The sequence below is a fragment of the Meleagris gallopavo genome, chromosome 1 (assembly GCF_905368555.1).
Source record: "Meleagris gallopavo chromosome 1, MGAL_WU_HG_1.1, whole genome shotgun sequence".
Classification (NCBI taxonomy): Eukaryota; Metazoa; Chordata; class Aves; order Galliformes; family Phasianidae; genus Meleagris; species Meleagris gallopavo.
Window position 1 is genome coordinate 19303838 of NC_139404.1, and position 72089 is coordinate 19375926.

Sequence of the window (72089 nt, forward strand, 5' to 3'; positions counted from 1 at the left end):
TCTTCTCAATTTCAATTGCTAGTGTATTCTTGACTCAAATTTTCCGTGCTAAGGAACCACAGGATAACACTTGTTTGTGTAGGAGAGAGATGACATAGGAGCTAGGTCATCTGTCTGAGTGATAACAGAAGTATTTCTGCTGTTCTTCAGTAAGTAACATGGTCCTCAGACAGAACTACAACTTACACCTCTTTTACAAAACTTTAACCAGTAGGTGACCAGAGCACTGGAGATGGGATTTATGGGAAGGTGGGAGGAAGAGTAGTGTACAAGGGAATAAATATTGAGTATGAAAGTCACGACAACAAAGAAGTCATAGCTTGAATAAAATCAGCTGCACATAGCAAGGAAAGACTACAAACTACCAGCATGGGAGTTAGAAACTGCAGATTTCCTTTAAAAATTGCATATGAGAACTACTATTATTTGGTAAAACAGAGACACAGAAAAAGGTGTCCCTGTCCCTGAGGGCACAAAACTGACAGATGCAGGCACAAAAATTGCCTGCTGAGTTTTGTCTTAACATATCTGACCAGATGCAAAAAGGAAACGACAAAAACCACAGTGGTGGATCACAGCTAACATAAGTCAGGGCTCAAGCACTGAGAACAGGGGAAGGAGAGGAATCTAACTGTCTAACTTCACAGGCAGTTTACCAGATCAGAACCTATAAACAGGCTAATTCTGACATAATCACATCCATAAACATATCCTCTAGAGCAGCTGGCACACATACCTCCCAGATGCTTTTCTTCACCTCAAGTGTTGCTCACACAATGTCATTTGATACTCTGTTGGACAGGAAGTCTGCCTGCACAATGACATAAAAATACTTGTACAATCAAGTTAGGTGAAGGCTTAGTGTAATGTAGGATTAATTGATATGTTGTGCAATAATGTAATTTGAAGCATGCTTACATGTGCTTCTATATTTTTGTAAGGTGCTTTGGTTTTCTTAAACTCTGTGATGGTATCTACAAAGACCAACATACTAAGTTACACTGGTATACAGCATAGTGATCTAAAGCTTTGTTCACCAAAGGTTATAAGATTCACCCATTCTAAGGCCAAAAGAAACCATAGTAGTTGTACCCCCTCAGATAATTGAAGAAAGGAATAATCAAAGCCAACAAGATATGTTCTTGACCCAAGACAAAAAAGACAAATAAGTGCTCCTACTGACCTTACCCTGGCGTCTCCTTAATTTTCCAATAAATTATTTTATTCCCTTTTTCAGCCTTTTTATTTTATCATGTAAAGTTCAAATAACTCCACATAGATGAAACACATAGGGAAACAAGAATGACTGCAAGGGGAGAAAAGTGCTCAAAGGGACTTCAGTATAACAAGTGAACAACTGCTGCTATTAGTGTGTCTCTGTGGTCCTACAATCCTTTCTTACAATGTAGGTGATTGCTGTTAAGCCTAAGGAATGTCAATTATGATTTATCTTTTGCAATTTATACAGTAGCAACTAAATATATTTCATTTAACTATTTTCAGAGCAAAGCCATCTTGCTTAGAAGAACATCCACATCTTCAGTAAAACTGCTGAAACTTAAAGCCTCCCCTAGGACTGTTTCTAATATTAAGTCCATTTCATCCTTTAGCACACCCCTGGCACAGACAGAAAAAATGTTTGCTACAGTTCTTGAAATGGAGGGCTGCTGTAACCTAACCTGTGAACAACCTTTCCGCTTTCATGGCTAAATGTTACAACTACCCTTTATTTCTTGACAGCCTGCATTCTTGGCTCCCAGGTGTAAATTCTTTGGAAATCTGAGATGCAAGGCTTTCAACTGTATGCTGAAAGCTCTAAATATCAGGCACAATTTCCTTTTCTTTTAATGGGTGGGTTGTCATGGAAACTTTGCAGTGGACTCTGGGCTTCATACTTAAAACTCTCGAGGTTTCTGGCAGTTCCCTGATGGGTCCTGTCAACCACTCTTTTCACAGGAAGTGGTAATAAAAATTCACTTTCCTGTTCAGTGAACCTTGAATGAACTGAAGGAGAACAACCTCAAATCCACTTGTTTCCTCTCACTCCAAATTTCATATGCATGACTGATAGCATGCTGCTTAACCCTTTCTGTAACTTTGTAAACAGCTGGGACGGGTAAAAGCTAAAAGTTCTGTATTATTACATGGTCTTGAAAGTCACTAGATTTTCCCATGAAACAGGTATAACACCTTCCTACAGATTTATAAATGCTGGCCTCTCAGATTTGTCAGCTAAAAGGTAAAGGGACAGAATCTCAGTAGTTTTAGCCAGAATGTATTTTTTCTTCATCAATTTACTTTCTGAGCTAAAAAAAAATTCAAAGAACTGGCGGAATGTGGTTAATTTCCTGTTTTCTGGCTTCTAATATATTTTCCTCTGTAAATGTCATACTTATGTCACATTGGTGAGACAAAGACAATAAGAAAACCCAAGCATCCTTTTCCAGTACATAATTAGGTAATTTTTTCGGCAAGGGTCATATACTCATAAAGTTCTCTTGCTATATATTACTTCACTGTTATGAAATGATTTTTTTTTCTTTTTTTTCTTTTTTTTTTTTTAGGTTTATCCCCTCAAGGTTCCTTTTACTGCTGAGGGCAGATTCCTGAAATTTGTCTTGAACATGACAATATTCATACATGACAATATGACATACCAAAATGTCTTCAAATAATCAGGCACCTATTAAAAAGGCTGCTTTTTATCCTTTTTCACTTTTTTCCCATATTTCTCAATTTCGCAGATGTCACTTTTTAATGCATTGACTCAAATAGTGTATATTGAGCTAGAGTGTCCTTCTCGTGACCAGCCTTAGATATGTCTGCAAGGGAAAGCAAAGAACTACTTGAAACTTCTGTTGTTATTCAGAGTTTGTTAGCTTAAATCACAGTCTTGGTAACAACTCCAGGATCATTTTGCAACTCTAGCAGCTCCAGTTTGTGCCCATCCTCCCTGAAAGATGAGTGACATATACTGTGTGTTAAATTTTGTGCTCCCTTGCTATCACACATGTTTCCACTACATTACACAGAGAGGTACTTAACTTTACCATCTCTCCCCAATGTTAGGTTCACTGAGGGGAGCCCCAATAGATTTAGACAGACAGACAGACAGATAGATTAGACAATAAATGTTGTAGGTCCCTATACAAAAATATCTGAGCCCACTAATGAACAGGAGAACAGGTAAATTTGCTCACTGATAACCATAAATTCAACATAATACTATGTAATCCTTCTGGGAAGCTTTGCATGATTAAAAAGTTAGCAATCTCTGCTTTAAGTATTTAGAAAGGATCAAATGGAATAAGGAGAGAAGAAAATGAGGAGGCATTACCTGTCACTGACAACTCATAAGCAATGTTTACAGGTCATTGTCCAAACAGATAAAAGTAAATGGGCTCAGAGTTAGTGCTTCCTTTCCTCTGTCAGTTTACATAAGAAAATCCCACCTATGCATCCTTGTATGTAAAGAGGAAAAAAATATACCTGTATCTACTTTATTTAAAGAAACTCTGTTGTCAGAGAGTAACATTGCATTTGCTACCTGAAATATTGCTGACTAGACTGCTCCTGAAAATTTTGCAAGGAATATTTTTACTTTTATGTGAAACACATTGTGGTATATGAATGAGAACTGACTGAAAATCTGAAACATACAGCCCAAATGAGCAAAACTGATCACAACTTGAGCAGACTAAAATCTTGATCCATAGTTAGATACCTATTGTTTGGAAAGGAGCAGTTTCCCAGAAATGAAAATAGTTGATCTAGGCCAGGCCATCTGGAAGAAAGAATGGAAACAGAAAGAAGTGAGTGGTCACAACCTGGCCCAGAGGTAGAGAAAAAGCCACCAGCCTCAGTGAAAGCCTCTGTTTAGAAGACTAAACAAGAACCAGAGAAGGGAAGCTCAAATAAGATGCAAACAATATAAATAAATAGAAATATCTAATATGAAGAATTTACTGATAATTGTGATGCATTTTCCTCTGCTACTGTTCTAAAAATCAAGACTGTCTACAATTTGAAAATACATTTGCTAGATAATTTATAGCTGCTATCATTGAAGGCAGTTCTAGTGGAAATACCATGATCTCATACAGGCAGCGTGACTAGATGATGAAAAGTTTTCTTCTGATGTTAAAATCTAAGAAAGTGGTTATCATTTTGTGAACCTCAAAACCTTCAGATCCCTTCTTCAGCTCCACACCACCACCACAGTGGATGTTTATTCTTTCATGAAATGGCCTGTGTCTGTAAACTGCTGGATTATGCTTTACTGACACAACTCTCCTTGTTCAAGTACAGTGTCTCAGATTTTGCAATGGAGTTGGTACATTTTTGTCTGCACTATTGTCTCAATATGAACCAACACACAAACTGACTTTAGATTCAGTGACATCACTCTACTGTGTGGATATAAAACTTTTCTAGATTGATAGCACCAGTGTGTCCACTACCTCACTTCCCTAGGATCTGTATAATAGTCTTCCTAAAGCAATGCAACTGGACGTGCTCAAAAGTGCAAAATTAATTCATGTTTCACATGAAAAAAAATGTGCACTGTTTTACATTCCTTTTTACAGAATTTCCATACTGAACAATGACTGAGATTCTGTTCACTTTGAAAATAAATATTAAAATAACAATCAGCTGCACTGGGGCAATAGTTTCTGGTTTCAAACACTGTTTCTTCAGGACACTAATATTTTAGTGGTTGTTTTTCCATTCAGTGCTGCAGTCCTTTCTTCATGTTAAATGACATTGTAATGGAGCAAGACTTCACATTTTGTCTTTACACAATGTGAGTATTTCCACTGACTTTAAGTGGGCTTGTAACTTCAAGCTGTCACAGACATAAGTCATCACAGTGTCAGACTTTAAACAGCAACCATCCGGTCTAGCTACTTCTACAGAAGAATTCAGTCATTTACATACTGCACTTTTGAACCCACAGATCCCATGCTTTCTGCCAGAGGTTTGCAGAGGCATAAAGACTGAAACTAAACCAAAACACTATATGCATAGTTAGGATCTTCCACAATATTCAACCTGCTTTATGTTTCTTCCAATGTAGCAGTTTTAATAAAGTTATTAGCAAGCATGGAGTTGTTATGACCCAAGTGCAGCTTGAAGATGGTTAAAATTAGGGATCGCACTATTAGCAGTTTAACAAAACATTTTTTCATTTCAGAAACCATAGATCTTTGTTTTTGTTCATACATCTCAGGCTTCTGCTCGTTAAATATTGTTTATGTGGTAATTCTATAATCTCTTCATACTTCTATTGCATGCATGAAAATCAAACAATTGCTATGGCAACATACTGTGAATGTATTTATAGTGTTTCACATAAGTAAACAGAGGTTGGCAAATAATGGAGAAAATGGACATTAAATTACTTCAACTGAAGAAAAAAGTAAACCCATGATGATGTGAAAAAAAACCGATACTGCAAAAGTCTGTTTGATACCACGTGTCTCTGCCAGTTGTCAGTTAAACGCTTCTAGTTTGTACAAAAGTAGAAGAAATAAGCGTAGTTTAAAATTGTCTTAAACTTCCGATTCTATTTTTAATACTTACAACATAATTAAAGAGATATGTATCTGAATTCATAAAAACTAATTTAATCAAACTGAAGACTTTTGTTTTTAGAGATACCTAGAAGTTCAGAAAGATATCAAATCAGACCTAATGTGCTTCATACATAGATTTTAAACTACATTTATTCAGTAATGACAAAGGAAATCTGCAGTTGGAATTTATGCCGTACTATGTTACAGAGTTTGAAGAATGGTTGATGACATTGCCCAAGATGGTTTCTGTGACCCAAATGATTGAAATAATACAGATTAATAGACAGGTTTGAGTCTTTTCCTTTCTGTTCCACAGCTGAACACAAACCTCACATGAGTGTCCAACATTTTAACTTGCTTGGGACACACTGAGTGAAGAAGAATTGTCTTGGGTCACATATAAAATAGTCAATGTATGTAAGTAAAAATTCATTTTCTTTTCTAAAGGATGAAAAGTTAGGGCAACAAAAACATAAAGCTACTGGGTTGGACATGTATGCACAGTTTTCATCCAAGCATGATGGTTCAGCAACTATATTAAATTAAGCACAAATTCACCTCCCAAGAATTGTGGTTAACTCTGCTCTTTAATATCTATACATGCTGTCAAGAATTGTAAAATCATCTAAATTCAAAAAGACTGTCAGGGCCATCAAGCCCAACTGTGAATTTGAGCTACCAAATCCCATCACCAAATCACATCCCTCAGTGCTATATCCATACACGTCTTAAATACCTTCAGAAATGAAGTCTCCATCACTTCCCTGAATGGTCTTTTCCAATTCTGCATAACCCTCCCCATGAATAAATCTTCCTAATGACTAATCTAAGTCTCCCCAGCACAGCTCGAACAGTCCCAACTCCCTCAACTACTCCTTATAAATCTTGTTTTCTAGTGCCTTTGTCAGCTTTGTTACTTTTCTCTGCATGTGCTCAAGCAACTTGATGTCTTTCTTGTAATGAGATGCCCAAAACTGAACACAGTGCTCAAGGTATGCATTCATCTGTGCCTAATACAAGGGGGCAATCACTTCCCTAGTCCTACTAAACACACTACTTCTACTACAAGCTAGGACACAGCTGAGTTTCTTGGCCACTCATGCGCACTAATGGCTCATGTTCTGTGAGCTGTCAGCCAGCACCTTCAGGACCTTTTCTACTGAGCAACTTTCCAGACACTCTTTCCCAAGCCTGTAATGTTGCATGGGGTTACTATGACCCAAGTGGAACACTCATTTAGCTTTGTTGAATGCCACACAATTGGATGTAGTCCATTGATCTGGCCTATCCAGATTCCTCTACAGAACTTTCCTATCTTTAAGTAGGTCCTGATTAACTTGGTGTCATCTGCAAATGTGTTAAGGATGCATTCAATTCTCTCACCCAAATCACTGATAAAAATGTTAAAAAAAATCTGATACCACAACTGAGCCCTGGTGAATGCTTTTGATGAGTAGCTGCCTGGTGTACTGAACACCATTTCTAATGATGCTTTGAGACTGGTTATCCATCCAGTTCTTCACCTAGCAAACCAATATCTGTCCAAGTCTTGAGCAGACAGTTCTTCAAGAATGCTGTGGGAAATGGTGTTAAACAATTTACTAAAATGGAGGTGAACAAAATTACAGCCTTTCCTCATCTACTAAGTGGTTTATCTTGTCATAAAAGAGATCCAGTTAGTCAGGCAGGACTTGCCTTTCATAAAGTTATGCTGGCTTCTTCTGATTATTTGATTGTCCATTCTGTGCCATATGAAGATATTCAAGATGATCTGCTCCATAACCTTCCTGGTACTGAGGTCATCCTGACAGTTTTGCCACATTGTTAGCTGATAAATGACTTTCATTAAAAATTGCATTTCTCTAACATTATCAGTTTCACAGTACCCACACTTGGAAGAGTAAGGAGTTCCCATCATGTATCTGTGGTCCAGCTGCTTCTATGCATGCCATTCCACCACATTCAGGCATATATCTGTTTGTGGAGCTGTAGTGACACCAACATCACTGAACATACCTGGCTTGAGGACAAATTTTTCTATTTTCCCACTGCGCTATTTTTTACCTGGGCTAATTCATCATTTCAGCAGAGAGCCTCATGAACACTCCTGGTGGTACAGCTGAGGGATGAAGGGTTGGGAATGCTTTAAAGTGTCATTAAGCTGGTATACTGTGAAGCTACAATATGAGAGGATCACATGGAATTTTCTCATATGAAACCAACATATCATCACATTAATGATTCTGTATCTCCAACAATACTATATTTTTGGTCATTGTAGTCAATAAGAATTGGATTTACATTGCCCACAGCAAACTTTAGTTAATATTTGCTAAAGAAGAAAACAACAAAAAACACTTAAAAATATTAATCGGAAAGCCTTTTTTACAAGGAAAATGAATCATTTAATATAATAATTTCTATTTTTTCCCCCTATGTTTCGTTTGAAAATTTCTATTTCACACAGAATCATAGAATCATGGGGTTGGAAGTGATCTCTGGAGATCACCTCGTCCAACATCTCTGCTAAAGCAAGTTCCCTAGAATAAGTTACACAGGAAATCATCCAGGCAGATCTTGAATTTCTCCAGAGAAGGAGACTCCATAATCTCTCTGGACAGCTTGTTCCCATGCTCTGTCACCTTCACAGTAAAGAACAACTTCTCCCTCTTGATCATACAGAACTTCGTATGTTCCAGTTTGTGCCCATTGCTCCTTGTTCTGTCTCTAGGCACTGTTGAAAATAGTCTGGCCCCATCCACTTGACTCCCATCTTGTAGATACTTATAAGCATTGAGAAGATTTCCTCTCAGCCTTCACCACTCCAGGATGGACAGCCCCAGGTCTCTCAGTCTTTCCTCATAATGGAGATGCTCCAGGTCTCGCATAATCTTTGGGGCCCTCCGCTGGACTCTCTCTAGAAGTTCCTGTATTTCCTGAATAGAGGGGCCCAGACTGGACGCAGTACTCCAGATGTGGCCTCACCAGGGTAGAGCAGAACATGAGGGTCATGTCCTTCAACCTGCTAGCCATGCTATTTTTAACGCACCGAGCATACTGTTCGTCTTCTTGGCCACAAGGGCACACGGCTGGTTCATGGCTAACCTGTTGCCCACCAAAACGTCCAGATCCTTCTGTGCTGGGCTCCTCTTCATCAGGTCAGCCGTTAACCTGCAGAAAGTGCATGTGGTAATTCCTTCCCATATGCAGGACTTAGTACTTGCCCTTGCTGAACCTCATCAGGTTCCTGTCCTCTCAGCTCTCCAATCTGTCCAGGTCTTGCTGAAGGCAGCACAGCGTTCTGATGTACCAGCCACTCCTCTCAGCTTTGTGTCATTAGAAAACTTTCTGAGGGCACATTCTATTGTTTCATCCAGGTCACTGATGTAGGTGTTGAATAAGCACAGTATGACTGAAAATGTCAGTCATCCCATGTTTCTTTATAACTGATGAGGGCCAAAAAATGTACTGTACATTCCTGGAAGTAAACAGAAGTTTAATCTTAATTTAAGGTACATAGTATGAAGTAAACAGTATTTGTGAGGTATAATATTTTGAAAGGGTAAGGGAAGTCTGATATAGGAATAGTAGAAAGAAAAAACAGATGTGGATATGCTTAAGGTCAATCAAAATAGCTGTTTGGAAAGTATATCTTTTCGACTTACTATAATTTCTGAGCTTACATATTGCCGAAAAATACCTGAGAAATATTTTTACATTCAGTTTTTAATTTTTCATCTACCTCAGTATTGTATAACACGAGCTGTCAGGAGGACTGTGATTTAACTTTGTACTACATAACACTGATATTTTAAAAAAGAAATAAAAAAACACTCTGTAACAGCAAAATGCCTGTTTGTAATGGATAAATTTCTGTATAAGATCCTTATGTTATGATTGTCATTTCCATGTGTTATTCATTACTTCCATGAATGATCAAGAATTAAACACAATATTGATTTTAATGTACTTTGCAAGCCACTCAAAAATAACAGAAATAATTTGTGGATCAAGACAATCATTTAGATTATTTCTGTGTTATTTGATAAATTTACAGAATATATTTAAACAGAGACAAATGCAAATAAAAAGTTTAGGAAGAGGCAAACCATACTAGCAGAATGAAAGACTGTATCCTGGAAAGCTAAGATTCATCTGGCTAATGATGGCTGAGCAATTTCACGTGCATTCTCAGTGGTTTGCTTAAAATTTTTGCACTACAGCAAAAAAGAAAAAAAAGAAAAAGGCATAATTATCAGACTGCATAGTTAGCTTAGGTTAGCGCTGGAATGTGGCGTAACATTTTCTTCATACTAGGTTTTAAAAATGACAGATCATGCAGATAACAAGCTATAAATATGCTTAAAGATGGAAGGAAATGCCTCACCGTGAGAGGCTGTTTTGTTAAAAAAAAAAAATTGAACGGTTATTTGACTGCATTATAAAACATTCTTGTGAAGAAACATATTAAAGAGGGTCTTAATGCAATGGAGAAAAACTGAAAACTGACAAAATCAAATGGGAAAATAAGAAAAGTCTTTTAACAATGCTGGTGATAAGTCAGTGAAGGTAACAACCAAAGGAGAATTTGTAAGTGTAACTGTTGATGTCTCTGGATGATTTTTGACTGTTCTGCTTTAACCCAGCAGGCAGCACAGCACTGCACAGTAATTTGCTCACTTTCCCCTCAATGGTAGAAGAGAGAACCAAGTGTTGAGGTAAAAACTATTTACTAAGACAGAAAAGGAAAAGAAGAAGGGAATAATAATAATAATAATAATAACAATACAAAATATGTATTTACAAAAAAGGTGATGCACAAAGTCACCACATGTCAACAAATGCCCAGCCAGTCCCTGAGCAGTGGACTACCCTCAGCCAAATCCCCATAGTTTTTAAAGTTTTTTTCACACGATGTCATATGATATAGAATATCCCTTTTGCCAGTTTAGGTCAGCTTTCCCAGTTCTCTCTCCATCCAGCTCCTTGTGCCATTCCAGCCTTTTTGCTGGCAGGGCAGTATAAGAAGCTGAAACATCCTTGGCTCTGTGCAGCCACTGCTCAGCAACAACTGAAACATCATTGTGTTATCAGCATTGTTTTTCTCTGAAAGCCAAAACATAGCATCATGCCAGACATGAAGGGAAAGTACTCTGTCTGAGCTGAAATCAGGACATTGACTCAAAAACAAGAAACAGTTCAGCAAAACCCCTAATTCAGCCTGGAGGTTGCCCAGCTGGGTACCATTTCTCTGTCTGTGGTATCAAGGTAAAAGAGATTATACTTTTTCTTTAAACTGTAAAAATGCCCTCCTTTCAGTTCCTGGGGGGATACATACCATCACACAAGCACAAGAAAATCTATTGTCCAGTGGTAACTGAACTGTTATTCTTAACATTGTTTTCAGTGTTATTCTTAAGAAGATGCAGGTCTTAAATCATTTCTCACTAAGAAGAAACATCTGCAGCTTCCTTTACTGGAGGTCTGAAATTGTTGGCTGGCAACAAAAAGGCAACTGGCCCATTCTTTACGTTTTCATTATTTTCTCTTATTTAGAAGACCTATGATATTATTATTCTTAACAGTGATGAAAAAATGCCTTACTTGTATCTTCAATAAAACTCTACGCTTTTGAACACTGGCGTTAATATTTCACGTAGATTTCTAGAACAGGTTCTATTACCTCCATTGGGTAAAAATTGTACACATACATACACATTTATCTCTACAGTTTCTAAAGCTTAATATTCTTGTAAAAAGTCATAATTTCTAGAAAATATATTCTGTATATTTGACCATTTAAATATGATACACTTTAAAAGGTGAAAATACAAAGTTATGTACTTTAATAGAGCAGTGTTGCAAGCCAGGGCCTTCAACAGTTGTGCACTTGAAACCTACTGTCACTGACATAGTAGTCAAACAGTGTTCAGATCGGCCCCAGAAATTTGTATCTGAGACAGGGTGACTCAAGGCCTTGGGTGTTGTCACAACTGGATTTGGAGTCACATCTCCAGCCCTAGAATTCTACAGAGGCTCCTGCAAAAAACATGCAATGAAGTCTGGGTGGGTTATAAGCTGGGAAAAGGACTGTGACAGCCAACACAAAGAGCAGAGCAGAGGTCTGAGTCAATCAGTGAGAAATATTTATGAAATACTTAAATCCTGTCCTTCCCACAGGCTTCTGATGCATACAAGGTTTTCTGGCTGCCATTTCTGAACACATCTTTCTTTGGGAGGGGAGGACCAGTGGCTCTTTACTGTGACAAGTCTGACATGTTCAAGGTGGAAGTGATGCTGCTTACCTCTTGTACTGCAAGGTTTTATGTGAGTCATATTCTCAGATGAAATCGTATTGTACTGTATTACAAAAAAATTAAAGCACGATTTTAAGAAGAAAAAGAAAAAAAGAGGCAGTTGACACCTCCTAATGCAGAATCCAGTAACTAAGGAGGTCCTCTGCCCCAAGGGCTGAACTAGAGGAACATATGTCTAGGAACATTGCATGAATGCTGGCATGAAGTAACAGCTATTTGAGGCAAGCAGTACAACAAAACCCTCCATCTTTGTCCTTAGTCTTTACAACTTTCATGGCATTAGGCTGTAGGCTACACATATCTGGAATTTATGAATTATTATTATATGTGCGTCCCAAATAACTCTTCCCTAGGTGTATTGCTTAGCTTCAGTCCCATTCGGAGCCTGAACTACGCCGAAAACCTATACATTGTTTCAGTACAAAGTCTCCTGGGTAATGTGCAATGACAGAAAAGATTACTGGCATCCTTGCCTGCCTCATACTGTCGAAAAAGCTAATAAGATACATGAGAATGGCTAGGACTTGCCAAGGTCCATTTGCACTTCAAATAAACGCACCACAGAGTGGCTGCAATGTCCCAAAGGCCCTTGCTTCCCTCCCTTTTTTTCTCCTAGACGATGATGAAGAAAACTGATTCTGAAAATAACTGGAAGCGTTAATTCACACACTGGAAAAAAGCTTTTATAAGCCTTTAAGCAAAGCAGATTGACAGCTTACTTGAAAAGAAGAATTTCTAAACGCAACGCTTCATTAACCAGCTAAAACAATAAATTCCTTCCTCAAATAAAGTGGTATCTCCTTGAGAATTACATTCAAGAGAAATGGTTCAGTCGACATTGTGAAAAAAGGAACAAAATACTTTGCTTTGTCAAAACCTAGACAACACTTCATTTTACATTTCTGAGATTTTTACTCATGGATTCATATTTTCAGGCCTCAAAGGTTCCATTAGATGTCTTATTGAATTAGAACTCCTTATTCTTGCAGTTTTCAACAACATCTTGTTCTACGTAACATTTATCTTTCACAAAGGCACGTATTTGTTTTCTTTCACATTCTTCATTTTGGTTTGGAAAATTTGTGACCAATTTCTCATCTTGTAGATTAATCTATTTTTATAGGCATTCAAAATGTTGGAAAACAGGCTGCCTGATGGTGTATTAAATGGAATAGTAGCTACTTTTTAATAACGGAATATTAGTGAAAAAGACAAAAACAAGAAAAGTTTGTAGATACACCTGGATCGTAGAATAGTTTGGGTTGGAAGGAACCTCAAGGATCACCAAGCTCCAACCCCCCACCACATGCAGGGCCATCAACCTCCGCATTTAACACTAGACCAGGCTGCCCAGGGCCTCATCCATCCTGGCCTTGAACACCTCCAGAGATGGACGGGGCATCCACAACCTCTCTGGGCAGCCTGTTCCAGCACCTCACCATTCTCTCTGTAAAGAACTTCCCCCTGATATCCAACCTAAATCTTCTGTCCTTCAACTTAAAACCATTTCCCCTTGTCCTGCAGTTATCTACCCTTTCAAAGAGTTGACTCCCCTCCTGATCATAGGCTCCCTTTAGGTACTTAAAGGCTGCAGTGAGGTCACCCGCAGCGTACTCTTTTTCAGGCTGAACAAGCCCAGCTCCCTCAGCCTGTCTTCAGAGGGGAGGTGCTCCAGCCCTTTAATCATCTTTGTGGCTCTCCTCTGGACCCTCTCCAACAGCTCTCTGTCTTTCTTGTGCTGGGGACTCCAGACCTGGACACAGTACTCCAGATGGGGCCCCACAAGGACAGAGTAGAGGGGGACAATCACCACCCTGTCCCTGCTGGTCACTCCTCTCCTGATGAAGCCCAGGATGTCATTTGCTTTCCAAGCTGCATGAGCACACTGCTGGCTCATGTTAAGCTTTTCATCCACCAGGATCCCCGCTCCTTACCTGCAGGGCTACTCACAAGGATTGCTCCTTCCAGTCTGTATATGCCTGGGATACCTCTGGCCCAAGTGCAAAACGTTGCACTTTGCTGGGTTGAACATTATTAGATTCACCTGGACTCACCTTTCAAATTACTTCTGTTTGAGTTATAGCTATTTGTTCAGGCTTTTTTGTTTGGTTTGTTTTGTTTTTGTAGATCTTACACAAGTAATTCATGAACCAGCTTCTCAGACAGGGCCACTTTATTTTTGTGATTGTGAAAAATTACCTATCCCTCCAGATTCCCAGTTACATGTTCACACTGAAGACATTCCTTACTTAGACATATATCAAACTAATCTGTGAGGATACCACCAATTAGATCTAATTGCTTAAAGAATATCATAGCTGTGGTTGCACTGTGTTTGTTCTTTCAAATTTGCACCCTTATATAGGAAATTGGACAAGGTCTCATGTTTCTGTTCGTGAAATGAGCATAAACCTTCATGTGCATAAAATGAGGATGTGAGCTGAAAGACAACCAAATTAGAACATGTGAAGTAAATTAGGATCTGGACAAAAACTGTATAGAAACTTCTGACCAGCAGTTATTGTAGACGTACCCAAAGGATTTTTAATATTGATATTATGTGAAGCAAAAAAAGCAAATTGACGTTTCTCATTAATTTCTCCCCTAAAATTAATCTGCTGAGAAGCTCAGACAAGTAATTGATGTGATAACATAATTCATATATCTATGCAATGAAGGAATGGAAATAATCTGAGAAATGTTTTGGATAACTTCCGTACTTGTCATAATTTGTGACTCAAAATAGTACAATGAGAAAACGTTTAACAATAGCTGCTTTAATATGGTTTAAATATTTTCATGTATCACATCCAGGATATGGAATGTAAGGAATTTCTGTACTGACCTTCTAGCACTCAGTGGAAGGACTGAACAGAAAAACATTTACCAACAAACATGCACAGTCATAGTCCGCCAATATATTTTCATAATTTTCTGTTTGCTAGTAGATTCTTATCATCTGTATGATGGATGAAATTAGACTCTGGAAAGAATTATTATTTTCACCAATCGTATGTTAATATATGAACAGAATGAAATGCATTATTTTTGTCTTCATTTTTATCATTATTTTTCTGCACAATTTAGTTTTTTGAATACTAAAGCCATTTTCAGCAAAGTTATTTCTATTTGTTCCAAGTCCATTATATCATTAATTATATCAAAATGAAGAGAGATAGTGATTAGGTTTAGAATTTAAAACATATATATCAGTACCTATCAACTCACTTCTCACATACAGTATTAAGAACAGAGTGTTGATGCAGAAGAAAGAAAGCTGATTACAAAGAATTTCCACCTAGTTTGTCTTACTACCACAAAATCACTGGAATTTTTTATGCTTTATTCTTCACATTTGCCATCAGTTGAAGTCAAAATCAGTAAGATTTTGAATCAATAAGTCATTGGCAAAAATTATAATCATATTTTCTCTGAAGGGGAAAAAAGCTTTAGGAAATTCAGATGGTTTTAATAATTATGTTTAGGGTCATAAATACTGTATGGGTGTCCTTTAGCCTACATCTGTTCAGGAAAATATATTACTGTCCAGTTTACAGAACAAAAAAGTTTGTCATAGTTTATATCTACCATTTTAACCATGATCTCAACTATTATGTTTGGAATATGGAAAATATAATCATATGGGAAGGATTAACATTTTAAAATGTAAGATATCATGTATTCTGTTTTACATAATACTTGGCTTAATTAGACAACAGAACTAAAGGAAGCCACACACATACACTAAAAATGAAACAAATATAAGGTTAAATATTTTGGATAATTTAGACATAGGAGTATATGCATGCACGATCATTTCAGTTGTATGAACAAACCAGCTAACAGACGCAGTGAATTTGTAGACACAATTATCCTGTCTGTATATCTGTTAAAGTAATTGCATACATGTAAAATTTTGGGACATAAATTGCCTTTATATTTTAAAAATGTATACATATGGTTAAATAGTCACAAAATTAAGCTCAAAGTCCTTAACCTATACATGTGAGAGACATCACTGACAAGAAAAACATGAAAAATTAGAATGATGGAAAGTACATGGAAGTTCATTTTACTCTATATACACATCTTTGTTAGCCTTAATAATCTTTACCTTTGTGAAGCAGACAAGTAGTCTTCTCCATTTTATCCAAACAAATATTATTTTCCACACTATGTCACAGAGAGAGTTACAATCAGAATTAAGCTTATGAGCTCCTATCTGTCTCTTGCTTTTACCTCTACAATTTGCCATTTTATTTAGCTGTATGTTACTAGAACTTCAGGACTAGCCTTCTGCTGATGCATGTTTCAAGAGGATGGCAGATTGTGAGCTGCTTACCTCTCTCCCTCATCTCTCAGGTCACCCTTGATTTTTGACTCATATCAAACCTGCGTGGAATCATGAATTGGACTCAATGATTCCTGTGCATCCCTTCCAAGGATGTTCTATGATTCTTTTTTATTCTACCCTTTTTAACTATTAAAATTATGCAAAGCTCAATGGAGGGAATTATGCACTATTTCTTCACTGTAAAGCTGGGGCACTTTTACCTCTTTGATGTGATTGATCATAAATCAGGCCTTGTAATATAATTTATGATTATTTTCCCATAATTCTGATCCCACAATTAAAACAACCTTTTTGGTTTTGTAATCCTCCAGCCAGCACATGTAGCAACAGATCTCCAGAAACTTAATCTTTGTCTTTTTTAGCTCACAGTCTTTCAAATACTGTGTTTACACCCTTTGCAGATAGTGCCTGAGCATCTCCCTCAAAGGAAGAGAATTGCACGGGCTTCTGATTACCTCTGTGATGAGAACGTTCTTTTTAATTTTATTTATTTATTTATTTATTTTTTTTGTAAAAATCACAAGATATGGAAAATGCAGATCTTAAGCTAGAAAACAGGTGGACATAATTACAAACTTTTCATGAATGCTTTTTTTTGAAGATACTGAAAAAATGAAACACGTAGCCCAATTGATTTTATATTGTTAATTAGAAAAGAAAAATTGCTTTGGATTTTTCTCTTCCCATTATCAGTTCTTACATCTGGGGAGGAAAGGAAAAGATGAATTAAGTCTTTGGAAACACTGGGCTAAGATTTCTGAAAAACGTGAAATATTTTTAAACCCAGACACTGTTTTCAGTCGTGACTCTCACACATGTATATCTCAAATATTTATATGTTTTAATATAGGTTTTAGTATGTATATCTGGAAATATATGTTTCTAAGGATTTGGCAGATCTTTAGTTACTTACAATAAGTATTATATTTGCAATATAATAGAAATCATAAAAACAGCCTCAGTCAAAACTATGTGAAAGGTGTTTAGAATAGATGGAAAAAGAGATGTATGAATACGATTTTAAAAGCATTGCATTGCATTTACTAGTATTTGTGTTGTGTCATAGCTCTCCCTTGTTATTTTGCCAGCTCATGAAGAACAAGAGAGGTCCCAAGGGGCTGTTGGTGCACCCTGAGTGGCAGAGCAATGCTCTTCCTTTGCTGTTCTTTTTAAAACACTAAATCATAATGAGGACAGAGGCTAGACGTTTTTACAGTTAAAGAGGAAATAAATGATTAAGCTTTTACGGTAAAGGTCAGTGTCTTGAGGACAGTGCCAACTGACAGCACTGAAAACCGAAATCCTCTTTTAGCCACAGAATAGATCCCATTCAGCCACAGTTACAGAAACCATTTCAAAGTTTTTTACTGATTTGAAGAGGCATGTGATTTCTGGCTGATACAGCAAAGAACCACATCACCCAAGGCAAGGCAAAAGGTAAGGCAAAAGGCAGAAGGCAAAGTAAGGCAAGACAAGAAGAGGAAAAAGACAGTGCTGATTGGTCAGAGTCCTAGATAAGATGTATCTTTCCCTGAATATAAAAAGTTGATTATACAAGTTCTAAGACTAATTCAGGTTTATACTATTTGATAGAATTAGATGTATGTGTCCATTCTTATAATATTAACAACCATAATTGCCATAATTGATTTCATAAGTTTTTTTTCATGCAAAGTTCTAATTTTTTATTTATTTATTTATTTTTAAAATCATTTATTTCCAAGTAATATTCTGCCTTGATTTTATCCTTCCTCTAGAAGTGCTGACAAATACTAAATTCAACACCAACTGAAAAAGTCATGTACCTTCTTTTTACTAACAAGTTAAATCTGGTAAAGGTTGATCATTGCCTTCTCTACTCTGTGTGCTTCCAGAAAGAAAGTTCAATACTTGATAAGGAAGATTACTAGAGTCACAGAGGCCTTCTGACTCATGCTGTCTAGCAGTCTGCAATTACAGACAACCATATCACATAATCTCTTTCATAAACTAAATAGGCTCTACCTTAAAATTAATTAAGCTGATTCCATTACTTTTATTAGAAGAACATCCCTCGTTCCTCTGATAGTTCCTCTAATTTCTAACCTAAATTTTATAATGACTCTTTGTTTTTGTGCCAACAATGTCCTTTAGATTAATTAGTTCTTCTCCCTCCCTGCTGTTTATTCCCCTCTAGTGCATTTGCAGAGAGTAGTCATATGTCCTCTCAGCTTTCATTCTGGGAGACTAACTAAGCCAAATTTTTGATTTGCTATTGTAATATGTGCCCTCTATTTCACTGATCATCTCTGAACAGAAATTCCTTTTAGTTCCTGAGTGCAGTCTTCTTTTTGCATTTTAATATTTTATCTTTTTTCTATTATCTCAGTTCTCATTTGTGCCAGACATCTATTTTTCCTACAAGATATTCCAACCCACATCTGGCTTCATGTTGCATATTAATTTTGTGTCTTCGACAATATTTAATGAGCATTCAAGATTTTTTGCAAGAAAAAAGAACATCAGCAAAAGTATTGAATAAAATTATTTCTAAGAGTGATCTTTGAGGAACGTCAGTAACAGTTTTCTTCAGTTTTTTTTGTTTGTTTGTTTGTTTGTTTTTCTCAATGATAATTTGGTGCCACGTTCTTTCCAATCGGGCTAAGATCTGCTTTCCCATTTGCTTAGTATTAATCTTTATGGTTGGATGGTACTAAGAAATTTTTTGCTCAGATTGTGGTAAGGCACTGGAACAAGATGCCCAGAGAAACTGGATGCCCCATCCCTGGAGGTGTTCAAGGCCAGGTTGGATGGGGCCCCGAGCAACATGACCTAGTGAGCTAAAACCTATCTGTGACAAGGGGTACTTTTGAAGTCACCTATGTAGAACTAAAGTTGTATGGATTGTTTTGATTTGTCCAAACTATTTCCTTCTTCCTCTTATTAGTTATACGATGTTTACTATTTTGCAGTCAGATTCTCTTGTGCCACTATATTGCCCACTGATTCTTTCAATGCTCTCAGCCAGCAGCAGGACTTCAGTATAAAATATGGAGTTGAGAGGCCTTAGGCACATAGTCCATCTCTTTTTCTCAAGGTATTAAGATAGGTAATTATATGTCTTTTTAGCAGATTTATTCATAAGACTTAATTTAAACATCCTTAAACTGAATTAAAGATGGATTCAATTTCTCCACAGAAACAGTATTACAACACAGAAATAGTATTACAACAGCTAATCTACAGTGCAGATACCACCAGTTAAGAATTTACCTGGTGCTTAATGCATACTATGTTTGGTTATTTTGTATCTTCATTCCTGTTATTTTTCAAGAGGAATATAACCATATGTTTCTTGACTGCAATGAAAGGATTACTGAGCTAGTGCTTCAGGTAATGTAGATAAACGTAAAGCTCTCGCCATCGGCTACCCTCGAGCCACTAAAAAAGAAATCACTTATGAAAGCTGATTTGCAATGCATCTTGCTAACCCTCAACTTTTAAATAAATCTCAGAATCACTGATCCAATTGAGACCAGAAAAAAATTTACAGAGCTATGCATTTGTTGGTCTCAACAGTGATGTGTGAGTTATTCTTTTATCACAAAGGTAAAAAGCTAATCCTTCACGAGGAAAAAAAAAAAAGAAGTCCATTAACAACCCACTTCACACTTCATTTAACAGCAAGCATCAACAGGCATTGGTTGTAATGGAAGTCACACTAACCTTTCTTGCTGTCAGCCATTCTTTTCATGACTTGGTGAGAGAAGGAAAAAGAAGTGAAGGGAAGGAAAGGAATTGACAGAATGCATAAATACAAGTGAAGAAGAATGCTGTCCTGCTAACCCATGGATCTGTGCAATCGCACCATTCCAGAGCTTAAATGACAACCGATATTACATATTGCTCATTGTAAAACCTGGAGAATGTCTAAAAAGCTTCAGCCACAGCTTTTTCTTCAAAATTTATTTTATAACGAAGAGGCTGCCTGAGGGTGCCCTCAAATAAACTCCTTATGTGTGGGCTGAAAACAAACCTGATGCTGTTGTATTTATAGATCATTTCAGGAGTAAGTCATGTTCTACCGCTTAGAGCCAAAGAGCTGGGAATAGGCTCTCAAAAGGATACTAGGTGCTACTCCCAGTAGTGCCACTGACTGACCTCTTTATGCCTCAAGCTGCTCAGCTGTAAAATAGAAATCTTTTTTAAAAATAAAATCAAGAACTCAGAAAAACCAACAATAGCATAGTTTCAGGCAGATCATGAAGTCAAGTGATGGAAGTTCTATTATGGTTTCTGCCAACGTATTTAGCTGATTCTGGACAAAGTTATTTAGAGCAAACCCATACCATGCACCTCATCAGAGAACACAGAGCCACCATAGAGCAAGCCAAGTTCAGAACCAGAAACACAATAGCTGGATAGCAGGATATTGTTCCACCTCAGCTAAATCATTAATTAGATGTAATTTGGGCTAACTAATCCAAGCATGCAGGCTTGGTTAAACCAGAAATTTTGATTCATACACACAAGCTAGTCTCTTTGAATGGCATTGCTCTGTGTTGAACAGCAATACCGACCAAACTGGAATCACTCAGAATTCCCTATCACATTTATTCTGTATAATGCTTCTTGAAGTCATTGGACCTTTCAAATGTACCCAAATCACTTTCTTTCTGTTTTGAGTTCTATTGCTGAAAATACTGACGTGTGCCTTCAAACAAGTTTTGTACACATCTCTTACAAAACAGCAACAGAAATCTCAAACAAGCTCATTCTTAAATACCACTAAATACCACATGTTGATTTTTCTTGAGAGGTGAAATAATCATAAATTTAAGTAAGAGTAGCTGTTTCAATTGTAAAATTAAAAAATGGTAAATAAAAAATGTAATTCTGGAGAATACAAATACAATGTAGGCTTTTGAGCCATTGTCAATAATTGGAAGTTACGATGCAGATGAAAATGTGATTTTTCTTAATAAGAATTTCTGTATTTTGTCAAATCTTCATCAAGATGAAAAAAAAAAAATAAAGAGAAATTTGAAGGACATTTTTTTCAATTCCATATCTTCTTACTGGAACCGCTGAGATCAGTGTTGTCACTGCAATCCTCCCTGGTTACCTTAAGATCTGCTCATGTGAATTGGACATTTCTTTGAACAGTATGGCTTAAAAGAGCAGAGGCTGCATTTTGTCCTAATGTTTGTCACAGAAATTAGATTAGTCAGAAGAAATTTTGAAGTATTTTAGAATTACTTAATAAGGGATCTTCCAGTTTCGCTTAGATCCAAAATCTCATTCTTGTCACCTCTCCATGCCCCTTACTTCTCTTTCTTTACTTACTGTTTGCTGCAAGAAAGGAAGGAAAATGCAAATCTGTCCTTTAGGACATTTCAGTTAACTTTCATTAGAGATATTTTCTACTAAAAGCATCCAGCAATTTTTAGTTGATAGCAAAATAAGTGTTCCATTATAGATGAACATTAGATATCAGTCATTCAGTCTAAGGCTATAAGGTTATAAAATGTTCCTTTCTCTCTCATTTTGATTCCCAAGAAACTACAATGATTTTGAAAATCTACTGATTAAAAATTTCAGTGTTAGCATGAAACTCTTGTGTTAGTGACAGCCCATTTAGTTTTGGAGTAACCCATATTTCAGCAAGGATTTTCTCACTGTCGTCTGAAACCAAAAGGGCTGCTGGACGCTCTGTTTAGACATAAAAACCTAGAAAAAAGAAAAGAAACAGATTTGTTTTAGAAGTTGGAGTTGGAGGAACAAAGTTGTTAACACTGCACTTTAAAAAAAAAATCGAACCTGGGAGAGACATGACTAGAAGTTTATCTGTAGAGAGATTATTTTGCACTTTAAGTTCACACAAATCAAGTAAAAAAGGAAGATACAAGCAGAAAGTGGAAGAAAGGTAAGCAAAGAGATGGAGAAACAACTGTATGGTCTGAAAGACAAAAAAAATCTGGCAAAGGGAAAATTTGTGGTACACTCTACAGCAATGAACTTTTAAGAGAATTTCCTAATACTTCTCCAAAAGGTAAAATGAAATGCATAGCAATCAGAGACAAATTCTCAACTGTTCTAGAGTATTGTCTAAATTGATGATATCTCTTGCACTAATTAAAGGAAAAGCTACTTGTATAAGAACAAATTCACTTACGCATACAAAGAGCGTTGTCTAATATAACATTCACCCAGACTAAGTCAGGAAAGAGAAAAAAGTGCTTGCAGCATTCCAATCTTATAATAACCAATTAGCATCAGGTCTCATGTTAACACAAATATTTTTTCTTACAGGATCTAATCTGCTACATCAGTATATGCAGAAATACCAGTTTATTTAACAGCTAACCTGAAACTCAGGTCCGTGCTTCACATGCTTTGATTAGACTCTGCAAAACCCACTGCAGTTGTTGCTTTCCCTAAAAATGATTGCTAAAAAGTTGAAATCATTATCCACAAGACTGCAAAAGCTGAAAGCATTGATATGCTGCTTCAATACAAATTCAAGAAATAATCTCCGATTAACATATCTGAACAAGTTCAAAAGGAGAGATGATATTCCAACTGACTGAGCTCGAGGGAAATGTCAGAATTTCCCAGGGCTCACAACATGTTCCCTCACACACATAGTAATAAAGTGCGTCTCCATAGAGGAATCCTCACCCAGTGTTATGCTACAAAGAGGAGAAATGTCTCAGCTCTGAGACTGACAGCGCTGACTGTTCACATTGACATCCAGCTGTCACAGGGAGATCAGCATTTGAATCTGCATAGAAAAAAAATAGCTACGTGGTTGCTTTCACATTACAGAAGCAAACTGAAGGAACTATTTTAAGCCAGCACCAATTTAGAAATGGCACAAGGCTTTGAGCTTTGGACTGCTCTTGTATTTTAATAGCAATTCTGCATAACAAAATCCAGAAATCGTAACACTTGGTATTCAGTTGAAACATGAATCAAAATCCATATAGAAATGCCTAGATGTTTTTAAACTAACTTGTGCTGGAGTAAAAATAGTGCGGAGTTTATGTGCTGTAGTTGTGCTAACATCAAAAAACATTTGTCCATAGAAACACTTGACAAACACAAATATATGCTTACCCATTTATTTGTTTCAAAAGTATTATGCTTTAATGGGATTAGAGTTGGTTAAAAAAATTAGAACTGTTTTTTGAAACTCCTTACTATGCACAATTTAGCAATTTTGATAATGTGTTGGAAGAGAACATGGCAAGTAGGGGGATTTTCTAATTAAGCAAAAATTTATTAGAGTGTGATGATTTGTGGAACCCAAACACTTCAGCCAACACATCTCCAGTCTGACAAATCTCAGAGGATTCCCATCTGAGGATACCAGCCTAGAAACTAAGGGCCTGCTGCTGGTGGTGTTCCTAGCTGAAGACAAAACAGCAAAGTAAAATCTTGTCTTTTTGCCAGCCATGTAGCAATATATATATCATAAATATATATGTTTGTAATATCCCCCAAACAACAGAAAACAGAAGTAGCCTAATTTTTCTTGCAATATTATTTTGGGGACATAATCATGGTTTTATATGGTAGACACACAGTAGACGTTCTCTTGGCCATATGTAGATACTTCTCATTTATTGAAATCTTACCAGATGAGAATCATCTTCCACTGTTCCAATTAGTGCCATAAGTGTTCTTTAAACAACCAAGTCACTCTTCTGCACAGGACTCGATAGCTCAGGCACAGCACTATAGAACTGATTGCAGCTGAATTCAAAACATTTTAACCATTTGCCTGAGCATTCAGCATTTTTAAAATACCTTTTCCTGATTTTATATTTACTGCCTGTAAGATATCTACAGTCTTTCTGATTATATTCCAGGCTCAAAGATGTCTAAGAATTTTAGTAGCCTGTGACCTGTGCTGTTGTAGAGAGACTAGAAACAATATCATGTGGCTAACAAGGCCATTCACAGCTGGCCAGCAGATTTCAGCTGTGAATAACAGGTATCAAATATTCAAGAGAGCTTATAGACAATTGACTTATCATAAAATATTAGAATTAAAATCCAGTACTAAGTAATTAAAGAAAGCTAGTCTATGTTCAGGCATCTGGGACATATGGAAAAGATGTTATTCACTGTAAATTTTCCTTTTACCCCCTATATTCTTTGTACATACTTATCAAAAGGCCATAGATAAAAGAACTAAAAATTAACTTAGTAGGCTTTGCTGGTTAGTGCTTGATCCAAAAATGATAGATGTTAAAGGAAGAATTGAACTGACTTCCATAGGTTTTACATCACTGCTTTGGTGATGAAGTTGTACTGAAGATGTATAGGAAATGGAGACATTGTTATGCACTTTCTGGAATTCAAGGTCTGAAAAACTAAATTAAAAGCCATTCAGACTGAAGGAGGAATGTTCTTCAAAGAGTGTAAAATGAAATTCAAAATATGAGTATATACAAAAGCAAGTGATCCTATCCTTTTGAAATAAGAAGAGTGTTCCTATTTATTCAGTGAATTACATATGCAAGTGCATCTGATCCACAAAGACATGCTGTTGTTCTATTCTTTATTAAATTCAGGAGCTTAACAAGCTTATCATGACATGTTCTCCTGTTATCTGTTCCTGTCCTTTTTCTCTTATGTGTTGTTCTGAAGAAAATAATAAAGGAATGGAATATGCATAACTTGGCTAAACACAACTAAGAAGTCATCAGTCAAATCTTTTATCAAGTTTCCAAAGAAGACAACAAGCAAGGAAGAAGTCAACCTGTTTAGTCTAAACCAGGATTAGTAACATGAAATGTACTTAATATGATTGTCTGCTTTGATCCTAAAAGCTTAGATCTGCAGCTGAGGGGACAGTGGTATTCATTAGTAACTTGACTTCAGCAAGGCTTTAGATACAGTCTCAGGGTATCTTTTCACAGATGTGTTGGAATGATATAGTTTGAGTAGATGGGTGATCCACTGAACACCAGTCCATTGGGTCAGCCTGCAGATCATTGTATTCAAAGAGTAGCGGCTGATGGTTCATACTTAGAGGTTATAAATGGAATTTCTTGAGAGTCTATACTGGCATTGCCTTGGTACAGAGTCCTTATCACTTGTCCGGAAGAGAATTCACCCTCATCACGTCTGTGAATGACACTGAAGTCAGAGGTATCATTCACAGACACATGAGTCATTGGGTCACCATTTAGAGGGACCTGTCAAGAGTAGAGGAATGGGACAGCAGGAACCTTAGGAAATTCAGCAGGGATATATCCAGACTCCTTTATGTAAGATAAGATAATGAACTGCATGAGGAAAAGTTAAAACAATTGGTTGAGGAGTAGCTCTGAAAAAAAAGACTTGGGGGCCTCAGCAGACAGCGATGGGGGCCCTGGGTGCCCTTCCCAGATCTCTGGGAGTTTGACTGTCTGAGCTGGCTGCCAGTTGGCTGAGCAGAGAAACTGCAGAGAAAAAAAAAAGTAGAAAGTCTCATCCGTAGGGCACATGCAGGCTAGTGAGACCTTGCCTTGCCAGTCCTGTCATTGTACTTGGCTTCCAGCTCCTTGAAACTTAGCAAGCTCCTGGCCCTCACTGCATCTTGCTTGTGATGAGTTGTACAGCAAGAGGGCAGAGACAACCATAAAATGGAATAAGAAGATTCTAACCAGACATAAAGAGAAATTTTTTCCCCATGAAGACAGTTGCACATTGGGTGAGAGGCTGTTTAGTCTCCTCGAGATTTGCAAGATCAAAGTGTGCAATATTGCCTGCATTACTGCTTTCAGCGTAAGGTTGGACTGAAACCTCCTGAAGTCTCTTCCAACATATATGATCATATTTTCCTTAGAAAATGCTCCCTACAAACAAAAAGTATTTCTGCTCTTTGGTAAGGGCAACAGGGCACAACGCCTAAGGTAAAGGAGATGAAATATGACAAGAAATGCCATGGGTTAGAATTCCTCTGCCTCCGAGTGCTCCACAAGTTTACAGTGATGTTATGAGGGCCTCATTCATTACCATTCATATTTCATTAAACAAAAATGTCCATCAAAAAATGACATGGAAATCTAGAGCTTGAAACACCAAAACCTACAACACTCTTGAGAAGAAAACTTCTGAGTCAAAATTTCATGTGTGACCTGCCTTACTGCAGCACATAGCAGCTCAGTATATCTGGCCTCGAGAGATACGCGTGTATCTTTTGCACACTATAGTAAACCTCACACTTTTAGGACATGTTGAAATTCCCAGGCATGCACAGAATAAATCACTTCGCACATCTGCAGATGGTTTTGAAGCATGTGGATATAATTTGCAATATTTTGACGTATTCCAGATGTGTGGCTTTTGGTTGGCAGGATATAAGCTGTTAGGGCCAGAGACAATAGAGAATCTTGGAAAAATACATGAAATCTTAAAAATCCTCATAAAGAATCTCCATCTTTACAAGCAAGCAAACAAAAACAACAACAACAAAAACAACACATCAGATCATGTCCAGGAAAAATAAATTTTAACATTTTCATATAAATTTTCACCACTGCCTGACTCTCTCTTCCAACAACCAACAGTGTCATGTGCTTAGAGTTGCCAACATAGCAAATTAAAGCTACAACATTTGTATATGTGCCTGACATTCCCCCTGTCACCATGTTCAGCTCTCACTGTTCACAGCCACTTAAATGAAAAGGAGTGGCTCTCCATCCTTGGGTGATCTAAAGCCAAGAAAAAAGAATGGTTAGATGCTATAAGGCCTTGGAAACACTTGAGTGAATCTGTTCTGTATTTCTGTGCACATCCTTCAGCAGTCTTGAGATCTGTACTCTGTCACCTGGTGACAGTGTCATTGCTTCCTGTTGCTACTTACAATTCCCGCTTTTGCACTATTTCTTTCCATTAGTTACTGCGTAGGTACAGCAAACAGTTTCAGGAACCCAATGGCAGATATCAGAGGTTAGAACCAGGTGGTCCTTTGAGTGGCTTACTCAGAAACTTAGTAAAAAACAGAAAAAGAAACAAGATTACTTCTACAGCTGTGTTGCTACATACTGAGTCATGAACAGGGGATGCTATTTCCATACATAACTTTATTCCTAGCTAAAGCCACCCTGATACTGTAGAGAAAGGAAATAGGAACATGAAGTCACTGCAGAAAAATAAATACTTCTTTTTTTTCCTGAAAAGGCAAATAATCAAAGTTGGCCATGCCAGAAAGTATTGTCAAGGTCTGTCATAGGACATATCCTTCTGCGAAAGAACTTTACTACAAATGAAAAACAACCACTTACCTTCACTAATTTTAGAAAGTTCTTCCTTTCACAATAGCCAGACAAGGAAAGACAGGAACTGAGGTTTCTGTAATAATCTATTTCTTCTGAATTTTTCAGCTCTACACATGCAGCTAAGCATAGCAAGATCTGGAGATTTAAAATACAGCTGTTGTTAAATGTGAAAGGGTAAGGGTTTTTTCCTCTCTAAAGTGCAGGTCATATTTTTAAGGAAGAATACTGTGGCTCCATGCAATTAAAACATATCATTAACTCACAAGACAAGGAGTTAATTGCCATGAAATCTATGTGTAACTATAATTTCCTCCAGGCTCCATGCACTTTTGCATGCATGGCATTTACTTTCATGCTGCTTTTGTTTTTAATGCTTTGAGAAATAACCTTTGTAGTGGGTTCAGATATTCACTGTATGCACCAAATCTGACATGCATTCTACCATACAGTCCGCTTTAAAGAAGTGATAGCCAATGCAATACTTGCTCCCCAGCATATCCCAGATCATTCTAGGAATTTGAGAAAATGATCTAAATCTGTGTAAACACATCACCCATACTCTGCGTGCAATCCTCTCAAGATGATAGTGAGGCAAAAGATGCTGGAACTGGTCATTCCTATTCTAAGGTTTTTTTTTGTTTTTGTTTTTGTTTTTTTTTTTAAGATTTATTTATTTATTTCACTGTGACATTTACAGGGTAGACTTACATTTAAGAGTGGATTTCTAACATCTGACGAACCAAATAACGTAGGCAAAGTTGTGGCTGGAGACAGTGCACAGAAACAGTAAGACCATAGGAAAGGGGGGAAAATGTCCGCTTGCGCTGAAGGATCCTTTTGTTTAGCCCTTTAGAGAAAGGATGACCTTAGACAACCTCCAGCTGCGGACTGCGGAATGGATTAGAAGCCTCAACAGAGGACCTCCGGCGCCCCCTAGAGGCCTCTGCGGCGGCTGCAAACCGCGAAAACCTACCCCTTCCTCCACAGCTCCTGGAACCCTGCTCTGCTCATCTTCATCCGCCTTGATGTCTGGATGAAAGACATGTTTTATTTGCCATTTATCACAGTGGGGGTTTCGGTGTGCAACAGTAAGCCATCCCTTTAATGATGCGTTCAGCTGGCAGCATTGTTCGGCTTAAGTAACTACTTGCCAAAAAAGGAAAAGAATTTGTTCTCTCTCTGGATTTGTTATTTCATTAGGGTTCCTCAGGAGAACTCCAATAAAGGATTTGGGGCTATTAATCACCCTCCACAACCTTCTCAAGTAATTAGTCTTTAAAAATTTTTGCCACCTCCCTAGTACTACATAATGCAACAGCGCTGGGTGAACCAGACAAGGTTCAGCCCCACTAACCGTCAGAGATTGGGCCTGTCTGAGCCCATCAGTCTGGGCCCCAGATGAACAGAAATCAGCACTTTTTTCATTCTTTGTGGCAGGTTTATAGTACAGCCCCGCTGGATGCCTGCCACGAAGGAAAAAGCAAAACATATAAATTCTTCATAAGACAACAGTAGAAGGTGGCACTGAGAAATAATGTGCTCGTACTGTCAGAGGCACAGTGGGGAGACTGGGGGGGGGGGGTAGGGGGGAGGAGGAGCATTCATTCTGAGACAGATGTAGCAACACTTGCTCCTGTTTAACTCCCTAAATGGGTAATCCCACTTTATGGGACTCTGGTGATGGAAATCTTGCTGGCATTGCTCAGATTTTTTTTATTTTTATTTTTTTCCCAGTGATTATGAGTACTCAGGAGAGCACTGCAAGCATCTCACAGTTTTAGATACAGATCCCCTGAAATAAGAATAAAATGCAATGTTATTTGAGAATGCATTCATTTTGATGGTATATTCCATGGTGGACATAGCTAAAATAATTGCAGTTTATTCCATCCATAAAATGGACAAGGAGGCAGCTTTGAATGGAAAATCCAAAGTCGCTGTAAAAATACATTTGGCACCACCAGGTAACACTGTTCACATGCCTTGTTACTTTTCTTGGCATTCCCAGTTACACTGGCCTTGTTTCTGGTAAATTAAGAAAGCGATTACAGATTCATAGATTGCTTTGGGGACATGCCAGGGTTTTGTATTTGGCATAACAGAGATACTTGCAAAGCACCTGAGCCAGAGCTGTTCTGAACATAAGGATTTCATTTTGCTGCACACTTTGAGGTTCAGATTTCTAACAGTGACTTTGTTCTGACCTTGTTCTGGTAATGAAGGCCTTCAAATGATTTTGCAAAAAATATTTGAGCCAAAATGTCCATTTTCAGAATATATCCTTCTGCTTTTTTTATTTTAGTTCTTTTTTTTTTTTCTTTTTCTTTTCCTGATACTGGACAGACACACTGACACTATATACTTTGGAGACCAGGTGGGCAACAGAAATAAAGTTACCAGCTCAAATCTATGCTCTTCCACTGTCTAAGTGCAGCTTTTCATTCGAGATCACATTAAATGGGTCAGAAAAACTATGCCAACAGGACACTAATGTTCTAAGCCAGCATCCTTTAAAATACAAAATCTCAGCCAAATGAATTCAAACTGATTCATTTCTTTTGCCAGAGTGAAGTATGCAATTGGGAAAAAAAAAGATGTTTTGGAATTTAAATATAGTGAAGAGGCATGAATATATTTTAACCTAGTCCAAACTAATTTGGAGGATGAGGAGCAGGAGAAATAAGGAGTGTGTTTACCTGTATAATCTCACCTTTTGCCACTGAAATGTAGATACACTGAATATTTTCAGATGGGGGCACATCTCTCCAGTCAGAAAAATTTGTCTCCACTTCAAGAAATGGCTGCATATTAGGTTATAGGCTCTTCACACATAATAGGCAGTACTTGCATTAGCAAGTTATCCTGCTAAAATAAATGGGGAAAAAGTTCCCTAAGGTCAGTAAATGACGATATATTATCTCTCAGTATTTCTGGTCATATAGCATGCATACAATTAAAAGATAGTTGGATGTGTCTGACACTTCACCAGGAGCTGTGTGCTTTCATTTTCAGGCCAGAAGCAAGAGTTTCTGAAAGGTAGACACAGTAGTTCTGTCCTGCAGATAGATACAAAAAAGTGGAAAGAACGTGTTTATTGGGAGACATTTATGAATAATGTTTAAAGAGTGAGCTGATCAGCATGTTGCCACATACCTAAATTAATGTCCCTTAGGAAAATACAAGTCCTAAAGTCAATTCTACTGCACTTATCTGCTAAAAAAACTACAGACTGGCAGGATCTATGATGAGTTCTCTTTATTATAAACACTTAAATGATTTTTGCATGTATACATGTGTTTGTGGCTATTTGTACATACAGTACACACCACAGCATGTATCTGAAAATAATTGGTAAAACATGCTTGAAAATATCATTGTCTCCATCTGCTTCCCTCAGGTTTTAGCATGAGCAAGCATCCAGAAAATAGTGACAATGTCACTTTTTGCTTGTGCCTAAAGCACTGCTGAATGAGTCCTGCAGATCTTGCTGGCAACTGCAGGATTCCTCTACCCTATTTAAAGGAAAAAAGGAAAAAAAGAAAAAGGAGCGAAATGCTGTAACTTTGTGTTCTTTTACTCCTAGACCAGGAATCTTTAATAATTATGGTTCTAGCACGTTAGCATTCCTCTAAAACTACTCCTCATGGTGATTGAGAGGGATTTTAAGTAATCTTACAGCTGGTTGTAAAATCTCAGTGACTGAAGTAGGCATAGGAACTGGCAGACACTTGGAAGCTGAACACTTGCAACATTTTTACTTACCTCTGGCGCTAATAACACTTCAGAAGACCGGGGAGGGAGAAGGAACAACACAGGATCTAACATTTCTGCTTCCATTTATGCAATTTGTTATTCTTTTCGTCTTCAAGCAGTGAAAATAGAAGCTGTTTGTTAATGTCCTGGTTCTCCTGGCTCATGTAAAAGGGCAGGCAGATAACATCTAGTAGCTGTACTGGGATACTGTATGTACTTTTTTCACTCTACGGTTTAATGCTATTGGGTTTAATTAAAAAATATGTGGTGTCATTTTCAGTGATATTGCTTATGAAATGGTTTTGCATTACACAATGATATTGACTGTGTAATGAATCAGACAAACCAAGCCAGCCTCCATCTGGTAATGCCTGTGTTAAGCTTCAAGTACACAAGTTTGCAGAACACCTCATTTTGGAATAATGAAATTGTCCTGTAAGGATGTGGAAACAGAACCTGGAGAAACCAGATGCTGAATTCTCCTTCCATCAAGGACTTGAAGTTGCTGGATGACTTCGTATTGGTACATGTGAGCAGATGTGAAACTGGTCTAGAAAAATACTTACAGAGCAACTAAGAGCTACCATGATTGCAGGAGTTTTGTTCCCAAGCTATCGGAAAACCTGCCCTAATTTCTGCAAGCGTAATTATTCGCACATGCGAGATTCATCACTCTGATAAACTGTGACTGTCCCCTCTGAAGTATTTTCCCACTGCATGCTGAAAACTAATCTTGCTGTGACTGATTACTTAACTTTTTTTTTCTTAGTTCCTCAGTTGTATGGTGATTGGACTAATAAATGGAAACCAGATAATCATGAATGCACTTTCAAATGGATAACCACTTATATCAAACTACACTCAGCTGTACCTTTTCATAAGTATATTAAAGTATACAGCATGGAGGATCAAATACCTATAATACATAACAACCCACAAATGAAACACATTTAACACTTATTCAGAAATATGCTTCAGAGTCATTTTTCACCTTATGCCAGATTTATAATTTTATACAGAGGAACTATGAAATGTTTCAAAGCCAATTTTAAGCATTTATTACTACCAATAAATGCACACACAAGCTAGGTTACTACTGTAAATCCTTCTGATGTAATCTATACTTGCACAATATTCTTGTAAGTGTACTGTTACATACAGGGAAGCTTCATAAATGGTTGCAATACCTTTCTGTTTTAACCATTTTAAGATGTTTGCTTAAAAGAAAGTGAACTTTCAAAGCAGATTTAACCACATTTCTTCCAGATTACGTTAGTTAATATACCAGTAACAATGAAATTTTACTTCCCTATAAGAAAATCTTATCCGAATTAAACTGTTTGGCAGTTTTGATCAAATTATGCATTGTTCTTGAATCTTGATATACATAGGTTTCTCCAAAAGTAATGCCTCCATTCTATTTCCATGGAGACTATAACAGCCACAAAGAGCACAATAACAAATAACACTTTTTGACAGAACATGTTCTCAGGTACAACACAGTATTTTTCAACTGAGTCACCACCATTTGCTGATGGATCCATTTCACATGAATGAGCTGATTGAGACATTCTTCATTTCATGTTGTGACAGCTGTACATGGCCATTCTCAACTTGGCTTGTCATTCACATCTCTGTTATCACTGCTGAAATGCACCACCTACCACCTCACTGTGCTCACATCTAACTGTTTGGCATTACTTTTGGAGCAGACCCTGTACTTAAATATAATATATATATTTTTGAAACTTCAAGGTCTTTTATTGAAAAAAAGCAATATTCTCTCCAGAAATTATTTTAATTAAACTGAACTAAATTAAATCTAGTTTGGATGGAATCCTGCAAATCCTGATCTAGTGGCTGTTCCAAACCATGTCAGGGTTTGGAACAAGATATCTTTAAGATCTCCTCCAACCTCAGCACTCTATGAATTTACAAGAGAATCTCACTCCAGCAGAAAACCTATAACTAGTTCAAAACCCTTTACCTGCTTGTTGTGTGTTGAAAATGAATCTTCCATGATTATAATACAGTGACATGTTTTCCATCTGCAAGAACTACTTAAATTTTTTTCATCAGCCATTGCTTTGTTACATATTAACAGAAAATCTACCTCAATTACAGACCATGATATCTCTGATTTATAGAGACAGGGTACTCATACTTTCACAAAAAGTGAAAAAAAGCAAGGAAGTTTTAATTGAGATAATTAATGTCATGATGTGGAAGGACATCTAGTTCTCTCATGTTAGACCTCTTAGGACTGCTAAAATTGGAATCACAGGTCGGTAAATCGTTTTCATCAAAGAAACGGTGCTCAGCATTTACTAAATTGCTAAGATAATACAGAGCTATGTGAAGCTCAGGAGGGCAAAGAGACCTCTGAATGCTCTTTTTTTTAATCTCAGTGTCATCCAAATGCTTCTAAAAATGTCCACGGGAGTTTGTGTGTAGTTCTAAAGCCTACCTCATTTATATTGGGAGTACATCCAGCTCCTCATGTGCCTAAAATGTCTTAAGCAATAAAACCTTTTGAAAGCTCTAAAATTAGCAGTGCATGATAAAAGTTATCATTCTGAAAAGTAGAGTTTCAAAATCCATGATGAAATATGGAAAAAGAGCAGATTCTGGTGAAAATAATGATTATGTTGACCATGTCATTGGTATTATTTTCTGCTCTAAAAGAATATTTCCCCCTTCAAATTCCATAAAAATAAAGTCTTTTCAAAGTAAGAAGCAAAAAAAAAAAAAAAAAAAAAAAAGCAGAAGTCTCTTTGAAGAAAATTTTAGCCTTGGTCTTTTATGTTTTTCTCTCTGCTCAACACCTATCTAAGGAAAAAAAGGAAAAAAAAAAAAATACAGAACAGTCCTAATCCATCTAGTCTTCAGTGGTGGTTCCCCATGAAGTGCTGACCAGGACTGCAGAACAGTATCTCTACCCTAGCTCACTGCTGTGGAAACCTACAAAGACACAGGATGCTTGCAAAATCAGACTAACTTAATAAGTAATTCTAGTGCACTTACAGTTATTATTAATGTATCAATTAAGAACAGATTTTCTGAGGTGCAGCTTTTCCTTACCCTGAGTGTCCGCAAATTGAGGATGTGGCAGGCACAGTGAGTGTGGATAAGTGAAGTGGTTTCCCTAGAAACAATAACAGCAGAAACTATAAAGCAGAACATCCTCTCAGCTGATGTGACTTTTTAACAGTGCTGATAACATGGAGAACAGACGTAAGTAGCCTCACTGTTTGTACACAGCACACAGCATAGTTCTCCAAATAGCTGAATTACTTTCCATATAAGATCATAAAATCTAGATAGAATCTCACAGGGCTGCCATTAAGGACAAGGGCACAACGATGACGTTCCAATATTAGTATTATAAGTTAAATATAGCAGCCAGCACTTCTGGTGCCCACTTGTGCTCATTTCTTCTGTGGTAATTTGTTTCCCCTCCTTATAGCAGCACATTTGCATTGGAAAGGCTTGATCATTGTAGTAAGTATGCTTCTAGCAAAATCAGACTAGAGGCCACCCTATTCCTTAGTCCAGATTTTCAAAACTGTGACTCCAAATTAGGTATACAATCAAGAAATTCCCAAAAGCACTGAACATCCATCAGCACTTAAGGCTGAGGAGATGGGGAAGGGAAAACAGAAGATATGCACAGATCAGTGAGAAACCTTCATACCTTACTCTTCAAGACACAGGAAATAAGGAATCTGACATGGTTTTGTTTTTTTGGGGTTTTCAGTATTCCACATCATAACATCTAGTGTACTGGGAGTTATAGTGTTAATGCTCTAATTCCAGGTACCTATCCCTATACATTACGGAAGTCATGGGATCTCGCTCTTCTGGGTGGGGTGGTCTCTTACTGCCTGGCAGTGGGTGCTGGAGGGTGCTTTCCTGGCCGCTCCAAGCGTTTCAGGTTTGACTCAGTCTCAGGAACTCTCTCTCTCCTATTTTATTTATTAGTCTCAATTTCAATTAGATTGTATTATATTATATTTTCTTGCATTCCAATATCATAGATAGTAAAATAAGTTTTCCTCCATAGATTGTTGCCGCTGTTTTTTTTTTTTTTTTTTTTTTTTTTTTTTTTCCTTCCTTGAGCCCAGCTCCCATTTCCCTATCCTTTTTCCCTTTCCCATTCTGTGGGGCCAGGGAGGACCGAGGGGCCTACTGCCCCCCTGTCATGGGCATAGATTGATCTAGTCAACTCCGTGACAGTTTTTGGTGGAGAATGTGGGCATCAATCTCGTTACCTCTCACACACAGGTAACTATACATTGTCCTTAGTGGGCAGTGACTGATGCTTTGCTCCATAAATGTGCTGTTCAGATTATTGAGTTGGATTTAGGACTATTCTGTTTCTGCACCCACATGCACGATAAAGGGCACAGTGAGTCTTCATAATCTCCTTTACAAAATATTCTGATACAGTAAATATAAGCTGCCATCTGTGAGGGGAAAAAAAAGGGAAATATTGGTTTAAAAACATTCTACTTCATAGTTTTTGCTGTTTTCCAAAACTACTTTTTAAGTTCTTTAACACTAGCATACAGAGCTGCACGTTTCTAAGAGGGAAGAGGCAATGGAGCTAGGTCTCTGCCAAAACCTTTGGCTCAGCAGGTGCACAGAAATTGGCAAAAACTATGATTGCAGCAGTTTGTGCCTTTGATTATAGCAGACACCTTCATTACAAGCAATACTCTCAATGTATGTTATGATAATACTGATGGATCGTAATGGTTGTGTTGAATATACAAAGTCAAATAAAAGTGTTAACAAACATCCAAGAATTGTATCTACATGGATCCACGTCTTAGATCAGCTTGCAGAGATTAGCTATAATTCAATTTTAATTGAATTTTAGAAAAGTCACAAAAATTACGATGGAAGACTTCAGATTCTAATATACCAGTACACAAAACCAAACCACACAGGGAAGAAAGAATATCAGTGTTTGTCTATATATAAAGCAACCTTGGAATGCCAAAATAATTTTAGAAATGAATAAAATTAATCTAAATGTCACTCTAAGGTTAAGAAAAGGGTTAATTTAGTTATTTAAAAATAGATTTTGGAGGGCATGTAACTTTTGCTGGCTGTATATCTAGACTAGACGTTAGATAGCGTCAGTACAGGAAAAATGTATTATTAGTACAGAGAAATAGTTTGTAAACGAGCAACTTTTGGCCAAGGTATATAATGCAATGCTTCAGCTCCCCAGAAATAAAATCATTGCTGAACAAGACTCTTCAAATTGCCTCCTCTCTTTCTCTCTTACTCATCAAGTCATCCATTCTCAACGCAAAATTTGAAAACAAAACATACCCGACTTTTATATTTAAGTATTTTGTGTCAGTACACAATTTCCACAAAATATCCCAAGGTGGAAAGGACCCATAAGGATCACTAAGTCCAATTCCTGGCTCCACAGAAGACCACCCAAAACTGAGACCATATAACTAAGAGCATTATCCAGACACTTCTTGACCTCCAGCAAGATTAGTGCCCTGGGGAACTTATTCACCAGCAACCCTCCGGTGAATAACCTTTTCTTGATATCCAACCTGACCCTTCCTTGATGAAGCACCATGCCATTCCTTTGGGTACTGTCACCAAAGAGTAGAAATCAATGCCAGCCCCTCTGCTCCTTCTCCTGAGGGTATTGAATGTCATGTTGAGATCTTCCCTCTCCTCTTGACTAAACAAACCAAGGGAATTCAGCTGCTCCTCATACACCTTCTCCTCAAGACATTTCACCATCTCTAGCCCTCCTTTGAACACTCTAATACTGGGGCACCCAAAACTGCACACAGTACTCAAGGTGAGATCACACAGTGTAGAGCAGGAAAATCCCTTTCTATACCTAGATAGGAATGCTGGGCCTGATGCACCCCAGAATGCAATTGGTCTTCTTGGCCATAGTAATGGATGTGGTTCAAATTGCTGTTGATCAAGACTCCCTCAAATCCCTTTCAGTGAGGCTGCTCTCCAGCACCTTATACCCTGTCTGTATATATAGACATGGTTGCCCCTTCCCACATGCAGAACTCAGCACTTACTGTTATCAAACTTCGTGCATGTGGCGATTGTCCAGCATTCCAATTTGTCTAGGTCTCCCTGCAAGGCCTCTCTACCCTTGATGAAGTCAACAGTTCCTCTAAATCCAGTATCATCAGCAAGCTTGCTCAACATACATTCTAGTCCTACATTCAAGTCATTTACAAAAATATTAAAAAGAACTGACCCTAAAATGAAGCCCTGGGAAAACACACTACTGACTGGCTTCCAACATGATGTAATCTCATTTCCTATAACCCTTTGGATCTGACCTGTCAGACAATTGCTCACCCATTGAATTTCTTTTGTCTAGCTACATGCTGAACATTAGTCCAGAAGGACAGAATATCAAAAGCTTTAATGAAATCCAAAAAGTTGACACCAACTCTCACTCCTTGGTTAGGCTAGATGGATGACCTTGTTATAAGAGGAAAGGACCTTTCTCTCACAAACTCATGTTAGCAATGACTGCATGTCCTTCAGGTATTTTTCAAGAACTCATGGCATAATTTTCTCCGTAATTTTGCCAGGCACCAAAGACAGACCTGTAATTACCAGGGTCATGTTTCTTGTCATGCTTGACAGTTGGAAGATTTGCCAGCTTCCATTCAAAGGGACCTCTCCAGATTCCCAACGCCACTGGAGAACAGAGATGTCTCATGATGACATCAGTGAACTCTGACTACCCTAGGATGAAACCCATCAGGTACCACGAACTTACATGCATCCAGCTGGAATAGAAAATTCCACAATCCCAGTGTTGACTGGGAGCTGGTTGTTACCACAGTTATAATCCTCTAACTTGAGTCACCTGGAATCCCAGAGCACCATGAGTGCTGATGACCAAGGCAAAGAAAGAAGGCATTAAATGTCTCTGCTTTGTCTTTATCTGTTTGTAAGGTGACCATTCTCATCAAGTAACAAATGTTCTCTCTGATTGTCCTTTTGCTGTTAACATATTAAGAAAACCTTTTTATTCTGCCCCATAGTACTGGCCTACTTAAGCTGTAACTGAGCTTTAGCCATACTATTTTTTTCTTCTACAAAGAGAAATAGCATTTCTGTGGTCCTCCCATGTTACCCAACCTTGCTTCCCAACCTTGCAACTATACGCTTTTTCTGCAATTTTGCATACATGAGTTTTATTCTAACCGTTCTTAGTTTCATCTAAGTAATTAAAAGTTCCTTATGGAGTTTCAAACCCTATAGCGGATGCAAAACATAACTGTTAAAAGCAAGATAGGCTGTCATACATAGCTCTAAATACTTAAGAGAAATACTTACGAAACTTCAGAATGAAATGTGGAAGAACTGTATTCATAGCAGCTATAATGGGAAAAATGTAGTTTACACCCGTGTACATGAATGCTAGAAAAGTTTTGAAGAGTGTTTGTGTCCAGAGGTACTTTCACACAATTTGCATTCATAAACTACATAGTTTAATATCCTCTTCACACTCTTGCAAACTAACAGGTTTAACATTATTACAAAACATACTTGCATCTACATTTCATGCTCATGTGGGGTGTCAAAAAGTACCTTCTTAACGATAGCAATGTATATGCCACCACTGACTCCACCATAAACAAACTTACTGACTGAGGTATTTAGGAAAAGGCAAAATACTGATGAAAATTTCTAAAAGTAAGACTGTTATTATCTAGATTTTTTTCAAGCACTGCGCAGAAAGGAGTATCATACGGCTGCAGTCATCCACAAGGGCTTTATCAAGGCAAATAAGACGACCTAATTTAACCCACTTCACCTTTGCTCTTTGGACTCATTCGCTGCTGCCTATCACGTACATCATTCCAATTCCAACTGTGTAAGGAACAAAGAAAGCTACTTGAATACTACATGTCCTTTCTTCAGATAAGGAAAGGAAACTCATGGAAAGCAAGTTCCAAATCATTTAAGCATACATGTAGATTTAAAAGGGCTTTTCCCTGCTTCCTTCCATACCACTGTGCAGCCAAATCTATCTTGCAGTTTTTACCAGCCCCCTGTATGTGTGCACATATGTCAAACTTCCAGAATCTAATTAAATTAGATTGGTTTCAAAGATATACAACTGAGTAAGAGTGCCAGCATGAATAAGTTTAAGTTGTTTCACTATTAAATCAAGTTGATTTCCTTAATCTTTTGACTTTTCTACTTCATCTTTAAGTCTATCATATCAAAATTCCCATATCACAAGAGGAACTGCGGATTCCTAAAAGAATTCTGAGTTGCTACACTGAAATTCCATCTGGGGTGATAGGGATGATGGTCCCTATGCCAGCAACTCTAATGAAAGTTACATTTTCTAAGTATTGTTATATCAACTTGCAAGTGTTCAGATGAACTAAACTGCAGCACTGATTTCTGCTGGTGCTTCACTTTATACGATCTTACTCCTCAAGAAATGATCCAATGGAAAGTTCAGTATCTGGTAGATTTCTGGAGGCATTTCATCTAGTCTACTAGGCTTTCATCTAAGAAATAGAGTGCATAGAGGATGCCCAAGCTCCCTCACAGAGTTCTGCCTGAGAAGTCCATTCCAAATCTGCATAGCAAATACCATTATTTTAAGTAATCCACTTCTGCCAAAAATTGTACTTGTGCCACAAAAGAATTGTACATGAAGGAAAAGATAACCACTAGAATTTTAGACAGTTTAAGTTGTTGCATTCACTGATAACCTGACAAAACTCAGAACTCCGGGAACTTCAGAGGGAAAAAAAAGTGAGAAGCAGGAGCAATTTCTGTATGATGTTAACTTACAGTAATATAAAGAAGAAAGTAGCCATAAGTTACATAATCAACATTTTGAATAAACGACTTGCTGTTAATAGTCTGGCAAGCCCCTTAAATCTGAGAATGACTGTGCTAATGCAAGTATAGGAGAATCACCGCTTGGGTGCTCTTATACCAAACACTGAAAATGAGATTTATCCCATCTAACTTCAGGCCTTTATTAGTCACCTGCAGATTTCAGCTACAAATACAGACATCAGACCCTAGGTGTAAGTTCAGAATCTATGCTCCCATCATGATATTTGACAACTGTCCTGCTCAGAAAAAAGCAAGCCTTCTTCTGACAGGTTCTTGGCAACACCAGGAAAAGCATTCAGAGATAAGTCAATAATAATATACTGAAAGAAAATTTGAACTCATCCAGCTGGTGAAAGAGATCTCCACCAATACAGCATTCCAATAAGCAACCTAGGCCCAAGAGATAAGCAACCTTCAGTGGCTGGCCTTTATATGAACCCAGGTTGTCTGCATCCAGGGCCCACCCCTTCTGGTAACCTGGGGAGCACAGCTGCAAACAATCTGCCTGTGCTCCCTGGGCCAGCCACACACTTCCACTAGGTGCTCAGTCACCATTTCAAGCCCTGACCTAAAGTTCCCATGCACAAATCGAGTCAGCCGTGTTAAAGCTACTGAGATAGTCAAACCTGAATGACTATTTTCGGATGATCTGAAAAGCTTTCTCCTCCCTTCTAGTTGTATTGACTATATTTAAATCAGTTATATGACTTTTGCTGTTTAGCGTCATTATATTCTTCCGGTGTCCAAGATGTCAGCTGAAGGCTTCATATATGACATGGAACCTATGGGAGACATACACCCTTTTGGCGCAGCAGTGGGAAACCATGTTGGGTACTCCAAAATGGTTCTGATGACAGCTGTGCTAGGCATCTGAGCTACTTCCTCATTAATTAAAATGGAAAACTAAATATCTGTTTCACATGAAGTCACCTTTCTCTATGCATGTATACTTAGTGCCTCAGTTTCTCTCAACATGGATGTATAATGCTTTTGAGAAATTTATACCTATGCTCTTGCTCATTCATGCCTGGATTCTCTCAAGCCACCAGTTGTATTTACCAGTATTGACTTGGCCTTTGTGAGCAGGCATCCATGCATCTCAGTACGAAGAGCTTCCTGACCAGAAACAGAAAAAAGGCTTGTCAGGGAACATAAGTACTAGTGAACTCTGGACTGTATGTTATTAACATACAGTCAGTAAAGGTGCCTAATACATAGCATGCACAACTTAATTCATGAATTGCAGAGACTCATCCAGAGATGTTTTATTGAGTGCAGGTTCTCTCAAAGAAAATATTAAGATATTACAACGTGTTCCTGAAAAAGTACTGTATTTTGATTTACTTCATTTGACTTGTATTGTTTGTCTCGCATATTTGTGTGAATAACTGAAAACCTTTATCTCCCAGACTCCTACCCCCACTTCAGGAGACCATTGTGCAGTTGAGCCTTGGCCTTACACAATGCACTGTAAATCCTCAGTCCACTGTCTGGACCTGTGCTTGCTCTGCTTGCATTTCATCATGACAGGAAATGTATAAACTCTGAGTCAAGTGTACCATAGACCTAAAAGAGTTTTATCATAACAAATTGAGCAAAGACCCTTTGGGTCATAACTTATTTGTATCATCTGATTAGGGGCTGAGACAAGGTAAGTTCAGGTGTACTTTAAAAAAACTGTAAAAACACTATGTACAAAGGTCACTCTGAATGTAATGCCTTTTATTTATTTCCATGGAACAACAGATACAAAGAGAAAAGAACACTATTTGATAGAGCAAATTCTCAGCTACAAAACATTCTTTTCCAACACAGCACCATTAAGCTATGCCTTCTTGACGGCGATGAAATGAGCCTGCATGCCATACTCGTAAAAATCTGCACCAGCAAAGGTGACCCACTGTCTCTCTTGCCACTGCTGAAATGTATCAACCACTGCCTCACTGAGCTCACATCCACTGTTTGGTCTCCATAACTGTTCATCAAGTGTCAATGAATATCAGTAGTTGCAGTTTTACCGCACAGAGGGATTCAATGACACACCTTTGCTTCATATGCTGATCTGTGTCAGACACCCTTTTGTCAGGCTGCCTCTCTTCTGTCATCTGTCATGCGTCAACAAGATGTAACAGAATGTTGGCAAGAAGGTTCAGTCTCTACTACCATGCCACAAACATTCATCTCTGACTTTGTAGAGCAACATAAAATAGGAAACGTTACTTTAGAGCAGCCCTCATAACTAAATTTTCTCAATAGCTTTAGCCAAGTTTCATCTAAACTTCACTTGCAGTGTAACATTAAATATGGGAACAGAAAAACTCTGAAAATTTCATTGCTTCTTGTTTTGTTACAGAAACCCCAGGCACATTTGACTGGCATTTCATCACATGAAAAAGTCATAACCATAGACTCTCAAAAAAGTAACTTGAGCTACATAATAACGTAAAAATTTTAAGGGTGCAAAGCTATTGCATTCTGTTCTGTATTAATGTAGCATTTTGAATTCAACCTCTGCAGCAGTTTGAGAGAACGACTGGACACAATGGGCCAAAACTTCTTTACCCAGACAGGATTGCATCATCCTTCAAGTAAGATGGAGAAAATACTTTGGCTTATACTTACATGCTAATACCTTATCTTATTTCATAAGGGAAGATTTATCCAGGTCATAATAAACACCTAACAACTTCTTGTAGCTGATAGGATTATTATATTTTACATCTGTAGAGGTAAAGCTCTGTAAATCATTGAAGAATCTCGAGGGTGGTGTATGTCCTATAGCTCTTTGGTTACATTTTGACAGGGAGGTGTCTTTGGACTGAAGTGTATTAGGTCTCATTTTCAACAAATAAAGGACAGTATATTAAAAACATTAAAAAAACTGATTATGTATATCAAAAACATTTAAAAACTGATTACGTAACTAACTTCAATTCTAAAAAGAAGATAATAAGTTGAAAGTGAAGTCTCTTTCAGTCAACATTTTAGTAGAAGTTGCATAGTTCTATGATTAATGATTTATTCAAATTTGGTAATATAAAACCTAATCACATAGATAGAGCTTTCATAGATATGCTTAATAGCCTCTTTTCCTATAGTTTGTCAGGGCACATACTGCACAAAGGTAATGAAAAATAACTACAATATTGTACAGCAATCAAAAAAAAATTGAGAATCAGTTAAAATATGCAGTTACATTATAATATACTTTTGGCAATTTGACCTGGTCAGCATTTTAAGATTAATGTAACATTTATAATTGTAAATGAGAAAATCAGATTCAGAGCACATTAAAAAAGAAAGTAATTGTGATGTTTAGTGTGCACAGTTCTCTGAATTGTGGTGACTAGGAGGTTCTGTCTTGTAACCTGAATTGCGCTGAAGACAAAGTACTTTTTTATACTATTTTCTGTCTTTCTCTTCAGAGACTCGAGACCCAAACCTCCATGCATCACAGAGGAATAGAATTTGTAGCTATTTTTCTGGTTATATATATAATCATACATATATGATAATTATATAATTATATAATTATTAAAGATATACAAACTGTTTCACAAACAGTGAGATAGAAACTGGTTGGAAGAAAATAAACAAAGGAGCAAAACTGAGATAAGCCTTACCCTTTTCATGAAAATGATTTAATATTGTAATCCGCATAGCTTTTATAGTAGGAGCTTCTTCCACATGGCAGCCAATACATCCTAAATAAATCCTTTCTGTAGTTTTTGGGCTCAAGCCCATACAGGTCAGTTAAATCACATTATTGCATGCAGATGCTGAAAATACTGCTGGTCTCAGCACTCTTCAGTCTCATTCTTCATTCTGCTTATCCTGACGGAGAGTGTACACATAAAAAGACTTTAAGAGATTCAAACTCCAGAAACACATATTCCTGCTGTAATGAGTAATTGGACCCCTGTCTAACTCAGTGGACAGAAGATGATATTATAACATTTTCCTATAGGAAAAAATAAATTATATGACAACGATCATTTCCAAAGAGGGAAAAAAAAAAAAAAAGAACAGAGCATGAATTATTTAACCTCTGCAAACCAAAACAATCATACATTAATTCCTGTTGCCCATTTGCTCTCTTAATTCCATTAAATTGCTTCAAATATTTCTCCTCACCCTGCTCTTTCTTCAGAGCCATTTTGCTTCAGAAGGAAGAAATTGTAATGTGAATTCAAGTGCATTTGGTTATACTATACAATTTATAAGCATAATTTTGTTAAATTATACTTTGTGATATTTTCATCAGTAAGAAGAATTTCATTCTATTAATATGTTAATATTGTTGAATATTACCATACATAAAAGTTCTGTGCCAGCTAAGAAAAGGAACCATCGCATCTTAGAAATATTGTCTTCTTTATGGAGATCAGTGATAGGACCTGAAAGAAAAATAGGAGTCTGCATTGGACTGAACATTAGAAAATGGCTTTTCACCAAGAAGGATGTCAGGCATAGGAACTGGATGCCCAGGGCAGTAGTCATAGCACCAACCCTTCTGGAGTTCAAGAAACATTTGGACATTGCTCTCAGACAGATGGTCCGATTTTGGGGCAGCTCAGTGTAGTGTCAGGAATTGGAATCAATGATTTTTATGGGTCCCTTCCAGGCCAAGGTATTATATGATCCTACAATTCTATGAAATATTGAGTTACAAATGACTTTAGTTTAAATTAACTGAATAACTGCAATAAAAATACTATGATTTCTATGGATCTTTGTGAAACAGCAAAAAATCTACATAAGTCACCGTGAAAGTAATGCCTCCTAATTTATATTGTATTTCCATGGAAATTACAACAATGAACACAGTAACACTAATTGAAAGAGCAAATCCTCAGCTACAAAACACTGTTTTTCAACATAGTCACCGTCACTGGCCAATTTGTCTGAATGAGCTGATAAAGATGTACTTCATTTTGTGATGTGCCAGCTGTGCATGGCCAACCTGAACATGGCTTATGTTCCACACTGCTGTCACCATTGCTGAAACACACCATCCACTACCTCACTGTGCTCGCATCCACTACTTGATCTTCATAACTGTTCAGCAATTGTCGATGAATGTCAGTGAGTGCAATTTTTCCCACATGGAATAATTCAGTGACTCCCTTATTTCACGTGTACGTCCAGGTCAGATGCCCTTTTGTCAGACTGCCCCTCGATGCCATCTGTTGCATGGCAACAAAATGTAGTGGAATATTGGTGGAAAGGTTCAGCTTCTGCTGCCACACCTCCAACAACCACCTCTGATATCATAGGCAAGCATAATAAAATAGGAAACTGATTTTGGAGCAGCCCTCATATGTTTCCTACAAACAACACATCCAGTCTAATTCACTGCCACTAATTTCTTGATATTCTCACATTCAGTGCTTTACTCACAACTTCTTCTCTATCCCTATAAAATATCTTAGTAGAGGCAGGTATGTCCCAATCACACAGATTAATTTCATTACATTACCAATGGAAAGGTCAAATCAAAATTAGGAAGATTAGGAAGGAAAAGGGGACAAAAGACAAAAAAATGGTTTGGGTCTTAACTGCAAATGGCTTGATTTTGGCTTATATGAAAACTCTCCAGTTCCCCACCTGACTTGCTTCTGCAGTTGCTGTAGCTACTGTTACTTTGAGAAGCATTCTTCTTCTCGAAGAAAAACTGTGAAAGTTGAACTTTGTAATTTTAAAAAATAACACTGAAAAGTTGCTGACACACTTCACTCATATTATATTTTATTTCAATGTGCACATATGTGTATGTATGTGTGTAAAAGAAGAAGGAATCTAAATTAAATATGAAACTTGAAACACGTATTATGAGATGCCTTTTATTGGAGGAACCAGTAGTCTCAATTTACGATTGCAGCTTTGCAAAGATAGAAATGGAAAGATAATTGAAGGAGATCTTTAAAAGAAAATTGTTTGAAGGGTAAACTGATGTCCTAGAGGAAAAAGGTGACAAGACACAGAGTGACAAAGTTATAAGGATAGTCTCAAACTGAAAGCAAGATCATTATTCTTTCAATCTCCCTTGACTTCCCTGATTTTGATTGTGACCTCAGGGCATGTCTGCAACATACACAGTAAATAATAAACAATGCAATAGGTGTTCAAGGCATTCTCTATTTCAGGAGAGCTCTTGACCTATGAACATTCTGGAAATAGTTTTTTAGGCACTGTCATAAATAAATTGGATCATTTGTTGCTGGAGGGAGCCATTCCGGCAAGTTTTTTCAGGACATAAAATAGGCTACGATTGTTGGCAGTGGTTCAAAATGCGCTTTTGCATGCACTGAAAAGACATCAAAAACCCAAATGAATGGGACTGGGGGGAAAAAAAGAAAAAGAAAAAGAAAAAAAAAGAATGCACATATTGAAAAAAAAAAGCAACACATATTTATATTCCTCTTATTTCATATTTAGGGCAAAGCTTCAAGATTTTGCCGTATTAACAATATAAGAGTTAAGAGCTCAGGCCAGGAAAAAATGGTGACTCCCCATTTCAACTTCCTCCATAAATAGAAAGAATTAAAAACTTTTTAATATTTCTAAAACTCAAATATGCTACTGAAATTTAAATTTCACAGTATTTGACTTTAGGAATATTATAATACAAAAGTTTTGCTAAAGAATTCTGGAAATTCCTTAACAGAGAGTCTCCTTGAAGGCAGATGTCCTGGAATTTCTAGGATCACAAGGGTGCTCAAGTATTTTGCATCACATTTTAAAAAGTAATTGAAGTAATATTTCTAAAACAGGAAACATACAGCTATTTCCCACCTCAGTGTCTCGTAGTTGGTGACCAACACCAACGTAGTTGTTTGCTAGCTTATGTACAGAATCCTTCAGTTCTGAAAAAATGCTAATTCCTTTCTGTGTAGTGAACAAGACTGAGCAGGAAAAATTGCAATTGTATTCAGCAGTTGTACGTCTTTCCTGGTGATTGTTTTGTAGAATGGAAGAGCAATAAAAACAAACCTTTCCTAATGAAGAGTGTCAACCAGTTTTCTCTATCTGGAGTTAGACATATTTCCAGAAGAGGTGAACGCTGCCACAATTAATAAAATTTATAATGAAACACAAGGAATATAGTTCAAGTGTAGGAAGTAGTCTAGAGAATTCTTCTGACTTAGAGGAGGATGTATATTTGTCCTGAAACCCATACAACTTTCATTTGCACATTTCCTTCTTCAAATGCAAAAACTCCATACTGAGAACAAAAGTAGTTTATAGATTGCCCCACCCACTCATCTTGACTACTCGGCAGATTGCACTGAAGCTGGAGATCCAATAAATACCAGAAATCTCAGCTATCTGACAGTTTATCAGAGCAGTTATTCAAAAATAAGCAGTTATTCAAAGAATCCAAGGACTCCTGTAGCTGATGCAATAGTCTTCTCAACCAATCATGTAAAAAATTCAGAACCTTGTACAGAAGAAAGTGAGCTTGCCTAGATGTTTTCCAAAGGAAAGTTTTCATGAAATTCCCTGACATGCACAAGTTCTGGAGCATACAAATTTCAGTGAACATTTACTTGTTACTGCAGCCAGTATTTGTATTCTCTGACATAATTTCCAAAGAATGGTGGTACTCATCCAAGTAATCCCTTTTTTTTTCTCTTGTCTAGGAATCCAGCTAGTTACCCAACTCCAGATATGAAAGCTTATGCTTGCTTGCTTGGCTTAGACATACTATCTTTCTATGTGAAGGTCCTCTTTATTTGTGCAAGACTGGCCTCTTCATCCAAACTGTATTTTCCAAAAGTTCGAAAATCACTTGTTATGCCTTACAGTACAGCAAAACACCAAAATCACATTGTTTGGCCATTCCTTTAAAAACCTAGTGGTAAGAACATGTGTCTCATGGAATTGATAGTGCTGCTCAGAAACATCCCCTTGAAACTTCTTTTAAAAATACATAGATTCTGTATAATTCAAAAATTTGCAGAGAAGTCCAGCGTCACTGAGTACTTGCCAAGTCTCCTGCAGCAGTTTAGTTCAGAATCGGGGATTCCAAGCTTGCCAATGTACGTCAGCTGGAAAAGATATAAATATAACACTGGGAACATTATATAAATATAACATTGGGAAGCAGGATGGGAGAAAGTTGCTGTTCCTTTCCTGTTTATCTCTGCGGTGGTGAGCACACAGAAGTTTGTTGGGTTTTGTTTGTTTGTTTGTTCTTAGTTTTGTTGTTGTTTTTGTTGTATTGTTTTGTTTCACAGAATCACAGAATCACAGAATTGTAGGGGTTGGAAGGGACCTCTAGAGATCATCGAGACCAACCCCCCTGCCAAAGCAGGTTCCCTACACCAGGTCGCACAGGTAGGCGTCCAGGCGAGACTTGAATATCTCCAGAGAAGGAGACTCCACAACCTCCCTGGGCAGCCTGTTCCAGTGCTCCGTCACCCTCACCGTGAAGAAGTTCTTACGCACATTCGTGCGAAACTTCCTGTGCTGCAGCTTATGTCCGTTTCCCCTCGTCCTGTCTCCACGTACCACTGAAAAGAGACTGGCCTCACCACTATGGCCGCCACACCTCAGATATTTATAAACCTGGATCAGGTCCCCTCTCAGTCGTCTTTTCTCAAGGCTAAACAGACCCAGTTTACTTAGCCTTTCTTCACAGGGGAGATGCTCCAGGCCCTTCACCATCTTTGTGGCCCTCCGCTGGACTCTTTCCAAGAGATCCCTGTCTTTTTTGTACTGGGTAGCCCAGAACTGGACACAGTACTCCAGATGAGGCCTTACCAGGGCAGAGTAGAGGGGGAGGATCACCTCCCTTGACCTGCTGGACACGCTCTTCTTAATGCACCCCAGAATGCCATTGGCCTTTTTGGCCACGAGGGCACACTGCTGGCTCATGGCCAACCTGTCGTCCACCAGGACGCCCAGGTCCCTCTCTGCAGAGCTCCTCTCCAGCAGTTTGTTTGTTTATTTGTTTGTTTTTGTGCTATGCTTTCTAGAACTAAAGAAGTTTTGGTATTTATAGTAACAGAGCAGACAGCAAATATGAGATTGCACTCATCACACAATTAGGAACATTTACGTACAGCGTAAACTGAAATACAAGTACTTCACTTGTGCACAACCTAGGGATATTCAAGCCACAATATACCTACCACCAGTAGCAGTGAATTTAGACAATGTACAATGGCTAGATGAGGATTCAGAACCCTGCCAAGCACATTCCTCCTAATCAAAATATTCACTATTATTGGAATTTACTTAACTTTAACTGTTTTTCCTGCATCATTCAGTGCCAAGTGTCTGCTCAAATCTGATTCATTTCAACATTTCTGCAAAATTGGCCTGGTCATTTCTGAGAATGATAGCAGAGGAGAGAACATATATTGACTATTTAGAAAACCTCTTACATTTCTTTCAAATAGAAGTATGCATATCTCAAGCACACACATTTTCTTGGTAAGTGATGCACAAAACAGAATAAGGGAATAGAAATGAGGGGAAAAGAAGAAGCAGACCTGGTGGAAGTGCTCACCAACTAATTTCAATAATTTATAGTAAGTCTTGGTCAACCAGGAATGTTCCAGATGACTGGAAACTTGTCAATGTGATGCCTATCTACAGGAAGGGTCAGAAGGAGGATCTGGAGAACTACAGATCTGTCAGCCTGACCTCAGTATTGGGTAAGGTTATAGAGCAAACTATCTTGAGTGCAATCATTCAGCATGTGCAAGGCAAACATGAGATAGGGCTTAGCCAGCATGGCTTCATGAAAGGCACGTTCTGCTTGACCAACTTTGTCTTCTTTGACCAGATGACCTGCTTAGTGGATTTAATCTACCTTGTCTTCAATAAAGAATTTTACACTGCCTTCCACGATATTCTCACAGTGGAGTTGACAGCCTATGGCTTGGACAGGTTTACTTTTTCGTGGGTAAAAAAACTGGCAGGATGTCCACGCCCAGAGTGTGGTGATGAATGGAGTTAAATCCAGCTGGCGACCTGTCACTAGTGGTGTTCCCCGGCAATGAGTATTGGAGCCTGTCCTGTTTAATATCTTTATTGATGATCTGGATGAAGAGATGTGCTCTCAGTAAGTTTGCATGAGACATCATACAGGGAAGAAGTGTTCATCTGCTCAAGAGTAGAAAGGTCCTACAAATGGATCCGAACAGGCTGGATCAGTGGGCAGAGGCCAATTGTATGAATTTCAACAAGTCCAAGCTCCAGCTTCTGCATTTTAGTCACAACAACCTCAGACGTTGCTACAGGCTTGGAACAGAGTGGCTGGAAAGCTGCATGGAGGATAAAGATGTGGAGATGTTAGTCAACATCCATCTGAATATGAGCCAGCAGTGTGTTCAGGTGGCAAAGAAGGTCAATGGCATCGTGCTGTGTATCAGAAATAGTGTAGTAAGCAGGTCTAGAGAGGTGATTTTTCATCTGTACTTGTCACTGGAGAGGCAACATCTCTCCAGAGGGTAATGTGTCCAGTTTTGGGTCCCTCATACAAGAAAGACATTGAGGCCCTGGAAGGTGATGGAGTCACAGTCCCCAAGTGTTCAAGAAACATATGGTTGTGGCACTGAGGGACATTATTTAATGAGCATGGTGGTGATGAGTGACAGTTGGACTAGACGTTCTTAGAGGTCTTTTACAGTCTTAAAGGTTCTATAATTCTATAAAGAGAAAATAGTAAAATAAAATCTATCTTCCTGTTCTAGATTATTCTTTTTATATATGGTATTCAAGATATTAATTCCCTAGAATCCATGGCATAAATTCATCAGATCTTACCTTAAATACTGTATAAGAAAACAACCTCTCCAAACTCTATTTTATTTTCAGGAAGATGTATTTTCACATTGTTTTCTGGTAGTATAAGAAAAATTGTATGATGTGATCCTACTAGAAATAATGTTATGATTTTATATGCCACTTGCATATTAGCCCAATACTTAACTGGTTGATAAACAGATATATTCCCTAATCATAGTGTACTGTGCAAAACATCAATGTTTGTTCTAGAAACATATACTGGCAATTAATAATGATGATTTAATACAAGTATCTGTTGCAAGTACTTTTCAGTTGCCTTGAATTTGTACAAGGTGAGAAAGCACATTCATATTTTCAAGGTCTTCTGCATCCAAGAGAGAGGAAATGAACCAAGGAGACTGACATAACACTGGTGTTTTCCCTTTATCAAATGAAAAGAGTGAAGAAAAAAAAAAAACAGGCAAACACAAGGAGATCTGTCCAGCTTCAGATATATTGAGCCATACAATTTCTATGATAACAGCACTAAGAGACTGCATTAGCACAGCCAGAAAATACAAGGAGATAATCAAATGACAGTGAAAATGGCAGGGTGGATAAATCTGGTCCAACAGGGAGTCTTTATTCAGAGAGGCTGATGCTGCTCTGCCGTGACGCAGTTCAGCGGGCTGCAGCGAGGCCAGCATGTGGCTTGGTGAGAACAATAGCGATTGACTACAGATGGGCACTTCCTCTCCAAGAACACTCCTTGCAGCTTGCTGGCAGTCAAGGATATGCAGACATACGCTCAAATCTCCATGGCAACGCCTTACTTTGGTGTGACATCAAGCCCAGATCAAAACTCCATAGGCGTCAGATAGTACATGCTGTTTCTTTTCTTGAATTAATAATATTGATTTAAAAGGCAGGTTCCATTAACTGTTTCCTCTCTACACTGGGGATAATTACTGTCTGTGGTGCCTGTATTATTCCAGTGATTTAAAAACAGGAAGTGCAGTTTTGAGTTAAATAATTCATGCTGTGCTGCTGCTCAGTCTGTTCTTAGAAGCAGAGTTATTGCCAGCTGGGCAAGGTAATTTCAGCGCAAGGGTGATAGGATTATGAAATGTCTAATTACCCTCTCATGTGATAAGATTACTTTTCTGAAAATGCTTTAATTCTTCCAAGCAGAGGCAAACAATCCAGATAAGTGACCAAACAAAAAAGCCTTCATGCATATTGCTGAGATTTTCTTTCTGAATGCAAGGAAAATTGCAGTCTAGGTTCCATTTTCCTTTACTCCCCTGAAAAAAAGCAGCATGAAGAAGCTTTTTTGAAAGTAAACATTCAATCACGAGACTCAGGTGGTGGAGAGGAAGTTCCTCGTACTTCTCTTTTGTAGTACCCCTTCAGTCAGTTTTAAAATGTTATCATTCACTGTGGGTTTCTCAGTTAATATTTCAAAGCTACAGTGTTAGTAGATGCAATACAGTGTCTCATGATGGGCTTGCTTGTAACACTGGAGGAAAATGGAACAGAAATCCTCAGGTTTCTGATATGCGCAGAATGCCTCAAGGAAGAAAATCTGAATAAACCAGGACATTGTCACTTCTGAGTGAGGGGTGGGAAGCAATGATCTTTTATTAACTAGGCAGAATATTTTTAGCAGCTGAACAAGTTTTTTTGTTCACAAAGGGAAACAAACTGCTTTGAGGATATATTAGGAGGCTCAGTATGTGATAGCATTCAAGAATGTCAAAGTAACACACATCTGTCTGGAAAGCAGGACAGCTACTGCCTAAGTAAATACTACTCTCTACGAAAGGTGTTGATTAGCTAACTTACTTGGAAATCCTGAAGTAGAACAGATTTCTTGTAGGAGTTGGAGTCTTGTTTAATTCTAACCTTGCACTGGGAAAAGACATAACACAATGAACTTCCATGCCACACTAGAAGGTACATATAGAACTCAGATTCTTACAGGATTAAGCAGTTGAAGAAGGCAAGAACGTACGTACTGCTTCAAATCAACATTTCATCTAACCCACTACCCTGCTTACAGGAACATCCAGAAGCTTAAGTCAGCAGAACAGAAGAAGAGGGATTGGGCAGGCATCCAACTGTAAAAACAGGGAGAAAGCAGCATTTTCCCCATTTTTTCCCACACAGATTTCTCTGCTGTGTGCTAATGGGGAGCTGTTAAGATTGAAATGCTTTATCTATTTAATAATTAATAATTTAATAATAATTAAAAAAGAATATTTATTTGTTTTGTACATTTTCCTATTGTTTTTATCCAGAACATCCTTTGGCAATAAGTTTGCTAGATCTAATAAGTAAGTAAAGATGTTTTCTTTTGCTTTGCTTTGAAAGTGGCACATTCTAAATTCATTCAGGACTCTGTATTTTCTAAACGGAGAAACTGAAGAGCTGATCTCTACAAAACCCTTCCATGTCATTAAGGAGCAGAGTTTCCATTCATGAATGATGTGGGAAAAGGCAGTCTAAACTTCTCTTGGTGGGTTTCTGAGTAAAAGTCATAGAAACATAGAATCATAGAATAGTTTGAGTTGGCAGGGTTCTTTAAGATAAATTAGTTCCAGTCCCCCTGCTGTAAGTAGGGACACCTCCCACTAGTCCAGGTTTCTCAAAGCCCCATCCAGCCTGGCCTTGAATGGCTCCTGGGAGAGGGCATCCCCATATAGGAAAAGTCTACATGGGAAAAACTAGTTCAGTTCAAATAAAACTTTGAGTCTTCTATTATATATTGATCAACAGAGCTAGCGAGAAGTTCCTTTGTCACAGATGTTAACAACCAGACTCCACCATGGAGTTTGTAATGGTGGCTGCTGCTGTGGTGTTCTTTCAGATATCCTCTAACAATTTGGAAGTAATAAAAAAAAAAAGGTTAAGGATCTTGCTAAGAGCCTGTAAGAACAAAACCATATATACAGGGCACAAGTAAAAAAGATTCTGCATTGAGATTAAGAAATAAGACATTAAAATTTATACATTTTTATTGTCTTTCCCTGTAACAGTACTGCAAAACTAGACAACCATATCTAAGAAGCTCATGATTACTTCAAACAAACCGGATCAATCTACAAAATTATACAGTAGGAATAGTTCAGTTTATTTGAAAGGCAAGGAACAAAAATTGAGCATTCTTAACTATGGAAAGCCAGGACCACTTTAAGAATCAGAATATGCTGAGACACTGAGTGCCATGTCTAATTTAAAGGGATTTCGGATTAATGTAATGTGATACCTCAGTCTGTATTTCATGAATGATCTGGACTGTGCGCACATGTAATATGGCATGTAACCTATGGTGGTGTTTTCCTCCAGTTATGTGTAGCATGAGAAACTGTCTGAGCTGTTGGCATTGTGCCTATTATATGTTGGCAGCTGTTAGTCATGGCCATCTTTCAAATTCATAATTTGGGTCTGAGCACTGTGAGGGGCTGTTTTCTGCATAACTCAGAGCAATTGGCATTTCTAAAAATGGATTGTTGAAATGTGCTAGTCATAACATTCTGTTTTCTTCTCCCCAATATCATGAAGCACATGCATAAATCAGCCACTTAGTCTAAATGAATTTTACTGTGAAGATCTGTGTCTTTCTCCCAGCTGTCTGTCAGCAGTACTGATTCTGTTTACACAGCTTTGGAATGAAAAATCAGAATCACATTAACTGATCTCAAGGAAAAGTAAAGGATATCAAGTATATTTTTCTCCCTTACATACACAAACATATATATACACACATATATCTTATGTATTTAATGCATATTTAATAGTATAGAATGTGAATACATATATAATGTATATACATATGTATATATGTAGATATGCCTGTGAAAAAATGGATGAGTTTTTTTATCTTTTAACAACACTAGGGTTTTGATTTTATCCTATCTTTCTTTTTCCACTATAACCATGTTGTATTCATAGACTGATACATCTATCATAGACTAAACCTAGGCCTATTGTAATGAGAAATATGCAAACATGAGACAGAAAGATGGAGTGTAAAGAGATATTAATATATACATAAAAATAAAAGTAGACGAGAAGAAAAAGGGAAGAACTAGAAAATTATTAATCAATTTTAAAGACAGTTTAAATACCAACATATCTTCTGACAACCAGAAATACAAGAGAGAATCACAGAACCATAGAGTCATAGAGCTGAATTGTAGGATATCCTGAGTTGGAAGAGACCCATAAAGATCACTGACACCAATTCCTGGCTCCACACAGGATAACCCAAAATTAAACCATATTTCTGTGAGAGTTGTCCAAATGCTTCTTGAATTCAGTGCCATGACCGTTACAGGCTCTGAGGAGCCTGTTCCAATGCCTGACCACCCTCTTGTGAAGAAGAACTTTCTCCTAATACTGAAACTGAACCTCCCCTGTTGCAGCTCCATTCCGTTCCTTCAGGTTGTCACTGGTCACCAGAGAGCAGAGAGCAGAGCTCAGTGCTGCCCTTCCGTCACTCTTGTGAGGAGCTGTAGTCCACCATGAGTCCTCCCCTCAGCCTCCTCTTCAGTAGGCTGAACAAACAAAGGATCTCAGCTGCTCCTCATATGTGTTGCCCTCTAGACACCCCACCATTCTTGTAGCCTTCCTTTGGATACTCTTTAATAGTTATATGTCCTTATATTGTGGTGCCTAAACCTACAGTTTCTTCAAGGCGAGGCTATACCACTGCAGAGAAGAGCAGGACAATCACTTCTTTCACCCAGTTGGCAGTGCTGGACCTGATGTACCCCAGGGCTCACTGCTGATTCATGTTCAACTTGACATCAACCAGAACCCACAGATCTCCTTCCACAAAGGTGCTCTCTAACTTCTCATCCCTCAGTCTGTACATATATCCTGCTGATGATTACCAAGGCTTCTAAGAGACCTTGTCCCTTCGACACAAGCAACCTATCCAAAGGGTGGGTTGCAATACAGGAGTGAGTGAAGCTGCTCTTTCGAAAATATTGGGAGGAAAACATTGGGAGGAATACATATTGGAGGAATATAGAGGAAAGCTCAATAGTAGTTTTATTGTGAAATTTTCATCTTTAGAATAATTTTAAGTTTTGCAATAGCCATCCGAAGCTACATCCAACCTTGGAAAACAGGAAAACAGTTAACCTGTTTCCCCACGCAGTGTAGCATAACTTAGAACTAGACTGCACAGACAGACATCAGACATTAGTATTATAGCCAAAACAGTTGTAGATTTATGAGAAGGATAGTCTTTATAGGAAGAAGCAAAATCTTTTCTCAGACCATGCTGTATATGGAAAGCAAGATAAGGATCATAAAAACTTTCAGAGCAGGTGAGCAGACTACACTGCTTTTATTCATGTGGAGCTTCTCTTATAAGATTTTTATAGCCCTTATAATTTCAGGCAGTTAACTAATGAAATATTTATATAATGTTGATTAATAGCATATTAAAACAATATTAGCATAATAATATTATCATTGCTTAAAGCTAAGTGATCTGCAGTAGAAGATCTAGGAAGTGGATAAACTTTCATAAAATTGCATGAACAAAAAAAAAAAAAACATGGAAGTAATACCCCAAAACAAAAGATATTGAATATCTTCTCAAAGCCAGATTGATTCTCAAATCTTTCCTCTCAAGTGTTTCAGGAATCATATAAAAAATGTATTTATATTCTTAGCAGCAATGTAGAATACACCGAGAATTAGAAGACAGTCTCTTCCCTACATTCTCTTTTCAATCTGTATTTTGACATTGGTTTCACAAGGCTTATACCATTGATCTATTTAGGACATTTATTTGTCAGACTATCATATTTTCATTATAGATTAATTTTGAGCACACTGGAAAGAGAATTTGAAGTCTCAAAGATAGTGAAATTCCTGCAAGTTTCATGAAGAGTGTTGGCTGACTAGAGGAGAGTACCAAGAAGGGAAAGGCAGGCAGAATTCATCTGTTATACATCTTGTTTTGGCAGCAGAATACATGTACCTACTGGTCAGCCAAGCATACTGACTAGCAAACAAAAATGTGCACAGCTTCGAGTAGTCACAGCTAATGACTAATTTCATCTGTTCTGTAGTTCATGGAAAAACCTACTCTTATAGCCTTATCTGCAGAAGTGTAATAATACAAAAATTTAGCAAAATTGTCAGTAAAGAAATGTTTAAAACATATGTTATTTTCTACTGTCTGGCTGATGTATCTCCGCTTTACAGATAGACATGTAAATATGGGAGAGGCCCATTTTATACAGAATGACATCTTACTCAATACATTGCAGACAGGCCACAATGGTATATTCAAAATACAACTTTTACTTCATCATCAAATGAAAACTAGGGCTCAGATCAATGGAGAATACAAGAAATAATCATCCTGCGCCTTTACTTGGTGTGTTAGGAACACCAGAGTGCTGGAAAAGTGCAATTGCCTGATGCTGGAAGCTGATTTGAAATCTTTGATCCACACTACTCTTCATCATGTTCCTGCCCATTTTTCTGCTCTCCATCCCCCAACTGTATCACCAAGCAATCAGACACATCAGGGACTATTCTACTAAAATCAGTTCTCTTTCCTTTGTGGATGGCTTTTAATGGAATGAAATGTGATCTGTGAACCAAATCTGAACCAAATCTGTGATTTGGTTGAGAACCATACACTATGTGGAAGTTTTCATCTGGAAGGAAACAGGGAGCTGATCCAGACTTAGCTAGTGAAACCATGTCTCTGACATACTTCACCAAACCACAGCTTGTGGTATTTGCCATGAGTGCTTTGCTGAAGATAATTTGCCCTGAGTACCTTGCTAAAAAGGCACACCGGAAAGCTAGGACTCTAAAAGAAGTGCTAAGAGAATTTATTTGCCCTGATTTGTGATCAGACTAGGATCCGCATCTTATTCCCTGTGCAATAGTTGTCCTAAAGGGGCATTTAGTAAGGCAGAGCATTTTATTAGTATATGAGAAAGAGGTTAATGCAGGAAGAGTAATTATTTCCTGGACAGAAAAATACTTTGAACACACATTTACTAATATCTGCATTGCAGAAGACAGGTGCAGTGATTTTGGAATTATTTTTGTTAGAAATCATAATTTGGCCCAAATACTTCTTTAAAACATGCTAGAAGATGTGCTAACTTCATGTACTATGTATAAAACACATATATATTAGTACACATTTGACTGAATTAGTAATTCCTTTATATCTTAATTTATACTGTTGTGTATATAAATTCTAACACTGCAATAATAAATCATGACACTATAAATACACTGACTTTCAAACCCTGACTTTTTAAAGGCACAGTTCTATTCTGAGCTGGAACAATATGCTGTCCTTGGAAGCCTATTTTGAAGCTTTTCTTTCAGTCCAGGTTTTCTTCGCACAGTGTTTTTTCACCAGTGCTCGTATTGACAGTGGCAGCAAGAGCAGAGAAGGCTTTTTGTGCAGAAGGGCTTTTTTGTTTGTTTATTTGTTTGTTTGTACATGTAAACAGCACTGAATGCCTGCAATTTCCTTTGAAGGACAGCAAGAAGTCTTCAGCTCCTCACACAAAGTGCTAGAAAATTGTTGTTCTTATAGCATGTGCCTGTCTGCCTACTTATCTCTTACTCATTTTTTCCTGTTTTCTTTCAGATTCTGTTGTTACCAAGTAACAGTTTTCCATGATGGAAGGGGGAAAAAGAAAAAAAAAAAAAGATAAAGAAGCTCTGCAGTGATTTATTAGCTTTTCAGGATTATTAGATAATACTATTTTCCTTTAATTTCACACTACATGTCGTTCTCCAAACAATGTAAGGAATAAGAAAGAAAAAGAAAAAAAAAAGCACAATTTAACAGGAAATCCCCTTCTTATGTACTGCATTTGCATGAGGGTGGCCAGGACTTGTACAGCACAGAGGTCCCACGTGCGTGCAGTCAACATGCTTCCAGCTGGAGACATCCTGCTAGCCCCTTGGAAATACCACCTGCATGTTAATGGGCAGGCAGTCTCTGGAGGTTGTCTCTTCATCTAGGATTTTTACTTAACAAGAAGGGGGAGGGAAGGAAAAGCTCTGAATTATAAAAGCAGAACAGGAAGCCCCCGAAGTGACAAAACACTGAATTATTCATTGTGCGATTTCTAATAGTTCTTGAACTTAGCTGAACCATTTGTAGCTAATTCAGCTCAATATTACTGTTTTCCCTTCCTCTTTTCTCTTCCTCGGGACTAGAGGAGAGAGAAGGAAAGACATCCCTAAAAATGCTCCTATCAGTCCTACTGCAGCTGCTCTCACATGCTGAGTAAGAACTGAGAACCAAATGCTCGCTAAAAGCAAAATGTTGCCAATTATTTATAGGTATAGTATAATCACAGTTCTTATCCTTTAGACTTTCTCATTAAAGGTCATAGCAATTGCTGCTCTAGATCATACCAATCTAACACAGTGTCCTGTTTTTCACAGTGGATAGTAGTGCTTTAGATACAGCAGCAAGAAACCAAGTGCCAAACAATTACAGAGTAAACTGTCCATGAGGAAAATATTTTCCTATTCTTCATGAACTAGTGGCTTGTCAGTGTCTAGCTATACAGAGATGTGTAAAGAAAATTATTATTTACACATGTCACTATCGAGATTAACCTGCAGTTCCAGCTTGAATGTGACTGAAGTTACATCAGCGAACAAATAATTCCGTAAGTATCCAGCGTGTGAGGAAAATTACAATTTAAATGTGTTTTTATTTGTCTGCTGTGTTCTACATAAGTAGAACAGCTAATTAGGGACATCCAGTTGACATCAACTTTGCTTGTCATTAATACATACACAAATTGAAATGACTTTTCTCCATCTAATTTAACCATTATCAGCCTCTGAATCCCACATTTCTGGTTGGCTTTTTTTGTTTTTGTTTTTCTTTTTCTTTTGTTTTAATTATTTCTGTCATTTAGCTCTCAATTCCTTCTGGTTTTACTCCAACCTTTGAAACAGGAAGATTAGAACTCATTGATTCGTGTAATGGCATTATACACGCTAAGATGTTGTTTCCTTTCTGACCACCAATGTGCAATGGCACAATGTGCAAAGGTCAATTAATCTGACACCACTGCTTATCCTTCCAATCAATATTGCTTCATTGTTTCCTTGTTCTCCACATCTGCCTGTCTGTTGTTACACTTGGTTTGCAAAGCCTTTCAGGCTAGAGAGATTTTGCAATCTCCGTGCAACACATGAGCATGGTAGAGGTCTAATCAGCATCTACAAGCTCCGTTGCAATACAAACAGTTAATAAAGCCATAGCAAATAATGAGTTCACATTGGTTCCCTAGTTTATGTATAATATATATATATATATATATATATACACACACACTTACTTAGATTACTCCAAATGTAGCACCTCCTATCAATTTCCATGGAAACTACAACAGATACGAAGAGCACAATAGTATTATTTGATAAAGCAATTTCTCAACTATTAGCTAAATACTATTTTTTAACTTGGTCACCACCACTAGCTGTGCTTTTTTGCCAGCAATGAACAAGAGCCTGCACTCATAAAAATCTGCACCAGTGGAGGTGACCCACTAGTTCACAGCTGCTATGATGGCATAGCTGCTTGGAAAATTTTGCCCGCACAGTCCATCCTTCATTGTCATCTGTCATGTGGCAACTTAATGTAGCCGATATTGATGGGAAGGTTTACCCTCTGCTGCCATCCCACCGACATCCACTTATGATGTCATGGGCCAATATCACAAAATACATGTGTACGTGTACATATACATTATATATATGTATTCTTAGCAACTCCTCAACTAAGGGTTCTATGGAAGACCAGGCAAGGTAAAAAGCTAATTAATTTCCTCCATCTCCAAGGCAGCTATACCAAAAGCCCACCAATACTGTTTTGGGTCCATAAAGTGCTGACTTGAGATAATCTATACCAAGGATGCACAGGCCCTCTAGGTCAGTCACAATGGGCTGCTTTTGCCTCTCATTTCCAGTTAGGCTCACTTCAGCCTCCAATACAATAACTCTTGAGATCACTCTGTAACTCCAGAAATATTATATATATATGTGTGTGTGTGTATTTCACATTTATTCCCTGATTTTATATATATAATTTCCCTCAGAGATGCTTAGTTAATTTAGAACCCACTAATTAGTACAAATCAAATTATGGAATTATTAAAAGGAATATGCATTCGGTAGCATTTATTGAATTTCACGTGTCATCAAGCTGTACATCCAACTCATTAGATTCCCTGCATTTATTATATGCATAGGAAGTCTTAATGTTTTCCTTTCTTCTTAGTATGGTCTTTTTCTAAAAGTTTGATATCAGAATTAAGTTATTGGATGAAGATTATTAATGATCAGATCCATCGTAACTGTTCTTATGTCCTTCAGGGTTTTCCTAAGTTGATTAATTTGGGTAAGTGCCATACATACAGACATTAGAATCATAGAATCATAGAATCCTTTGAGTTGGAAGGACCTCTAAAGGCCATCTAGTCCAACTCCCCTGCAATGAACAGGGATATCCACAGCTAGATTAGGTTGTCCAGGGCCTGATCCAGCCTCACCTTTAAAGTCACCAGGGACGAAGAATCAACAATCTCTCTGGGCACCCTGTTCCAGTGTCTCACCACTTATTGTAAAAGCCTACTTCCTTCTATCCAATCTAAATCTCCCCTCTTTTCATTTGAGACCATTTCCCCTTGTCCTGTCACCCCCTGGGGACACTGCTCATCACTGATCTCCATCCAGACACTGTCACCTTGTTATTCCTTCCTGTTACATCAATATGTTTAGCTCTACATAAAAGAAATTAAAAGGTTAGACAACTCAACTTTTTTTTCTTTTTCCTTTTCCCCTTTCTTGATGAAATTTATATTTCTTTTCTATCTCTTACCAGAGCTTTAAATTATCACACTTTTCCAGTAACAGATCGCTACTTAGCTTCCCTAAGCTCTTCCTTTGTAGTATCTGGATAAAGTGTTACCAGGCTTGCTTAGCTTAGTTTTTTATTTACTGGCAAATCTTTCAGACCAAAAAGACATTGTACTCATGTGTGAAGTCCATATTTTTTACCTTATTCATAGCAGGAAATTTTACAAATTATATTTTAAATATTATTTCAACCAACATAGCTATTATCCAATGGATACTTGTCATTGTTCAGTGTCCAAGACCTCCCTCAAAACAATGTTATGTGGACATATAGATAAATTTCACTACCTGAAATACTCACACAGATTTAAAGGTTGAAAACTGAATAAGATTTTAATGAGACAGTGCAAACCCTTGTATATACTCACTTCAGTCTTCAGTCTTCAGTCTTAGGCTCAAGGACTCAGATAATTGTGCTCTTCAGTGCTGTTGCTTCTCGTCAGTTTATAAATTTTTCCAAGTGTCTATTTTTCTGCTAGTACCTGATCTTTATTAATTTTTAAGGGGTGATCTTCTATAAAAGTAGAATTCCTTTATTCTTTTCCTGCAGTATTCTTTTGAATTGCTATTCTCTGGTATTCATACAAACTTATGAATTAACTCCCTAGAAGCCTTCTTGTTTACAGTTTAGCACGAAAGTTTTATTTATTTTTCTCCATTCTGCTATTCGCTGTTCATAAGTCATCTTATCTCTCTGACTTTTTATCCTGTGCTTTATGTGTGCCATTAATTGAGTTCCATATTATGAGAGATATCTGACAGGAGTAGTCTTGAGAGAGTTCCCTATTACCCACACTATTCAACATGTAGGCACCCAAATTTTTGACTGCTTGCCAATGCTTTTATTATCTGCAGTTACCACACATTGAGGTTGATATTACAGTCTTTCAGGATACCAGAATCATTACTTTTCTGTACACAAAAAATATATATTGATCATGGAAAAATGATACGTGCAGGCTATGCATTAGAATGGTGTTCTAATACAAAATCATAGGTATCTTCTTCATTCTCTAATGTATTATTCATGAAAACTCTCTAAAGCTGCATCATTTTGAGGGGTACTTTCTCAGATTTAAAGAAACAACTGTTTCCAACACACGCTGCACCAACAATGTTCATTGGTTTCTGTCTGGAAGGGCTACTCTATTTTATTGGTCCAAATAGTGGGTAGCTTGAATAGAATCAGTAGATTTCATCAAATCATGAGAATACCTCTAAATAAACATATTCTGACTCTGCAGGCTGTCCACTAACTGATTCATTAATTAGAATAAGGCAGAAGACTACCTTCTGTTGCAAAGCAGTTTATTATGAGTGAAGATAATTAAATAGATAAGTATAAAATCACTCAGAGCACCATAAAAATGCTTCCCTAGGGAGCTTCATTGCTTGGATATCTTAAATCAGAAGGGCAAAGATTATTATTTCTAAGCTCAACATTTTATTTTCAAGAAAATAAGCCTTATGCAAATCTAGGGAAAAAAAATGATTCAGAGTACAAGCGACATTAAGCTGAAAACATTGACTGCTGAAACCTTTTTCTTCACTTTTTTTTGTGCTGGCCATAGATCTACTGGCTACATCTACACCAGTAAATTAAATGATCCATGGATCTTTCTATGGACCTGAGGCCAGCTGGAACTGCAGTGCTCATATCAATTGAAAGAGCTAAGCTCTCTTCCCTCCTAGAACAGAGTAGAACAGAACAGTCCAAATGGCCTATTAGGAATGATCTGCTGTCCCTGGTGGCCCCCTAACTATGCCCAAACACAGTTGGCACGGATCAAAACCAAGTTAGGGATCATGCTAACAGTTAACAGTATAGTCAATCACAATGAGTGCTTGAACCCATGCCTGAAGTGTTCAGTTTCCCATTACAAACATTACCATTGTGTTTCCAGCAGGACTGAACAAATGAGACTTTTAATATATTCAGTTTCTTGAAGAAGAAAAAAAAAAAAAAAAAAAGAAAAATATTAACTTAATTCTTCCTGGGGAAAAAAAAAAAAAAAAAAAAAGAAAAATCCAAAAAGAGAGAAAAGGAACAATTTATCTGGTATTATATCAAGCAGATAAGCTAGCAGTTTCTCAATAATTACTTATAAATTGCAGACAAAACACTACAAGAGTGGCAATTGCAAAGCATATATTCCCTGATCCTAACAGTGGATGTTTGTATATTTTCTGCTGCTGCTACCTACAATTATGAAGAATCTAAATTCAAACAACTTTTCAGCTGGAAACATTTTCAAGAATTGATGGGAATAACAGATCTACTAGATGTAAAGTAAATTACCAGTCAATAGATGATCTGCCAAAAGCCAGTGGTTGTGGAGACTAGAGGTGGGGTTTGGTGCATCAAAACCACAACATCTCTGCCCAGAATTTGCACAGCTATGAACTGTCAGCTCCAGTAGGACATTATTCAATAAAGTGAGCTGTGCCTTAGGGCTTCTCTCAATTTCCATGGGGCTCTATATAGGGATCTCAGAGGTGATTAAAGTACTCCATTTCAGACTGGTAACATACTGAAAACAAGCAGCTATGGGTCAGTTCTTACTAGGACATGAAAGGATGGAATAAACCTGAAGATTTCCCTAAATTTCATCGTGTTTCGAGACCTTCAAGAAAAGAACTTCATATTAAGGATAAATAAAATACTTGATTACACATGGATCTGGGTGGGAAACAGCTTTTCCAGGCTGTAAAACACTGAGATGGATCTTTTCTTTTTTTCCAGTGTGCTCAAAGTGCACAACACCTTACAAAGCTTTAAGAGAGACCAAAGCCTATGTATAAAGGAGCTAATGACTAGGGAACTTTAATAAAACAAGATTTAAGCACATAATATGGTGCTGACAGAAGGAATTTCAGCTTGTATATCATACCTTAGGCATACATCATAACCACCAGACTACTGACTTTTTCACATGTAGCCAAAACACATTTTCCCATTTGAAAAAAAAAAAAAAAAAACAACTAATTTTTTCAGATGTAGTGTTGAAAGTACTAAATTTCTGTTGTGAAATTTAATTTATCTGGTACTTTTCAACCAGGAAAAATCTTGCCTTATTCTAGTAATGGATCTTTATTATCTCAGCTTGTTTGAAGAATTTCACTATGTGAAGTATGTTGCAACTTATATTTTCTTCTGAAATGGTGAAAAAAAATGATTAACTATAAATGTCAACGCAATCAATTACTAATTTTGTTTGCCAATTACTAATCTAATGTTGTGCAGTATGAAAATAATTAGAATAGTAAGGGAACTGTTAGTTTTCTTAGTGTTCCCTATGTGCTAAACGCTATCAAAGCCTGTGAAGAAAGAAGCAACAAAAGACTTAGACTCTACAGTTCAGTGCAAGAAACATATTCAAAATTATTCATGTTCTTCCTTATTCAGACTTCAATTTCCTTATTTCCTTTTTTTTACCCACTTCTGCTTGTTACTATTGTCTTAGATTTCTAACAATTTGAATTTGTTTCTATCGACTATTATTGCTTGATATTCTATCAGTGTTCTGATCTCTCCTTAACCCCACCTTTTTTTTCCTGTATCTATTATGGTCTTTCTCTGCTCATGATAGATGAAAACTTTGCCATCCCCTTCAGTAGAGGAAAGGAACGATCCTAAAACAATATCAATTCATAGTGAACTGCAAAGAGTTTTTGTTTATGAGTTTAATAGTATATATCCTAGTACTTTCCCATGGCTTGTTTAATAGAAAGCTCTGAACATGCCATAGAAACTTTGGAAAGTAAAATGAAATGCTTTTAACAGTAATTATTTAAACATATCTGTGTCTATCAAACAGTAGCTGTCACTTACTTGAGACAAAAAGCATGAGTCCAAAGGAAAACATACATATATCTCTCAAGCATTTACAAGATACAGAGCTGGCTGTACTTGTTTGACTGACATAATAACAAGGTTAAAAAAAAAAAAAAAAAAAAAAAGTTTTCTTTTGTAAAGAAAGCAGTTTAAAAACATCTACTAGTAAATGCATTTTTTAACTTTTCCCTAGTCTATGGGACAGTTTAATGATATCTCATCTTACACATTAAAAAAAAAAAATCCTAACTGGATAAAAAATGTTTCAGATTTACATTTAAACTTGTGAATTTGAATTTGATAAAATTATTTACTTGGTCATGGGGCATGTCGCTTACTTTTTAATAATTTGAATGTTTTTTGTAATGATGAAACAACTTTAGTTGCTGAAGATGTGAAAAATAAAATCACTTTCTTTCTGTTGCCAAATTACTGTTTCCATAATGTCTCATTATTTCAAGATGGAAAGCCTCGGATGCTGTGTTAAACAATTGTTTTCTTTAAAACACTTTGTATATGTTAGCCTCTAACATTAAACTGATGTCATTCAAATGACAATTAATAATACGTTAACAGTTCAGTAAGATATCCCATGAAGATTTTACAATTTTATTGTTATTCTTTCAAAACTTACAGTATTTTTGTGGGTTCCATGTTTTTTGTCACTGTTTAAACCAATAACCTTGACCAATATGTCTGCACTAAATGCATTATATACCATTTCTACTCTTATACCTACATTTACACACTGGAACAGGTTGCCCAAGGAGGTTGTGGATGCCCCATCCCTGAAGGCATTCAAGGCCAGGCTGGATGTGGCTCTGGGCAGCCTGGTCTGGTGGTTGGTAACTCTGCACATAGCAGGGGTTTGAAACTCGATGATCGTTGTGGCCCTTTTCAACCCAGGCCATTCTATGATTCTCTGATTCTACGATTTAGTACTTAGTGCTGCTGTTGCAATATTTCCAACATGATCAATGTCATCACATTTTTCATGTGTGTTATGCTGAGAGATAATGACCTCAGTTAAGCAAACAAGGAAACGTGAAAAAAATATCATGATTAGATTTAGTAACAGTAGTAAGTGAGTGAGTGGATGAGTATCTAACAGCTAAATCAAAGCTTTCTGACAGAATCAAGCATGAAAGAGCAGCTGTCAATAAATATAACATTCTCAGTGCATAGGCAGGTGGACTTTATAAAAAAATACTTGCAGTGTCAATTTTTATCAGTACAAGCTCAGTACCATTTCTCCAGCAATGTATGTTATCATTTGATTGAGAATTTTTTAAAATTGAATTAAATACGAAAAGAGAAATGAGATTTATGTTAGAATTTTGATTATGCCATGTAAAGACTTATAACTCATGTTTGCTTTTGGGCTTTTTTGTTTATAGTTTCAAGATTATCTTCCCCTAATATTCATATTTTCTTTTCAAAATTGTGTATCCCTGTAGTTAAGATACATCTAAATAAGCTTTTTAAAATGACATCAAGTCATTTTAGTGAGCGTCCAAAAGTTGTCAGTGTATCATTTAACACATATTCTAACTCCTTGAATTTTAAATAGACCTGAATATTACTGTTCAATGCATGTTGAAAACATACTTTTTTTGCTAGCGCTGAATAAGTCTTCAGTCTCACAAGTATGACATACTAAGCAAGGTCTTTAATATCTACCAGGCACCTGGCCAATTTACTTCACTGTAATTACAGTTTAGGCAATTTTTTGACACAGTTATGCAACCATGCTTAGATCTGGAGTATAGTAAAACTTCACACTGTGTAAATTATTATTAGTGATCAGCACTTCAGCAGCTCTTCAAAATCCTTCATAAACATTAAAAGATTAGTATACTATATATATATATTAGTATATATAGTACTTGCACTGGAGTATAACATTTTCATAGTAAAACCACAGTGCGCTACTAGAAAGTTGTACCATAACTATGTAGTGCTCATTTATATTTTCTATTTAACATGAACATCTCTTTTTCCCAACTGTTCCAAAACATAGTCAACACTTACTTGATATATTTGCAAAGCCACAAATAAAGAATAATCAATTTCTTCTATTTAAAGTAATTAATGTTAAATTCTTACAAACAAAAGCAAATGAAAAAAACTGCTACTGACTTCGAACAGAGTCTACATTTTTTCTCTAGGATTCCTTCTGGGTGTAGTCTTAGAAAAAAAAAACACTAATTTTTTTGCATATTTTATTAAAAATTTCAGCCAGAATATATATCAAGTAGATTTTCCTGAAGGAATAAAACACTTTGTAACTCTATGGGTCAACTTATTTCTCTAATTTTCTTTAAGACTTCAAATCTAAAATATGATATTTTCTTCTTTTCTATGACTGTATCCTGCATATTTCTATAGTAATAGATGACATTTGCAAACCAAACAAAAAATGCAAAATCTTAAGGACATGTCTATGTGCATATAATGCCTGCAAAACAGATGCTAAAAAATTAGCATGACAACTGCAAAGTTAAGCTTTCCAATTCTAAGCAATGCTATAACTAAGTCTGCTTATGCATTCATAATTCAGCTCTCCTTCATATGTGTACTATAGTGAACATTTAGCTACAGTTAGTAAAATATTTTTCTATTAAACCAGACGGAGACACAAAATGTGTTCACTTAATGAGTAGCTATTTAATATTTTGCTTTTTCTTCTTGGCCTTCATGAAAACCTGTGCTCTGTTTACTGCTGGCCATTAAAATTATCCTCATACAAAGGCATCATGAGCTTTTCTAGCAATATCACCACTGCCATATTTAAAAGTTGGTTAATATCTGTACACTTCAACCTAATATTGTGATCTAAATGGAGGGTTTATTTTTATAAATAAGGAACTAAGATAGTGAGAGATCAAACTGAAAGTGTCAGCTAATTCTGCTTGAGAAGTCATGGATGGACAGGGCTATAGCTACTCAAAATCTATTTTCGAATAATTTTTGAGTAAAAGAATGCAGAATAAATATATTAATACAACTCCTTAGCAGTTCAAAGCAATTTTATGGCATTGCCAAGTACTTCTGTAGCTCCTATTCTTGAAGATAACATTTAGCTTTATTACTCATAGGACAGTTTTGCAAAGTCCCTGACCACACTTTCTACATATGAATTTCTGCTATGAATGACACAAGATTCTGCAGGCAACAGTATCGTTCATTATTCAGCTTTGATTTGTCCATGGATTTCCAGCTTGCACACTGCATGAAAGCCTGGTAGAAAGCTAGCTTTACAGCTTTAGAAATTTTGGTTAAGATCTATGTATTTGAAAATTATGTTCTAGGCAAATAAAGGCTATCTGAGTATATAGTTTTACTTCCATCTGTGAATTTGATGGATATTAAGAAAATATTTCATTTACAATAATTGTATGATAAAAAAAATTAAAATTGTACCTTTGGAATCAAAATTTTGTTGCATAATGCTTCAATAATCATACCTGGAAACCTAAGAAACATGCAGCAAATTAATTCAATTTCCTTAAAAATGTATTGCTAACTACTCCATAATATAATCTCCGTACATGATCATACATGTAATATAGTCAGTTGGATTATTTGTCAGAACATGGGAAAAGTTTAAGACAAAAGTTTAAGACTTTTCTACAAGCAAAGTATTTCTTAATAGCCTTGCACTCTGTAAAACAATTTCTTTTCAATATAGCCAGTCACCTGGAAGTAAGGAAGAACAAAAATGGAGGAGGGGGAACTGTTCAAGTCTGCTCAGCTTTCAACAATGAATTTCAGGCAGTTTATGGTTGGTTAAATAATACTTTTGCATCAAATTTTACTCTCATAAAAACATATGTGAATAAAAAATCAATTTATGTGATCCTAATCATCTTGGCTTTTGTTACTTTTCTCTCTTATATTTCAGCCAAGCCGAAAATGAAACCTGTTCTATGATCAGAGATCATATCTCTGCCATGAAGTAAGAGAAAATTCCTCTCAAGTACCCTCACTCTAATAATTATTGTCTTGAATCCTGTGATGTGCACACAAAAAAAAAACAAAACATAACAATAAAATCCCAAATCTGTTTTTAAACATGCAAATAAAATGTCATGCAAGTGAAGTACTGAATGTATTTAAATTAAAGCACTCTCAGAAGGAAGAATCTATAAGAATATTTTATGTATTTCATTCAGACAAAAATATATACTGGCAATCTGTACATAAAATATTTGTGTATTTGAATTAAATTTAGAAGAGCTAGGCTTCATGGTTTTTTTCCTCATTTGACTCCAAGTAGACTGCAGGTTGAAACTACCTAATTTCTGAAATATTTATCCAGTTTAGGATACGAAAAAAACTACTGAAATTAGTTAATCTTGAAAATAGCTCTTCATATTAAGCATATGCTTATGAATACAGTTTCTCTGAGATATTTTTTTTACATCCAAACCATCACTTGCAAATAGAATCATGTAATCATAGAATCATTTGAGTTGAAAGGAATTCTTAAAGGCCATCTAGTCCAACTCCCTTGCAATGAACAGGGACACCACAGTGTCCTTGAACGTATCCAGGGATGGGGCACATCTCTGGGCAACCTATTACAGTGCTTCACTATCTTTACTGTGAAAAAGCTTTTTTCTTATATCCAATCTAAATCTTCCCTCTTCTCTTTAGAAACCATTTCCCCTTTTCCTATCACAACAGATTCTGCAAAAAAGTCTGTCTCCTTCTTTATTATAACCTCTCTTTAGATACTGAAAGGCCATTCTCAGGTCTCCCTGAAGCCTTCTATTCCCCAGTCTGAACAACTCCAGCTCTCTCAGTCTGTCCTCACAGGAGAGGTGTTCCACCCCTTGGATCATGTTTGTGGCCCTTCTCTGGATGCACTCCAACTGGTCCATGTCTCTCTTGTACTGAGGACTCCACATCTAAATGCAGTACTCTAGGTGAGGCCTCACCAACCCAGAATAGAAGGGCAGGATCACCTCCCTTGTCCTGCTGGTCATGTTTCTTTTGATGCAGCCCAGCTAACAATTGGCCTTCTGGGCTGTGAGGACACTGCTGGCTCACATCCAGCTTTCCATCCACCAAAACATGGGGGTGGGAAGAGAAAAGATATCAAAAGCTTTGGGATATTTTCATGAGTTTGGTATCTCATTTTACACAGTGGCAGTAGCTGAGGGTCCCTAAGCTTTTTAAGGTTCTGAGTATTCCCTATATATAGATTGAAGATTCTGTAATTCTATGATAATTGAGAAATCTGTGTAAAAAGACATTGTTAAAAGAACAACCACCTGTTATGGTTTTTCCTCTATGGTTTCCGTAGTCTGTCCTGTAGTGTATTTGCCCTTGTGTGCAATATTTTACCCCCTGGATATACAGCAGATTACTAATTTTCTAGTTATTAGCCACAGTTGCCAGTAAGACCTACAAAAATTATAAATGAGTCATGAAAAACTCATTTTATGCTATTGAATTTGTAATGTTAAAAATTTCCTGCACTGTAAACAATGCCAGCTTGAGACTGAGAGCTGTGGTGCAACTCTGCAGAAAAGGACAGTAGGGTCTGGTGGATAGAAAGCTGGCCATGATCCTGCAGTGCCCTGGCATCAAGAAGAGATAACAATTTCCTGGGCTGCATTAGCAGGAAGGGATTATCCTCCTTCACTCAACCCTTGTCAGACCATCAGATCACAGCTAGAATACCATGTTTAGTTTTTTACTTTCCCCTGTATGACAAATATGAATAAACTGGAGTAAGTTCAGTGGAGGGCTACCAGAATATTCAGGGGCTGGAGAACCTGCTGTGTGATGAGAGGCTGAGTTTGACTTGGTAATTATGGAGGAGCAGCCTATAACTTTAGTACTTTCTTACTCTTTGGATAGGTAGGGACTAGAATGGATTGCCTAGGAAGTTTGTGGGATTTCTAAGAAGTTAGATGAGAAAAGAAGGAGTTTGGAAAACAAAAATCTGCCAGGAATGAGGTGGATGGTTTTGTGCTGTGACTGGGACATAGACTGCATGAGTCATATAATTATTATTCTATTTGCCAAGTAGAGCCCTGTAAAATTAGGAATTCTATGACAAATATCTGACTAAAATGACATTAAGGACAAAAAAAAATTCCATTAATCTAAACCACATAACACACAAGTAATTTTCTTCTTCCTTAGAAGCCTGCAGAATCTATCCAATGGGTTGACCGTTTTCTTGCTTTTTCACAGTTTTTTTAATCATATTTCCAATAATATGTACACAACAGTGATTCTCAGCCTCCTATCCATACACTGCTCAAAGTGCATAAGATACCAGAAGGTAATCCAGAAAAGTTAGCAAAGATGTCTATATCTAAGCACACATATATATGCGTGCACGCATTCGTATATGTATGGGCAAACCTACATACTCTTTTGAAGAATACACATTGACATTGCCTG

The 72089-nt window shown here is 37.2% G+C and overlaps 1 protein-coding gene and 2 long non-coding RNA genes across 12 annotated transcripts in view; 1 reads left to right on the forward strand and 2 right to left on the reverse strand.

The window, feature by feature from the left end:
- Positions 1-7941: 7941 nt before the first annotated feature.
- Positions 7942-31398, reverse strand: LOC104917603 (uncharacterized). Of its 3 annotated transcripts, XR_014881618.1 has the most exons (6): positions 31265-31398; positions 30454-30558; positions 30213-30367; positions 27509-27637; positions 9691-21956; positions 7942-9054 (listed from the first exon to the last, which is right to left on the reverse strand). XR_014881618.1 is itself a non-coding variant. In XM_085218009.1 (5 exons), exons 1-4 carry the CDS (start codon positions 30307-30309, stop codon positions 21864-21866), a joined length of 375 nt encoding a protein of 124 aa, XP_085074135.1. In that variant the 5' UTR covers positions 30310-30353; the 3' UTR covers positions 7942-9054; positions 9691-21863. The 3 variants fall into 3 exon arrangements, 2 of the variants coding, with proteins under 2 accessions (XP_085074135.1, XP_085074141.1); XM_085218009.1 differs by lacking the exons at positions 30454-30558; positions 31265-31398 and adding an exon at positions 28476-28531 and having other exon boundaries at positions 30213-30353; XM_085218015.1 differs by lacking the exons at positions 9691-21956; positions 30454-30558; positions 31265-31398 and adding an exon at positions 28476-28531 and having other exon boundaries at positions 30213-30353.
- LOC116216559 (uncharacterized) lies at positions 17544-32077 on the forward strand. The gene is made up of 2 exons (XR_004159580.2): positions 17544-17684; positions 28348-32077. It is a non-coding gene; the product is annotated as an uncharacterized LOC116216559 (long non-coding RNA).
- An 8549-nt stretch (positions 32078-40626) lies between these two features.
- LOC104917607 (uncharacterized) overlaps positions 40627-72089 on the reverse strand; it is a 90600-nt gene continuing 59137 nt past the window's right edge. The window contains exons 11-12 of one of the 8 annotated variants that reach the window (XR_014881634.1): positions 43768-44541; positions 40627-41260 (exon numbers count right to left, since the gene is read on the reverse strand). This is a non-coding gene — a long non-coding RNA (uncharacterized LOC104917607). Of the gene's footprint in view, positions 41261-41527; positions 44542-51506; positions 52470-52729; positions 52796-66263 lie in introns of those variants that run through there. The other 7 variants (XR_014881629.1, XR_014881631.1, XR_014881635.1 and 4 more) reach the window with 7 other exon arrangements.

Coding starts and splice junctions, on each gene's coding strand:
- LOC104917603 (XM_085218009.1), bottom strand. CDS start 30,309: ATGCAGCCATTTCTTGAAGTGGAGACAAATTTTTCTGACTGGAGAGAT. Junction 27,638..28,475: donor CAGGAGCTGTGGAGGAAGGG/GTAGGTTTTCGC, acceptor TTAAATCTCCAG/ATCTTGCTATGCTTAGCTGC. Junction 21,957..27,508: donor ACTTTCTAAAATTAGTGAAG/GTAAGTGGTTGT, acceptor TCTTTTTTCTAG/GTTTTTATGTCTAAACAGAG.